General features: G+C 35.4%; 6 protein-coding genes across 9 annotated transcripts; 2 read left to right on the top strand and 4 right to left on the bottom strand.

Annotated features, from left to right (window-relative positions):
- Positions 1-4,690: 4,690 nt before the first annotated feature.
- Positions 4,691-6,720, bottom strand: LOC113752624 (cytochrome P450 CYP749A22-like). Its single transcript, XM_027296720.1, has 5 exons — positions 6,435-6,720; positions 6,096-6,319; positions 5,770-6,002; positions 5,214-5,583; positions 4,691-5,119 (listed from the first exon to the last, which is right to left on the bottom strand). The coding sequence occupies exons 1-5, from the start codon at positions 6,718-6,720 to the stop codon at positions 4,691-4,693; spliced, it is 1,542 nt and encodes a 513-aa protein (XP_027152521.1).
- A 4,033-nt stretch (positions 6,721-10,753) lies between these two features.
- Positions 10,754-12,937, bottom strand: LOC113752623 (cytochrome P450 CYP749A22-like). The gene is made up of 5 exons (XM_027296719.1): positions 12,655-12,937; positions 12,257-12,480; positions 11,875-12,107; positions 11,309-11,684; positions 10,754-11,185 (listed from the first exon to the last, which is right to left on the bottom strand). Exons 1-5 carry the CDS (start codon positions 12,935-12,937, stop codon positions 10,754-10,756), a joined length of 1,548 nt encoding a protein of 515 aa, XP_027152520.1.
- An 8,750-nt stretch (positions 12,938-21,687) lies between these two features.
- LOC113753483 (cytochrome P450 CYP749A22-like) lies at positions 21,688-24,385 on the top strand. Of its 2 annotated transcripts, none has more exons than XM_027297645.1 (5): positions 21,688-22,216; positions 22,343-22,566; positions 22,665-22,897; positions 23,046-23,403; positions 23,668-24,385. In XM_027297645.1, exons 1-5 carry the CDS (start codon positions 21,925-21,927, stop codon positions 24,094-24,096), a joined length of 1,536 nt encoding a protein of 511 aa, XP_027153446.1. In that variant the 5' UTR covers positions 21,688-21,924; the 3' UTR covers positions 24,097-24,385. The 2 variants fall into 2 exon arrangements, with proteins under 2 accessions (XP_027153446.1, XP_027153445.1); XM_027297644.1 differs by having other exon boundaries at positions 21,689-22,216; positions 23,043-23,403; positions 23,668-24,384.
- A 3,053-nt stretch (positions 24,386-27,438) lies between these two features.
- Positions 27,439-30,603, top strand: LOC113752622 (cytochrome P450 CYP749A22-like). The gene is made up of 7 exons (XM_027296718.1): positions 27,439-27,802; positions 27,953-28,019; positions 28,583-28,794; positions 29,094-29,260; positions 29,352-29,584; positions 29,670-30,048; positions 30,175-30,603. Exons 1-7 carry the CDS (start codon positions 27,439-27,441, stop codon positions 30,601-30,603), a joined length of 1,851 nt encoding a protein of 616 aa, XP_027152519.1.
- Positions 30,604-31,173: 570 nt separating this feature from the next.
- LOC113754452 lies at positions 31,174-35,942 on the bottom strand. The gene is made up of 5 exons (XM_027298868.1): positions 35,774-35,942; positions 33,406-34,836; positions 33,065-33,187; positions 32,693-32,845; positions 31,174-31,746 (listed from the first exon to the last, which is right to left on the bottom strand). Exons 2-5 carry the CDS (start codon positions 34,828-34,830, stop codon positions 31,609-31,611), a joined length of 1,839 nt encoding a protein of 612 aa, XP_027154669.1. The 5' UTR covers positions 34,831-34,836; positions 35,774-35,942; the 3' UTR covers positions 31,174-31,608.
- A 5,352-nt stretch (positions 35,943-41,294) lies between these two features.
- LOC113754197 (ACT domain-containing protein ACR4-like) lies at positions 41,295-45,371 on the bottom strand. Of its 3 annotated transcripts, none has more exons than XM_027298554.1 (8): positions 45,198-45,371; positions 44,078-44,147; positions 43,931-43,976; positions 43,728-43,842; positions 43,567-43,634; positions 42,887-43,480; positions 42,657-42,761; positions 41,295-41,980 (listed from the first exon to the last, which is right to left on the bottom strand). In XM_027298554.1, the coding sequence occupies exons 2-8, from the start codon at positions 44,122-44,124 to the stop codon at positions 41,639-41,641; spliced, it is 1,317 nt and encodes a 438-aa protein (XP_027154355.1). In that variant the 5' UTR covers positions 44,125-44,147; positions 45,198-45,371; the 3' UTR covers positions 41,295-41,638. The 3 variants fall into 3 exon arrangements, with proteins under 3 accessions (XP_027154355.1, XP_027154354.1, XP_027154353.1); XM_027298553.1 differs by lacking the exon at positions 45,198-45,371 and adding an exon at positions 44,882-45,150; XM_027298552.1 differs by lacking the exon at positions 45,198-45,371 and adding an exon at positions 44,241-44,354.
- Between the last annotated feature and the right edge of the window lie 17,443 nt (positions 45,372-62,814).

The following is a 62,814-nucleotide window of genomic DNA, read 5'->3' as shown; positions in this document are numbered from 1 at the left end:
TGTATATAGTTGCTTACATTTATACGTATGCCATCATCCTTTCTTTATGATGGAAATTTCTTTTGATTATATTTAGGGGTGGCAATTTGCGATACGACCTGAAAAAATGATATGAACCTAGCACGATATATATTGATTCGGATTGAGGTTTTGCGGGGTCGGGTCAGAATCGAGTCGAATGCGACGAACCCGAAAAGAAAATGGGTCTTATTCGGGTCAAACCGTGGGTGATCCGATACGACCCCCCGATCACCTGTTTATGAATTAAAAATTATTTTACCTAACAAAACTACGTTATTCTTTTTGTTTCAAAGGCATTAATCACTTAATCCTAAATGAATTTATTTAACTTATTTGAAGTTGAAATTATTATATTTAGAAAAATAATTTATTATATTATTTTTTACTTTTATACTGCTTTTATTTATTTTATATTTGGTTTGGAACAAAACACTTTTACGATGTTTTTAATTTATTTTTGATTTGGTTTGGGATTATTTATTTAAATTTTTATTACTTGATTATGTAATTAGTCTTGTGTGAATTACAAATTACAGTGGTAAATTAATAAATTAAAATTAAGTTTTGGGTCATTCGGGTCGTCCCGCCAACCCGACAACCTGGAATTTTCAGATTCGGGTCAGATATCCTGACCCGTTTCGGGTTGGGGGGTCAAGTTCGGGTCAACCAGTTTTCTATTATACCTGGATCTCAACCCGACCTGTCACTCCGATTTGGACCCGATTGCCACCCCTAATTATATTGTCAAAAAAATAACATATTTTACAAATTATTCCAATTTATTTAGAAAATGTTACTAATTTCATTAGAAATTATGAAATGTAATCATGGTTTATTAATTTTTTACTAAATATAAATACAACATACAAAATGAAAATATATTTGACTTTGTTTTACTTTGATCAGAAAAACTTGTGGTACAAATAACGAAATAGTGACAAGGGTGCAAATTTCAAATCAACAACCAACGTACACTTAATTACGCTAATTTTTTAGTCGACCAAACTAATATATGCCATAAAGTAACTAGATTTTAGCATTTATAAATTGGCAATTTTAGCAGTTTATATACCATTCACCTATAAAAATTATGATTATTATAAAATGACATTTTATAATAATTTACATGCTATTTGCCAATTAAAAGTAAGTTTGATAAAAAAAATATATGCATATAAATCCATTTTGTAAATGATACAAAATATATTTGAATCTCACGAAACTTAATCTATGGGTAAATTTACTATAGTTTTCAAAGATTATGCCACATTAGTACAAATTTAACTTTTATGCTTGTGACCTAGAAAATAAATTTATTAGAACACATAACCTTTGTAAATGATACATACATTTATTAAAATGCTTAAAACACATAACATTGATGAGTGATACATACAATCATATATTATACATTTACGTTACCAACAATTACTAACTATAATATTAAGTTTCAATCATTAATAAAAAAATCTTAGCATTATTTTAAATAAACTTTCTAATACTTGTTTCATATAAGTTTCGTTAAGTAAAATAGTAAATTTATGCCACAAACTAGTAAGTCTTGATGATTAACCAAATTTACTATTCTATCAACAGGATTTACTATTAATCCGTGAAAACTTACTATTACTTGAACTAAACTTACTCTCCAAGAAGAAAGTTTCGAATATAGAGTAGTAATTTATTTATTTTTTTAAAAAGTAACTTTCATTTTTATTTCAATTTACTTTTTAAGACATAAATAGGATAACAGATTTCGTTCCCAAACTTACTTTTTAGAGAGTAAGTTTAATTCAAGTAATAGTAAGCTTTTATACATAAATAGTAACTCTTACTAATAACATGGTAAATTGATTAATAATCCAAACTTACTGATTTATGGGACACATGTGCTATTTTATTTTAAAACATATTTCAAACTAGTATTAGGAAGTTTATTTGAAATAATGATAAGATGTTTTATTAATAATTAATTCTTAGTACCTTAGTTAGTAAGTACTCATAATATACCTGTATAATACCTGATTATAGGTATAATTTAAAAAAATTATTTATATATTTTAAAATACTATGAAAAATAGTTTGACTTTTCACATAATCTTGTAAAATATGAAATAAAATTTTGTCGTATTATAAGCTTTTAATCATTTTCAATTTTTGAAAGGTTTGAAAGTTCGAATAACAATAACAACAAATCTTACTAGTTATATATAGAATATTACTTGTTTATATATCAAAATTTTTATAATTTAACACCTATGAATATAATAAGATGATAAAGTTTTAATAAATTTACATCTGAGACACAAGAAATAATAAGAGTAAAAGCCTAAACAAAATGAGAAATAATATAATAATAAAAATGACAAAATTAGTATAACAATTAATATAAGAAAATCAGTATGATCTTGATTTTTTTCCTTGGGAGATTGTTCATAAGAATGGGATCCAATCATTATAAATGAAAATCACATGCATGTATAATCTATTGTATAATTTAAATTAAATTTAGTTCACCTATAAAATGGTCCTAAAATAATTAGTACACTATGATAAATGTTATTTTAACACAAAAAATTTTTTTAACTAAAAGTCTGAAATATCCATGACATATGTATGTGTAAGGCCTGGTGCAACCCAATGAGTACAAACAATTTCACAATGATGCACAAAGATATATCAAATTTAAGCACAATAAAGAAAACTTAATTAAAGAGAAAAGATAAGAAATGCAAACCAAATATCAATCCAATAGCCTCTTCAATAGATGGCGATGCTAACCAAGATGTACAAGTGAAGGCTCACTCCTTCCTCACCCCAAACACACTTTGGTTGAGCCAAGGAGTTTTACAACAATTCTAGTTAACCCTCAACAACCTACACTTGAAAGATCACTCACCCAATTAAGAACTATTTTATACAAATGAGGCAACCTTCACCAAGGTTTTACCACTTCAAGTGATAGGTTCACCTTCACCAAGGTTTTACTCCTCCTAGAGAATAACCTTCACTTGAGCAACCTCACAACCCAACTTCCCAACCCCTTATACAACCAACAAAGAATCTTTCTATTCAAAAATCTCACTTGTAAGCTTGTATTTTGTGTTGGCAAAAGTCCCTTGTCTTCTTGTGCTTTGGGGTATTTATAGAAGGTGAGAAATGGCTTCAAAAGGCTCTCTAACGGTCAAATATTAAATGCTGTCAAAACTAGCCGTTGGCCTGTCGGACGTCCGAACCACCTGTCGAACGTCCGAACCCTGCGTCCAAACCACCTGTCGGACGTCCGAACCCTGCGTCCGAACGTTGACAGAGAGTCATCAAATCTTTGCGAAATTTCTCGGACATCCGATGCGATCGATGTGCGTCCGAGGCGTGCGTCCGATCCTTCCGGACGTCCGATGCTTCCTCACGAGCGTCCGACAGAGTTTCCTTCTTGATGTTCTTCATCCTTTCGGACGTCCGATAGCGTCCGACATGAGTGCCCTGTTTTTGCTTCTTCTTTTATGCCACAAGAATCTGTTCTAACAAATTACTCACATAAAAACATTAACCCAAATCTACATATTGGTTTGTTAATCATCAAAACCAAGGAGTGATCGACCAAGGTCAACAGTATGAGAGATATTTTACCATATTTGTATCTCACATCTAATCATGAAAGTTAATTTGAGAAAAACTATTTTTGACAATAGAATTATTTTGAATTTAACCAACAAGTTGAGATTTTTTAAACAATAAAAGTGAAATATTTTGGGAACTTAGTTGTTTATTTTCCCGTAATAAAAAATTTAAAATATGACAAATTATTCTTACATATTTTATAAGGTCATATGCAAAAAAAAAAAGTTTTCATAGTATATTTAAAATGCTTCGAACATATAACATTTATAAATGATACGTACAATTGTAAGTTTCTTTAAGTAAAATAGTAAATTTATGCCACAAACTATTAAGTTTTGATGATTAACCAAATTTACTAATCTATCAACAATATTTACTATTAATCTATAAAAACTTACTATTACTTGAACTAAACTTACCCTCCAAAAACTAAGTTTCAGATATAGAGTAATATTTTACTTCATAAAAAACAAAGTTAGTTCCATATTTATTCAAGTTTACTTTTTGAGACATAAAAGTTACTAATATATCGAGTTAACTTACTATTTTTTATGCAAAACTTACTAACCAGCATTTTAGGTACTATTTCATTTAGATGACCAGTACAACAGGTCATCAAATGGTCGCTAAAAGTATTTTTACCTGTTATATCAGGTAAAAATAGTTTCGTTACCATAACTATCGTTACTTCAGACTTTTCCTGACAAATAGCACGTATTTAGTTGTTCCTATAGAAGCTTTGAATCTATTGGCTAAGGTTGAGATCCCAAAATTTATAGATTCTAGATTCAAATCCCCCTTCCCCCCCTCAACTTCTTGAATTCAACAAAAAAAAAAAAAAAAAAAGAAAGAAAGACTTGTTCCATTGCAAACGATCAGCATGCTTCATGCACTCTTCTCTATTAATTTATTGTCATAATAACAAACACAAACACACAAACATTTGCATTAACCAAAATTTACAAATTTATTCATTAAATTGTAGTACAAGCTATTTTCATGCGTTCCTCGATGGATCTGCTGCAGCGTGCAATCTCCTAATATCAGTTCAAACTCTACTGAGAATGATCTTAACTCCATGGTGTGGTCGAACCATGAAAACTTGAACTGGAGAGTGAACGTAATTTGGCGAAAGACTGAACTTGTAATGCTGCAGAATCATTGAAAGGGCAATCTTTGCTTCGGCCATTGCAAAATTCAAGCCTACACAAGTTCGTGGCCCAAAGCCAAACGGCAGAAATGCTACTGGATTATTGTTAGTAGCCTTAATTACACCTCCTGCAAATCTTTCAGGCTTAAAATGGTGAACATCTTCTCCCCATATCTTAGGTTCATGGTGAAGTGCAAGAGGTGAAATCAACAGTTCAGTATGTGCCGGGAGCGTTAGCCTCCCCAGCTTAACTTTTTTGTGAACTTTTCTCATGATTGCAGGCACTGGCGGATAAAGTCTCAAGCACTCTTCAAGGATCATGTTAATCTACACGAAAATCAAAATATATCTATAAGTTTTCATGAAAACTGGATATGCTTTTAGAAGAGATACATGAAGTCTAACCACAGAATTTGCTCACAGTTTTCAGTCTAGGGATAGCATCTGCATTGGGCTTCATTTGGCCAAAAATTTCAATCACTTCTTCCCTTGCTGTCTCTTGCCACTCTTTATGAACAGCTAGAAGAAGAATGCTCCAAGTAAGCAAAGAAGTTGTTGTTTCATGTCCAGCAAAATACACAGTCTTGCATTCATCAACCATATCATCTATCGAAATCCATTTGCTACTTCCTTCATTAGCCTCTAGGAGTTTCTCAAGAAAATCACCTTTGGAGCTTTCGTTTTCATTACAATTCTCCTGCTCCCTCTTCTGTATAATACGTTCTATGCAGTTTTTAATTCCTTGCTCAAGTTTTTCTGACTCTATTTCATCACTGCTTTTGAAAAGGTGGCTGCGAAACACATGATCGTGTTTAGTAACTAAGAACTGAGAAAAGTTGTACTGTGCTGATTGAACTACTCCTCAAAAGTTGAAAGCTTTAATGCTAGCATGATACAATTAGAAACATATTTTGCTTTTTACTAATTAATTGGACAAACAATGAAACATGTGGCCCTTCAGTGATGAGCAATTTTACCTGATGCCAGGAAATCTATTGTTACGGGCATTTCTGGAGACTATCAGGGTCAGTTTCATCAACATCTCAAATATGTTCTTTCCTTCCAAGTAACTGCTCCCAAAGGCTGTCTTGGAAATAACTTCTGATGTTAATAACCTGAACTCTTCAAACACCTCAACCTCTTTTCCTTCATTCTCCTTCCACCTTTCCAACATAATTTCAGTACTTGTGATCATTGCAGGCAACGTATTCTGCATTTGCAGGATCCATTTCTTTGACTAAGGGGAAGTTCAGTGAAGGTGAATAAAGCCTTAATGTCCTGCCAAATCAAATAATCAACTTACTTTCAGGCTCTCTGCGTGGAAAACTTGATTGGCTAGTTTCCTCATCCTTGCCCACTTTTCACCTTTTGATGCCGAAAGACCATCTCCTAAAAGCTTTTTGGCATAGCCTTCAAGGTCGATTTTTGGATAATCACCATTTTTATTGTTTAATATCTCTTTGACTAGCTCTGGTTCAGTGACAACCAGCTGAGGCTGAGGACCATACCAATTGAGGTAAGTTGCCCCTAATTAAAGAAAGACAAGATACCATAAATATCCAAATAAGAATGATTTAAAACTCAGAAATTACCATAAACACAAGCCAAAAGGAAAAAAAATTTATTCTCACAAATGCACTACCATATATGTTCACCCATGAATATACATCAGGCAGGATTCTAGGAAATATGTCGTGTGACATATCCTCCATGGCCCTGCTTGTAGCATATCTTCTCATGTTGATGATTTCTTTGGTATTGCCATGAAGGAGCTCGTAAGAAGGACCTTTGATTCCTTGAGACCTCATAAAGGACTGTATGCATATTGGATTCAACCATACTTTTTTGAGGAACCTAACCAGGATGAGCAGGAAATATGCAAGTAGAAAGCTAGCAAAGCCCAAAAGCATTTTCCAAACCAATACCATGATTTCCAACCAACTTAGCTCATGAAATGATCCAAACTATCTCTGTATTTTTATTAAAGCGTTTCAATAAGTTTGGGGAATCTTTAGTCGGTGGAAAAAGACCAATATTGCTAAAGATACTAGAACTGAATGCATTAATGATATCATGTGGTGGAATAGTATCAATTCAGGTGCCCATCGTAACCTTATAAATTAAGTCAATATGTATTGGAGGACAAATTACTGCATAAATTCGTAATTCTAATTTATGCATACATGCATTTATGTATACACAAACACTCGTAAAAACAGACACCCCAACTAGATATTAAACTCTAGAACATATATGAATGTGGATATTGATTGGCCCCTTTAAATAATTAACTTTTAGTTTGGTAACTTTTGATGCGTCTGAATATAAAAAAACTTTTGATGCCATTTATAACACTAGTAATAGAAAAGCACGTGATTGTAATATCTTAAAATATATTATTTTTCAGATACTAAAAATTTTTTATGAAATTTTGATTGTCAACATCATAATATAATATTTTTATGTTATTTATTTTTTAAGCTAGTTATTTTTAAAAATTTTATTAAATGAAAAGAGACACAAAACATTCTAATGTAGTTGACATATCCCTTAGAATTGAATTTGAAATCATGAATGAAACACTTTTTGATTTATAGCTTGAACTCTAATATATCAAATATTGATAATATCATGTGTTATCAAAATTATTGTATATTCATGACTCTATTGCATATAAACCACAATCATCACAATTTTTTATAAACGAAGAATATAATTAAGATAGAAAAATAAACATATATGTAATTTGAATTCTTTGTATTATGTTAATTCTATTTTTGTCAATAATGGAGTATAAATGATCCATCACGTAAAGTTTTTCTGGCTTATACATTCTAATAATTGAAATTTTATAGATAGAGATAGTTGGAGTTTTTCTATTTTCCTTTTCTTTTATTCATGTTTTCTGCACAATCCAATGCGAAGCAAGAGCAACAAGTCTACTTTTTTCATACGAGGACAATATTTTTGGTTTTAATATTGGTTTTTTTTATGATCATGAAATTGGAATGAGAATTGTGGCTAATTAATAATTTTAATATTAATTTTTTGTATATTGCAGTGTTTTAGTTTTTAATTGCCAACTTTTAATCCATAACCGCTATCATTATTATCAATTATTGGAATGCATTAAATCTGTGTAATTACAATTGTCACCATAAATGAAATTTACTTAATTTTAAAGCTTTTCATTTGATAATCGCTTCCATTATTCACTAATATTGCAATGCAATAAATATATGTAATCATTAGAAAAATAAGGGTATTTTGGATATCACCAAAAACAATTTGGATATCATTTTCATTTTATCATTCTTCATTTTATATCTACTCTTATTATAATCCTTATTTTATCATTGGAGATGGTTTCTGACTGGATGGATGGATTTGGTTTGCTCAAACCAAAACAGATGAAGCATTACTATATTATTGTTAATAACAATGTTTGTCTTCCCCTGGATATCAGTGATTTGGATGTTGTCTTTGGTATTATTTGAATTGTATTCTAGCTTTTTAATTCATTTGCTATTTACTTTATGTCATTTTATAAATAGTTTTCAATTTTATTTCAGTTTTTCTTGTTTTGATCAGTTGCTATTAATGATAATAGTAATTTGTATGGTGCTATTTTAGATTTCTTTTTTCTAGTTTAATACTGCTATTTCAATTATAAAGATGTCATCATTTTTTGTATATTGAAATTTCATTGGGTGGAACATGAAAAATTCTTCATATTGGTAAAAGTGCATAATTGTAAAATTTACTTGTGATATTTGTGTGAAGATATACAGATGAATAAGGGTTTTCTTGTCATTGTATGTTTCTCCATTTCTAGAGAGTATCTATTTTTTGAAATTGATTTTTTTAATTTTTCTCAACTAATGACTAGTAAGAAATTTTTCATGCTTCAATTAAGAAATTTTGATACGTATAATAATAGGAAATGGAGTCCAAGGGTAGGTAAATAGTTTTAATGAGGAATTTTTAATTATAATTACCAATACCATTTAAATGTAATCAATTGGAGTGTTTTATTTCTTTTAATTAGTGTCACATTGAAATGCAATAATTCTAATTAAAAGACATGAGGGTAATTTAGGAATAACAAAAACTAAGATAAAAAAGTGTTTACACTTGCACTACCCAATACCAACATTCATACTTTTTATATAGTAATGATAATGATTATAGTTTTATTAAATGCCCTTGAATATCTTCTTATTCAAGTTGCAGGCTTATATGCATCGAGTTTTCCTGTTAGTTGTTCCTCTCCTACCCAAAGCCAAAATTAGATGCATCTTTCAGAGATCAATATTAACATTTGAGCCAATTTCTGAGGTTGGACCACCATATTACTTATGTAGGCATCAAAGTGATTGATGATGTAATTTTGGCTTTATTTGATATTTAACTAAACAAGAAATTGGCAAAGGCATCTCTCACTCATGTACTCACGTTGCCAATTTGAATGTAGTGAATAATTTCTGTAACAATTTCGTGTTATAAATTTCTATAGCCAAAAAAAAAAAAAAAGCAAATAAACAATTGAAAAGATAACCATAAACTAGCGTGATCATTGGGGAATCCTGAAATTCGTAGGTTAAAGCCACCCAATCGATGGATTAGCAGGCAGCGTATTTGTCCATTACGTTCTTATTATTTCAATCATGAACCACGACCTGATGTTGTTTATCCTTTCAGTATTTTCTTTCGTCTAGATGGAAGTGGAAAGCAAGCAAAGACGAGAATTATTGTCGACACCGCTACCATGTTTTAAAACCAACTTAATCAGCTCATCAAATAAACTGAACTATCTCTTTACTTCTAATAAACCCCTGCTATAAGCCTGGGGAAGATTTAGTCGGTAGCAAAAGACAAATATGTCAATATGCTAGACCTGGATTCATCCATCAATGATCTCATCCACATTATCAAGATCAGATAAATTAATAGACATATTCTCCGTGACGAGATTATGGCACTTAATTATCACCATTTCTCTCGTTTTCTCCAGTGGTGGTCCATAAATCCCGAAAGGACTTGATGCTGGATCAGAAAGTGATGATTTCACAGAAGATGACTTGAGTTGATGATTTCACTAGTATATTACTTCAGTAGAGTTGATGATAGATTTTCCTTGATGGACAGAACCATGTATGAACATTCAGAAAGCCCTGTTGCTTTCCAACATCTGTTTCATATTCGCAAAATACTGCAATAGTCCAATCACAAATCAGTTTTGTGTACAAAATAGTAATATTTTTCTTGTATTTTTTTTTTCCTGGACCACGGAGGAGGATATGTCATTCGTAATAGTTTGATTTTACACCTACCAAAAAAATAGTTTGATTTTACATCAATATCAGTTTATGATAAACAAAATAATTGAATGTGTAAAGCCACCATTGATTAAAGAGTTCTAGAAAAAGATTGGCTTGAAAGCAGCCGACCTATAAACTTGAAAGACACACCTCACTCCAACTTGTTCAAGTCTATTGTTTATGACGGTACTAGTTCTGCATCTTCACTGTGTTTTAACTTTTATTCCGAGCTATTTTCCAAATCCCTTTGCCTCATCTTCGCAAATCAATCTGCTTTTCATAAACGAATAGGGTCCTCTAATCTCTTTGCAAGTAGCAGTTTGCGTGCAATTGCATATAGATAGATACCTCTGAGGGCATATGATCAGTTGCAGCTTGTTAAGCCATTAGCTTAGCTGGGTTCTTATGGGCATGACCAAGCTGATAAAATAAATAATGAGGACTTTGTAAGTTGCAGCTTGTTAAGCCATTAGCTTAGCTGGGTTCTTATGGGCATGACCAAGCTGATAAAATAAATAATGAGGACTTTGTACTAATCTTGTGGTTCTTCTACGTACAATCATAATAAGGAGTAAAAATTACAATAAGATCACACATCACACATCAACACCCCACATCTATTTCTTGAAGCTGCAAACCACTAACTAATTGCCTGGAGGATCACTTGAACCCCGTATTTTGGGGTAAGAATAAAGATGTCGGCAGGGAAGTGGACATAATTTGGTGACAACGTGAGCTTGTAACGTTGCAGAATCATTGACAATGCAATTTTTGCTTCATTGGTGGTGAAGTTCAATCCCACACAAGTTCGAGGGCCCAAACCAAATGGGAAAAATGCTGCAGCGGTGTTGTTGGTTGCTTTAGCCACCCCTTCTGCAAATCTTTCTGGCTTGAAGAGGTGAACATCTTTGCCCCAGATTTCAGGGTTGTGGTGTAGTGCTAGAATTGGGAGGTATATGTTTATATTTGTAGGAAGTCCGAGGTTTCCTAGTCTAACTTCCCTTCCAACTTTTCTAGTCATTGTAAGTACTGGAGGATATAGTCTGAGGCATTCGTTAATGATCATGTTCATCTGTACACAAAAGGAAGGAACTCAGTTAGAATCGAATCAATAGTCATTATTAAGGATTGTTTGAGGACTAGAAAATAATCTGATGAATACAGTATGTTTGTATTCAGGTGATGATGTGCTTACTGTTTTTAGCCTTGCAATCCCATCAGAACTTGGGTTTTGATTTCCAAATATTTCAAAGACTTCTTTTCGTGCTTTCTCTTGCCAATCACCATGCACTGAAAGGACGAAAGCACACCACCCAAGCAGGTTGGTGGTTGTAAGATGTCCGGCACCAAACAATGCCTTAATCTCATCGATCATCTGTTCCAGTGTGATCCTCTTGTTTATGTTAGTGTCACAAGTCAATTTCATTAATTCTCCAAGGTAGTCGATCCCATAATCTTCAGTTTCACCTTTTCTTCCTTTTTCCCTTTTCTTGACTAGTTCTAGAATGGAGGTTTTGATTCCTCGTTCAAGTTTCTCTGCTTCAATCTCATCACTGGATTTCATTAACATGCTGCAAAAATGTTTGAATGGCGAGATAGATGAGCAGAACTACTAATCTTCTTACATTCTTGTGGATTTACCCCACAACTATGAGTGGAGTACTAGTTAAGTTACATCTTAATTATCCTGTTTGATAGAGTTCAGGATGCAAAATACTTCAATAAATGAGTATTTTAGTTTTAGAAAAAAACATGTTTTACCTGATACCAGGAAATTTAACTTTGTAAACATTCCTGACATCTATTGCTGTCAACTTTGCCACCATCTCAAATATGTGCTTCCCTTCCCTGTAACTACTCCCAAAAGCTGTCCTGGCAATTACTTCAGTGGTCAGTAACCCAAATTCTTTGAATGCATCAATCTCTTTCCCTTCATGGTGTTTCCAATTTTCCAGCATCACCTCAACACTCGCACTCATCTCTGGAACCATTCTCTGTACCAAAAGCTTATCTTATAAGTAGCAAATCTTGTTAAGGGTATTATGCAAGCAATATCATGTCCCAAATTCAAATCCCATTTTCACAGGATGACGACAAACTTTCATACTCTTGACTCGTGTGATGTGATTAATACAAGACTTACTTTTAAGCTCTCTGCATGGAATGTGTGGTTAGCCAATTTGCGTACTTTTGCCCATTTTTCTCCCTCATTTGTTATGAGTGCCTCACCTAACAATTTCTTAGCAATGCCTTCCATATCCATTTTTGGGTAAGCATCTTCTCTGTTGGTCAATACTTCTTTGATCATCTCTGTGTCTGTTACAAATAGTTGGGCTTGTGAGCCATGCCAACTGATATAGTTCTTACCTGTAACCAGAAAGGAATAAACATCATAACTGGAAAGAAGAATGGAGCTACTTTTAGAAGAAAAATCAGTATTGAACTTAAACAAGCTCGCTAACCGAATCTTATTGTAGCACAGGAACAAGAAATCAGCAAATATACATTTTATGTGTTGAAATTTTGGAAAATTATACTGACCATAGATTTTTGTCCATAAGTAAACATGAGGCTGAATTCTTTGAAAGATATCATGAGAGATCTCCATAGGTTTGCTCATAGATTGATTTCTCATGTTTGTGATCTCTTTAGTATTTCCATATGGAAACTTATAAGCAGGGCCACTGATTCCCTGTGAACTCATGATCCTCTTAAGTCGACAAGGAATCCACCATACTTTATGAAGGAATCTAAAGAAAGTCCAGAGGATGTAGATTAGAAAAGTACTAAAGAGACAGAAAATGATAACCTCATTGATACCCATGATTCAGTCATGAACAGATAATCAGCTCTAACTAAATTTTCTTGAGCTTTTTATACTGTGATGGAGCTGGAAATCAGTGTTCTGTGATTACAAGAAGACACGACTATAAGAAGTCCATGCCAGCTTTGTCTTTCACTTGGGCAATATTAATGCTTACTGGACTGGGGTCCTCGAGACATTTCCTAGCTTTGGAGATGAAATCATACACTAGTTATATAATGCGGATATCTAATGCTAAATTGACCTTTGTCATGAATGGATAAGATATATTAGTCTACTAAAATACTGGAAGGCTTGAGCTGATAGGGATTTGTTTCAAACAAGATAAATCAACTTGGGGAATCTTTTGTTGGTAGAAAAGGACTTGCAGGTGTTCGAGATGCTAGACCTTGATGCATCATCAGCCCTCACATATGTTTTAGAATTTATATACTTTTGGTCGCCCTCATGATCACACATATTATTGAATTGCTTAGTTCATTAGTTGTATCCTATATGTATTAGAGGACAAATTACTAGACATAAATGCATCAATGATCTCGAGTGTTTTAGTGTTAGGAGTAGTGATAATCTTATTAGGTAGACTCCAAGACCAGATTGATATGGTAAATGAATATTTGTATTCCTTTTTTTTTTTTCCAAACGATAAGAGTTGACTATTTGTATTCCATGTCGCTCAAATTATTACATAAGTCTGTATGAATAATTACTAAAAAGTGGCCTTTTATTATGCTTTTTTATCACGGATTCCCAAATTGAGGTAAAAAAAAAGAGAGAGATAGAGAGAGAACGTTTTCCCATTGTTCTAGTGCTTGTGACACTAAACATGCATGTTTTACATGTATGGGTAATGTTATTTGCACTCACACTATCCTATTTCATCTTGATGAGACCATATTATTTCTACCCTAATTTATTTTCCTATCCTATCGTGTGTTCACATGCAAGGAAATTGGGCACAATTGTCGTACATATTCAAAAGGTAAAAAAATTTAATTTTTGCTTCTCTTTTTCTAAACCCACATAATTGTTTTTAATTTATTTTTCATATTCTTATTTCAAATTTCAATTTTGTAGATTTTTTATGAGCACAATTGAGGTTGCATTGCATCATCTAGATACTAGATGCTGTTATGCTTTTGTTGAAATATACTAGAAAGTTTCACTCCCTCCATGATGGTTGTATGAACTATTCTTTGTAGATTTTTTGAAGTATTACTGTCCTATTTATGAGACATTGCAGTTATACTCAGTTTTTAGTCATCTCTGAAGCTTGTGATTTATTTATTTATTTTAGACTAGAAGTTTGGAATCTATTCATATTACATTGCTAGATTGATCTTTGGCATCATATAATTTCGTGAAGTTTTGTAGAAAAATACATAATACATATTAGTGACAATTTTAAATTAGCCATTTTAATGTGTAATGGAATAATTAATTGATTTTACAATGTAAGAGAAAATCTAGTAAAGTTAAATCATAAGCAAGGGGATGAAATTAGGGAGGGGGTAATATGGTTTCATCAAAATAAAAATGAAATAGTGAAAGTGCAAATAATATTACCCTACATGTTTATAGTAAGTGTCCTAAATAAAAACTCCTACTCCCTCCATTCCATAATTTTTGTCGCACTTTGAAACTTGCTTTTGTTTCATATATGCCCTTTAGTCACGTGTCAAGTTTGTGGGTTAAAATGATTGCGGGACTACTCAAACACTTTATGGATCAAATTGCATATCCTTGATGACATTATAAAAACTTAAAGTAGATAAAAAGTTAAGTGTGACAAAAATTTAGCACAGACCAAAATAAAAATATAACACTTTGAATGAGACAAAATAAATTGGAGATTTTAACCATAGTTATTATTATGATGACCCCAAAACCTCAGGGCCAATTCCAAATCCAATCAGAGGCCCAAAACTGTACCAAATGCTGTTTGTTGTCCATTGCTTTTACCCCCATTCGAGTTTTGCAGTATTACAATACAAGCATTTTGTTTTGGGGTATTCTCACAATTAGGCATTAATGCCTAGAATGTAAGTGAAAATTATATGAACCCTGCAGTCAAAAGAAAAATTTAGCTGCTACTTTCTTGCTCTGTGCCATCAAAGAATTCATATGAAGTACTACAGCTCATTGCTTTTCTTGTCCAATCCAATGGTTTAATCGACTTGAAGGAAATGCACTTCCTAAACCTCCAAATTCTTTTTATTACACAGAAATCTTCTTTCATTTTTTTCCCTTTTTTTCCCTGAATAATCAAAACATGGTGATACCTAGAGTTCTCTATTCTGCCCCGATGATAGTGCGTAACACATATGTGAATCTTCTTTCTGTTTATAGTAAATTTGTTGGTAAAGCATTACAGGATTATCACCGGTGGTCAATATGCTAAATATGGAAATTGTACTTCATTCTATACTAACCGCTATATCTTTCTTTCTTTTCTTAGCTTTCGTCAAATTTCTTGAGAAACTATGGTGGAATCCAATTCGCAAACAGAGTATCTCATGCAGTCACAGGGCACTGGATGCCCGTCTTACAAATTCATCCATGGAAATGCCAAAGAAATATCTCAGGTAAGGGAGAGGTCCATAAGCCAAAAAAATGGAATTGTCCCACCAGATGTTTCCAGGATTTCAGAGCCTCACATCTATTCCTGGATCAACGTATATGGCAAGAGCAATCAGCCTCTGGCATTTATTGTGCTGCATTTGTTAAGAAATTCCTTTGTTCAGTTTTCTTCTTGCAGTTCCGTTGACAGGAAGGAACTTTCTTCGTTGGCGAGGTCATAAAGCAGGATTAGTTATAACAGATCAAACAAATGTTGAACAAAAAGGATGTTTCATTTTCGAGGTTTGAATCTGAAAAGTATCTCCAAAAAAAAAAAAAAAAAAGGGTAACAGGCGATGGAAGGGTTGTTAGACCCGGACCGGACAGGCCGGTTCGACCGTGAACCGACCTTCTTTCCGAACTGGTTTGTACTATAAAACAGTTTTGGTCAAAAATCAGTCAAAACCATCAAAAACCGACTAAATTAGTTATCCGATTCGACTGATTGACCCAGTTCTCAAATTTTTCTTTCTTCTTTTTTCCAAACATAATTTGAATTACTTAAATTGTAACACTTTCATTTATTAATAGGAAAACATCACCCATTTAGGGTATGTTTGTTTGGACTGAAAATATTTTCCCGAAAAGGTTTTCCAGAATTTCTGGTGTTTGGAAGCAAAAGAGGTTGGAAAATTATTTCAGCTGGAAAATGTTTTCACGCCACCGGGTGGAAAATGACTTCCACAACAATTTTCCTGAAGTTAATTTCCGACGGCTTCAGGACTCATGAAAAAGGAGCTGGTGAGAGTTGTAGATGTTTTTTAACTTCTCTGTCTTTGAATGCTTTGTCAAGTGTCCTCCGTAAGACTATCAAATCTCGCTTCCACTTCCAGATTCGTACTTTGCCACAGCCAAGTTATCTCTTCTATTTGAATAAATCAACTTACAAGATTCCGCTGAACAATACAGCACCAGTGGACTTTTTTCATTTTCTCCATGTAAAACAAGAAGGCCAGCCATGAAGATGATGAAGGCCGTGAAGAAGCTCAAGTTCTGGTCAAGAAAGCAGAAGAAGAAGAAGAAGAAGGCATTGTTCATTGATAACCCACCACCACCACCATGCCATTGTCAGTACCAATATTACTGTCCGCCATATGAGCCCTCTGCCCCACCATTACCAACATCATCATCTTCATCATCATGGGTTGAGTACGATCACGAGGCTCAAGACACCGTCTATGCAAACTCTAAGTTTATCTCATTTACCTCATCAAACCCAGCTCAAGTTCAAGATCCCACATTTGGTCCACAAGACTTCGGTTCGGTTCCACAACCCAGACCGCAAGATCCTACAATGCCAGCTGCTGCCAGCATTACTTCCTATCAGCAGTACATGGTGCCAAATCCTGCTTACGGTGTTCCACTTCTACCTCAAGTTCGAAGAGAAAGGAGGGGTGGAGCTTTTGAATGCATGTTTGCCTTCGGGGCTCATTTGTTTCGTTGCTTCTTTCCATGCTTCCACATTCGGGAAGCCAAAAGGTGATCAGTTTGCTCCTCTGCATCAATGCCATTATCAGCAAGAAGCATCATGTAACGACAAAGGATTTTCCTTTGGCACAAGTCTACTGATATTTCTGGAGTATGAATCGTATAATGCCTTGCATGAATGGTGAACCGCCAGGAATTTAAGTAATAATGGTTGGCAACCTTCCCCTCTTTTTTATCTTTTGCTATCTTATTTCTTTTCTCTACACTCTCACACAAAAACATCTATGAAGATACAGAAAAATCTAGATATACAGTGAGTCTTGCCTTTTAGAAGTTTTTTTGGAGAAAAATTGATTCTTTTGCTATTTTTGGGACCGTTTTCCATTTGGAGATGGATTTTCGTTTTTGTTGAGTAATATTTTATATTTTGGCATATATTTGCTTCTGTATGCATTGAATTGTTCTAGCTTATTACCAATTCGAGTTGGAAAATTTAAGAATTCATGGTGTAATATGAATAAATATTTTATAAAAATGATAATATGATTATAATGGATAGAAACTAAAATTAACTTGTAATGAAATGAATGTTTTGAGAGTAGAAAAATATTTGCAATATATCAACAAACATATCAGAAAATATTTTCATTGACAAACCAAACACCGGAAAATTATGAAAAAAGGAATTCGGAAAATATTTTCACTTAATAACCAAACACTGGAAAATTATGGGGAAGGAAGTGATTTTCCAGGAAAATAACTTCGATGGAAAATATTTTCCCTAGAAAAATATTTTCAGTCCAACCAAACGGACCCTTAGTGTAAATATCAAAATCACTCAATTTCTTAAATGATCTCTAAATCAAAATGTTTTCATCCATATGATCTCATTAATTTAGCATCACTGACTCCAACTTGCATTAATTTGTTTTAATTTAGTTTTTTAAGTAGTTTTGGAGAATGGATATATTTTAACCACGAATTTACATTTTTATATATAATTATTAGGTGTATATTTGATTGCAAGTCTAATATTTTTGGAACATTTTTCACGATTGATCAAATATAACCATTTTAATATTTCTGAAACTTACAAAAATATTATAACATCATGTTGATGTCAACGGGTTCTTGAAAACGGTCCGGCCAATTGATCCCTAACCCAATAATTTAGTCGAGGCGCTATCCGATCCGAGTTTAACAACATTGGAACTTTCTCCGTGCCCAAAGTTCGAAAGTAAGCTCTGCCACAACCAGATGTAGATCAAGTAACTATCACTACTATTTCGGATTTTAAGGAGATTTCTACAAATTTTCATTTTGAATAGTTGCTTCAATATAAAATAATTTGTGCCATCCACAGTTCCTGATTCCTCTGCAATGGTTGAAAGAACTGAGATGATGCTTAGAAAGTACCAAAGCAATGATGGCAAGGAAATAGAAGTTTGTGAGGAGTTCAGGATGTTAAGTTCAGAAGTCATCTCAGGGACTGCATTTGGGAGTAGCTATGAGGAAGGGCAGCAACTCTTCCAAATGTCGAGGCAGTTGACATTTATATGTGGCAGAAATATGGAAAAAATTAGGTTCCCTGACATCAGGTATGTGTTCTCTTGATTCTGTTTTTCCTTTGATCATGGATCAATCAGTGTAGTACTAATAATCGATGGTTGATACGGTTATTTACTGGGATCAATAAATCTTGTTTACAAAAGCCTTGAACGTCAAAAATTGTTGCTTGGGCTCGATGCTGAATAGTATTTAGTTGCTATCTGATCATTCACCATTTGGAAAAGTAGGGATGATAAAGAATCAGATGAGCTTGAGAAAGGAATTCGAGACTACATTATTCAAATTGTGGAGAAAAGAGAAAAGGTAAAAGCAAGAAAAAGCACAGCTCCAAGTCTCCGACTTTCTTGGGCTATTGTTAGAGGCTCATCATGATGCTGAAGTTCACGAGTATAAGAGAATCTTAGCAGAAGAAATAATTGATGAATGCAAAACATTTTACAGTGCTGGACAAGGGACAACAACAATTTTGCTTTCATGGAGCATTTTCCTTCTAGCAATGCATAAGAACTGGCAAGACAAAGTGTGAGAGGAGGTGAACGAGTTAATCGGAGATGAACTCCAAATTCAGGGGGAATTTAAAGACTAAAGTGGTAGGCAAATCATAAACTCATCAGTTGTCTGCAGGTTCATAGCTAACCATATAGGTGCTGCACTAAATAGCTGAAATACTCTCTTTGTCTCTGTTTTGCACTTCTGCTACAGATGAGCATGATCATTGACGAGTCTTTAAGATAGGAAGGAAGGCCAAGAAGCGAGCCAGATTAGGGAATCTCATCTTTCCCTTTAATATGGAGATGAACGTCGCCTTCTTAGCAGTTCATCATGATCCCACCATATGAGGGGAAGATGCACTTGTTTCAAACCGGAAAGATTCTCACAAGGGGTTGCTACTTGCTAGAGCTACAAACAACAATCTTGCCCCTTTCAGCTTGGGACATAGAACATCTGTTGGCCTAAATTTTGCAGTCACTGAAGCAAAGATCGCACTTCCCGTGATTTGGCAACGTTTTGCCTTCACACTTTCTCCTAACTATGTTCACTCACCAACTCAAATTATGAGCCTTCCCCAAAATGGTGGTCAAGTAATGCTTCCTTCATGCACTGAAATCTTTACAAAACGGGGACTGTCAATTTGGTCTGAACATTAAAGTTTCTTTCTTGTCGGGGTTCAAGATTGAGACAAGCAGCATTGCCTTTTTTTTTTTCTGTACAATATCTGTAATTTCCTATTAATGATCAATGAAATAATTGCATCAGAATTTTCATAGGCAGTCCTTTATATCCGGAGTGAGCTAGAAAGCAAAAATTGCATGGCTAACTAGAAAAATTCGTTTTCTTGGCTGGTACTAAAGATTTAACTAAACAGCATATTGTTGCACTAAGAGCCATCATATCTTGGTCCTTATTTTTGTGGCAAAAAGAACTTGACATATATACTGGAATATTTAGCAAATCTTTGTCGTCCTTAGTTGGAAAAATTATTCTAGAAGCATTGTGCCATGTCGTAGTCAGTTTTAATTATCCCTCTAGAATCAATTATTGGTTGAATTTTCACTCTCATTTGTTGTCTTTGTCACATGAAGCTGATTCATTTATGCGTCTGCTGATTCATTACTGTGAATGTCTTCGTCAAACTTTTTAACGTTTCTGCAGTTCTAGATAGATAGGTAATCTCAAAGAGATGTACAATAATGGCTCCATTATCTATCACTCTTGGCGAATTTGTTGATCGGTGGAAAAGCCAATGCTTCCAAGTGGTGTTTGACACCGACGGCAAGATCGCAATGGACAACAACCAGTCCTAAAATTATGGACATTTAAACTGTTAAACTAAAGGGATAGACAAAAATTGTTTGCTCTTTAATCTTACAATTACAATATCCGCAATCTTTATTTTACCAGCATTAGATGAAAATATATGAATTAATGGCTCTAATTTCTAATTAAAAGTCTGAACATCGATTTTATTTTATGAAAATGAGGCTTTAAAGCCAATTTGATAGGCGGTTAAATATAAGGAACCAAATTGGAGGAACAGCTTGAGGATTAAAGTGGTCATTTTTTAAAGTCCACACGCCCTCTGTAAGTAACCAATTCTATTAAAATTATTTAATGTTTCAATAGAGGTCTTAAATTAGTTTTATTTTATAAAGATGAGGGACTAAATGGATAATTTAATTAGTGATAGATAAAAGATTAAATTGACCAACACATCAAAGACAAGGGACCAAAATGGTTCTCTTCCTTTTATTCTGTTGGTTCTTGTATACTCTCGCTAAGGGCAGGTGAGCATTGTATATTCTTGTCGGAGAATAGTTAAGAAATGGTAATACGGAAGTGAACACAATTGAGGGGTGGATTATAACTTATAAGATCAAAGTATTATGGCGGTTCCTAACTTCTTATTTTTGTGTATTTTTTTCCTATGCCCAACGGGAATAGAACCAAAAAAAAGGTTTTTTTCCCCCTTTTTTATGCTTTGGAACTAGGGGTACAATCAAGTCAAGCCGATCTTGAGTAACTTGTGAGCGGTTTGGTCAAAAGCTTGGCTTGACCGAGCTCGAGCTCGAGTTATATTCAACGAGTCGAGTTCGAACTCCAAAAATAAATACTCGAGTGCTCGACAAGTTTAATCGAATTTTCATATTATATTTATATTATATATTTTGAGAAAATATTTATAGTTTTAGTTCAAAACTCGAGCTCGAACTCGAGTAGATCGGGCTTGATATTTACTCGAGCGCAAACGAGTCGAGCTCGAGTTTAATTTTATTTTATCGAGTCAAGCTCGAGTCCAAATTTATATACTCGTTCGAGTTCGAGTAACACTGATTGTGATCGAGTTCGAGCTCGAGTATGGTGTTATTCGAGTTCGACTCGGCTCGATAGCACCTCTATTTAGAACTGGTTGGTGAAATCAAATGACCAGCCCACCTAAAAACAACAAAGGAGCAGCTTATGGTTTAAACGTCAACTGCCATGTCATTGTGGGTAATTACTAATGTGGATAATCTAACTCCACTTTCTTTGAATCATCAGCCCACCACAAAGGACTAATGGCCATATGTTATTACTTCCTGTTGACTAGACCGCTAACCCATTCAACCAAGATTATACATCACCAGCATTTGCCAATCAAGAAAGTAGAGGTCAAGAGCTGGTGTGCTTCATTATCATGATTGTTTAACTGCTTATTTATTGACCAATAGACTTTGGCCCAACAATGGATAAATTCAACGGCAGCTGGACGCTTAGTATAAAAGCCTGGGGCAAGGAGAATGACATCAGTTTTGAGTGCATTGATTAGTTGAATAAGCAATTGGAGGGATTTATTGACTTTGGCATGAATAAAAAGCTGGTAGAACTAAAACATGAAGAACTGGTTCTCCATGGGGGAAACCTTGAGAATTTTTGTTGCAAGTATTCTGTTTTGCTTGCTGGTAGCTTTGATTAATTTTCTTCACAAAGTATGGTGGATGCCAAGGCGGATTCAGCATGTATTTTTTTCACAAGGCATCAAAGGCCCTCCTCCCAGATTCCTTCATGGCAATACCATAGAAATCTCTGAGATGAGGCAGAATTTCATGAACAGAAAGGTGCAGTTATCACATGACATCTTCCGAACTCTCCAGCCACACATCTACTTGTGGACTAAAATATATGGTACTACATGTCGTCTTCTCTTACTTCCATCTTTCAAGAATAGAAATATATGTTTTTCTGGATGGAATTTTCTTCAAAACCCTCGAATTTTTTTTACATGCGCGGTGTTGTTTTTTTTTGGGTTAGGAAAGAATTTTCTGCACTGGCCTGGTGCTAGAGCTGAATTGGTTGTATCAGAGCCAGAGCTTATAAAGGAACTGCTGTATGACAACGAACAGTCTTTCTGCAGATCAGATGTCGATAGACATTTGAAAAAGATACTAGGAAAAGGGATTTTGACATCTGATGGCGAAAAATGGTTGAAATTGCGGAAGCTGTCGAGTCAAGCCTTTCATGCTGAAAGCTTAAGAGTAAGAGCATGTAATCTTCAGTATATAGGACTTGACATTTAGCTTTTCTGTATCAACCTTCTTGATGGTCCGAGAGTTACAATTATTTGTTGTTACAGCATATGATTCCAGCAATGATTGAAAGCGTTGAGCTGATGCTTGGAAGATGGAAGAATTATGAGGGGATGGAGATAGATGCCAGTGAAGAATTCAGGGTGTTGACTGCTGAAGTTATCTCTAGGACAGCATGTGGGAGCAGCTATTTAGAAGGCCAAGATATCTTTCAGATGTTGAGGAAGTTGGTGGTCTTATCTAGCAAAAATTCCTACAAAACTAAGCTTCCAATCATCAGGTGACTTTCAAACTTTAATGTACGAACAATGTCCTGTTTTGGTATCAGTAACTTAATAGACTTGATTGTATGATGGGGCGATAGGTTATTGACTAAGGCCCACAGTCTAACTGAATTTTTCGACCTTCGATTCTTCTTCTGGCAGTAGCGTCTTCAAAGATAGATATGATCTGGAAGCAGATAAACTCGAGAAAAGGGCTCGAGATTCTGTTTTAGAGATGGTGAAGAAAAGACAGAAAGAGATCAGCTCTGGAGAAGATTTTCTGGGATTACACTTAAAAGCTCATTATGCTTCCGATAGGAACAGTAAAATTACAGTGCAAGAAATAATTGATCAATGCAAGACCTTTTACAGCGCTGGACAAACCACAGCATCTATATTGCTTTCATGGACCATTCTTCTTCTAGCAATTCACACCGAATGGCAAGAAAAAGCCCGGGAGGAGGTATTCGAATTGTTTGGTCAGCAACCTCCAAATCCAGAAGGGATTTCAAGATTGAAAACGGTAAGCAAATTACTACTACTACAAGAACAAGGTGTACTGATCAAATAGTACTTTTTCTTTTTTTCGTCAGAATTACAAATTGCTAAACAGGTTATTGGACTAACTGCAGTTTGCACCCTAAAGCTAAACAGTTTCCGCCATTTCTACTTGTTTAAGGCTTGAATTTCTGCATTGGATGCAATTCCAAATGGAATATCCTCCATAGTTTTAGCTAAAACTGATGAGGGATCCTTCTCTAATTTCTGCTTCCCACTTGTGGTACAGATGAGCATGATCATTAATGAGTCTTTAAGACTATATCCTCCCTCAGTTTACATACAAAGAAAAGCTAAGAAGGGAGCAAAATTAGGGAAGCTCATTCTGCCTACAAATACAAATGTACATGTTCCAATCCTAGCAATTCATCATGACCCCAAACTATGGGGCGAAGATGCACATATTTTCAATCCAGAAAGATTCTCGAGTGGGGTTGCTGCAGCAACCAAGAACAATCCAGCAGCATTTCTGCCGTTTAGTCTGGGACCTCGAACTTGTGTTGGAGCAAATTTTGCAACTCTTGAAGCCAAGATCTCACTGTCAATGATTTTGCAACGCTACACCTTTACACTCTCCCCAAACTATGTTCACTCACCAGTACAAATCTTATCCCTTCGACCCCAGCATGGAGTTCAAGTAGTGATTCGTCCTCGGTAATATGTATACAAGGTTCCAAATTCCAATCATAAAGTTTAGACATTGTTGATAAAATATCGAGGTCGGGTAGGTCACTAACTCTGTAAAATATGCTAAGGTATTATGTGTCTCATTGATTTTCACATGATCTGATTTATAGTTTAGTAGCACAATAAGAGTTGTGAGGGGGGAAAAAATCTTTCTAGATGTTATACCCAATTATTGCTTTATTGGACATATTTTTGGAGCAACGCTAGATCTATTCGTGTATGCTGACAAGAAGTCGAACCTAATTGAGTTTTGACTTGGAACCCGATTTGTTTTTTTTTGGCAGCTCTAGCCTAAGATTACTGAACAAATACACCAAAGATGACAACAAATGACGAAGTTTTTTGCCAAATTCGTGTATTTGCACCCTGAACAAGAAAGAAGATTTATTATTACAACTCTCTTGGACTTGGCCTTTAAGAAAGATGCTGTTTAATGATGCATAAGATGTTCTAAAGAAAAAATTAAAGCAATAATCCAGAGTCAACTTGAAACTACCACAAATGTTTATTCATTTTCCGCTGTGCAAAGATGACCAATTACTACTGAACAATAACATGAAACAGAGCATCAATGAATCAGCTTAAGTACCACTGATACTGTTAATAATAAAGGTCTTTCTAGCTACTCCACAAGATAAGTAGGTTTCACTAATCAAATTCTTTGAAAAATGTCATAAATAATCCGCTGAAAAGGCACTGATTATACCTGGTAGTCTCCGAATAAAAAGTAAAATAGTAAACAAAAACACTAAAGACAAGAATTAGTAGTTAGTGGTAGTTCTGTAGTATCACTCCTGTTTAGTACGACGTGCAATCATTAGATAGAAGGAACATTGGGATGGAGGGGACAACTGAGGAATGAACCACAAGTTTACAAACAATAATCATATGCCTTCCACGTAATGCTTGAACCTTCCTCGTCTGTTTGGTTTAGTTTGGATTCCCATCTTAAACAAATTTTTCTAACTAAAAAGCCAATGAAATGTTGGCATTCGTAATTAAGTCTTGAAAATGCAGAATATTTTACATTTGTTCTTTTTTGTTTCTGCAAATGTTCCAACTCTTAAGTAGCAGACTCATGCGGCACTGCATTTTTCTTTTATTTTGAAAATGTCTTAAATGGAAGCGAAGGTTTATCTCCTCCACAACACATGTATAAATAGTGCCCTAAAAGCCAAAATATTAGTACCTCCCAGCTGGACATCGCTGGCTACAAGCTAGTATGGTCCATGATGTCCACTGAAAGAACCTTAGAAGTCATTTTCTTAAGCTGTTTGTTTTCGTACCTGTTTTCGCTTGTTATCAAGTATTTTCACAAGCCATGGTGGACTCCAAGGAGAGTGTGTTATGCTCTCACAGGGCATAAAGGGACCTCCTTACAGATTCATTCACGGCAACACCAAAGAGATTTCCAAGATGAGGGAGCATTTTCAACGAAGGACCCTTGGCATATCACACCACATACTTCCCATATATATTCATGGACTCAGATATATGGTAAATATTAGTTGCACTCTTGTAGTCTTACCATTAGCACAGTAGTATCTTTTAATTTATCCTTTGCCGGAGTATTTTTGCAGAGTTTCTATTGAAAAATATATCATACCGATTTGATGTATGTAAAGTATAAAGATGATTGAAAGATGTGTTTACTGGAAGAACGTAAGAATTTTCTAATAGAAAACTGTAATCAAAGCACCACTAATAAGCTCTGTTTTCAAACTCGGACTGGACCGGCCGGTCGAACCGGGAACCGGCCAGGCAGCCGGTCCGAGTCACATTAAAAAACCGGAAATTTAAAATCCGGTCAAAGCCGGTCAAAAACCGGGTTTGACCGGGAAAAAATCGGTTTTTCCGGTTCAACAGTAATTTTTTTAAAAAAATTCAAACTTTTTAATATTATGTTTTGACCCCCTAAATTGTTAAAATTTATTGATATACCTCAAATATTTGATACTTTATAAATATTGTCCTAAAATTTGATGTTATTTTTCAATTAAATTCGTAATTTTAATTCTAAACTTATTAATATTTATTAAATAATATAAATTGCTACTTGATTGTTCTAATTTCTTTGTATTTTCTTGTTAAATATATTTGAAACATCAAATATATATGGATATACCTTTATTAATATCAATATATTATTAGATATTATATATATAATATTTTAATTTTTAAATAATTTTTATTTATGACGTCATCCGGTTCGACCCCTATCGACCCCCCGTCGAACCCATTGACCCCTGACCCCTGACCTCGGCCGAGTCGCTATCCGGTCCGGTTCTGAAAACATAGCTAATAAGCACATAACATAAATCGTGGATCCCATGTAAAATTTAAACATTATCATCCTCCTCCTACTAAATTGACGTAAATGGTTGAAAAAGTTTTAGTTCTTGCAGGAAGATTGGTATTTGCAGATAAAAGGGTACAAAGACGACAACCAACTTAAAAAACAATTCACTTCAAATTGTCATTAGTTATCTAGAAAGCTCAGCACACTGAATAGGCTAATCTTTACTCAAACCGATAATTGAGGTTTAAACAGTCATCTATTTTGTTACTGCGACAACTTTTGTTTACTATAAATTATACCATTAACAAGTATTTCTGTTCAAGCATAATTTAAGCAAAAAACGAGTTAGGAGTGGAGGGATAGATTGGATGATACGACGAGAGGGAGTGTACATGAGACATCCCGGAATTGAGAAATGTGTTCAAAGAAATTGAGTTTGAGCTGACCACAATTAGGTTTGGAGCCCAAGAAGCTTGGTAGCCGAGCTACGTTCTAGGCCATCTTTAGCGGTAGCAGCGCTCGGGCTTAGGTGCGTTTGGCTCACAAATGCCCAATTGCCATTCCCAATTTTGGTGGGTTTTTTTTTTTTTTTGGTCAGTCCATTTTGGTGGTTGATTAGTAATAGTCTAATAGAGTTGATAGAACATTTACATGTGTTTCATTAAAATCTAGGAGTGAGGACCTATAGTCTCTTCTGAGTATCATAGTCTTGGATTAAATCTATAGTTGCATGGTGAAATATTTTCAAATACTCAAAATACAAACCAATATCATCATTAAAGGAAACATGTAACTGAGAGAATCTCTTTCCCTTGTATTTTGCTGGGTAATAATTTTGTTTATTGGCATGGTCCTAAAAGCAAAGATAGTTGTTGGCGAGCCAGAGCTCATTAGAGAATTTACACCGATTGGCAAGGATTGGCAAGGCAAGGGAGGAAGTTCTTGAAGCATTTGGTGAAAAAACTCCAAATGCAGAAGGCATTGCAAGACTAAAACAGATGGCCATGATTATAAATGAGTCCTACTGTGATTTTCACTGAAAGAAGAGCTAACAAAGAGACTGAAGTTGGGTTGTGGCTCATTCTTCCAGCCAATACAGACATCCTAATTCCAATTTTGGCAATTCATCATGACCCCCAAATATGGGGTGCAGATTCACATCTTTTCAAACCAGAAAGATTTCAAGGAGGGATTGCTGGATCCACCAATACCAACATAGCAGCATTTTTGCCATTTGATCGGGGAGCTCGAGCTTGTCTTGGCTTGAACTTTACCTATATATACTCATTCCCCGGTTCATATCCTTTCCCTCACTCCACAAACCGGGATTCAAGTAATCCTGCGTTCCCTCTGATGTTCTACAATTCAATTCCAGATTGTTGGTCGGCAAAATTTTACAATAGTATAAGTAACTTTATGTGCGTGTCTCGGGAGTCGTAGTGCAATTTACCTGAATGATATTGCTCAAATAGAACACAATTAAAAGGAACTTACTGAATTATTCATATGTACATGCAATATTCTCCAGGCAAAGAACCATTTGCATGTATAACTATGCCAAAAGTGCCAGACAAAAGAGTTGATACAACAAACGGGTAAATCCAGTATTTTCTTATGGGAAAGTTGTCTTTGTCGAAGAAATTAATGATGGCTAGGTCGGATTTCTAACACGAGAAATCTATGTTCATATGTCCAGCTAATAACGCCCAATTCCTGGCTTATATTTCCAAGAATTTGACAATGTTGGAGCCCTATGGATGGTTGGATATACAATCTGTATAGACGACAATGGAAGAAGTTAACAGAGTTGCACAGTATTGATGCACACACAAACTAAAATATATTCTATGCACTAACGTTCATGCTGTCGGCATTGAAAAAATCGTAGAGAGCTGTTATCACCATTTCCAACTAAGCAGGCAGTGCCTGCAAGTTTAACCCCATATAGCAGGCAATTAGTGCCTATAATTATGCCCCCTAATATAGTTGTGTCCCAAGATTCCAATGCGGCTGAGGCACTACAATAAATATCACCCGAGAAGCATAGTTTAGTTTGCAAATTACTACATCATAGTGTGCAAAAGTCTCTGACTTTGTTGGGAACCATGGGAATCATATTCTCCTGTTTTCTGTGCTTTTTCTTACTAGTTCTTTTTAGAATTTTCTACAAGATTTGCTGGGCTCCAATTCATATGCAATATGTCATGAGGGCGCAGGGAATCAAAGGTCCTCCTTACAAGTTTTTATATGGGAACACAAAAGAAATCCTTAGCATGAAAAGCAAATCCATGAGCTGCCCCATGGTCGATATTTCACATGACATATTTCCCAGAATCCAGCCTCATGTGTATGCGTGGAGGAATTTATATGGTATCTAGTTGTTATTTTTACTAACTTTAACAATTTTCAACTTTTTAAACATAGTCAAAATGGTAGCCTCGTATATCAGTGTTTCCTATTTTAGGTTGTCTGCAAGATGCCAGTCCAAGACAAATGAAAGAAACAGGAAGCAGCATTTACTTTTTCTTTTTGGGCTATTTTTGCTATGATAGACTTAATTACTTACACATTAGTAAATGATTCACTTATATTAGCTCAAACTAATTGAACAGGTAAAAATTTCCTCATCTGGATTGGTAATAAACCTCAACTGGTTGTCACTGAACCAGAGTTAATTCGAGAAATTCTAAGCAATAAAGAGGGTGCCTACCCAAAAATCAAAGCTAACAGCCTTGTCAAAAAGCTGATAGGAGATGGGCTCGTCATGACAGAAGGAGAGAAGTGGTTGAAGCTTCGGAAGCTGGCAAATCATGCTTTCCATGCAGAAAGCTTAAAGGTAAATCCCGGATTGTTGAGCGTATAAAATTTAATCATAGTTACAAGTAATTCTAAAAGTTCAATGCCTAAAGAGTATAGCTTGTATGCAGGATATGGTTCCAGCAATGATCGAAAGTGTGGAAACTGTGCTTGAAAAGTGGAGATGTCATGATGGCAAGGAAATTGAAGTATATGAAGAATTCAGGCATTTGACCTCAGAGGTTATCTCCAGGACAGCTTTTGGAAGCAGCTACTTAGAAGGCAAGAACATATTTGAAATGTTGATGCAGCTTGGTTTCTTCATTTTCAAAAATGATGCCAAAATTCGGTTCCTCGAGGATTGGTATGCTTAACTTGCTTTCAGTACTCTCTACTTTTCTCAACTTTCATTAGATGATGTAGCTTATCTGTTGCGTCAAACAACTCAGGAAAATTTTCCGCTCAGCTGATGATATTGCATCAGAAAAAATCGAAGAATCGCTTCGGAACTCAATCATGTCGATTGTAAATAAGAGAGAAGAAGGGGTAAAGACAGGAAAAGCAGACAGTTACGGGAACGATTTTCTTGGTTCACTTCTTAAAGCTCACCATGCTGCAGATATAAAATACAGGATTACAATAGACGATATTGTGGACGAATGCAAGACATTTTACCTTGCAGGACATGAAACAATAAGCTCTGCCCTAACCTGGACTATTTTCCTCTTGGCAATCCACACAGATTGGCAAGAAAAAGCAAGAAACGAAGTGTTTGAATTCTTTGGCCACGAAAAACCAAAACCAGACTTCATTGCTAGACTAAGAAATGTAAGCAAAACTATACTACAGTCAGAGGTCACAACTTACACTTCAGTTTGGATTTTAATGTTCTTTTAGTCTTTAAACCTTTCAATCTAACTTATAATCTTTGTATTTCTAATTATGCTCTTGCAGATGACCATGATCATCAATGAAACTATGAGGCTGTACTCTCCTGCAACGAATATTGTGAGAAGAGTCGGAAGTGAAGTGAAACTCGGAAAGCTGACACTTCCAGCTGATATGGATATCAATATTCTACCTTGTGCAATCCACTGTGATTCAGAGATATGGGGAGCAGACGCTTTTCTTTTCAAGCCAGAGAGATTTGCAGAAGGGGTAGCTAAAGCAACGAATTACAATACCATGGCATATCTTCCATTTGGCTTTGGACCGAGGACTTGCGTGGGGTTGAACTTTGCTACTAATGAAGTCAAGATCGCACTCTCAATGATGTTGCAGCGTTTCAAGTTCACCCTTTCTCCAAATTACGTCCATTCGCCTTTTACAGTTCTTACACTTCGCCCCGAGCGAGGAGTTCCGATTGTGTTGAATCCACTCTGACGCAAATCAACTCAAAACGGCACTAAGCTTTCCGAGTATATAGTGCAAATAATTGTACTCTTATGTTATATTTCTCCCACATTTCTGGGCACATAAGAAGGCGTCAATGTTGGTCATGTAGACAAAAAGCTTCATTATGTTAAAAAATAGTGGCGGTTGTGAAGCCATCCGTTGACATACATACATGTGTACGCAACAAGAAGAAGAGTTGTAAGTATAATGATGGGTTCTTCTTCCTCATATTACCTCTCTATTCTTGTCATCATCTGCAACTTAATCTTGGGTGACTTGTTTACGGATCCTACTTGATGAGAAAAAAAGTAGCATGATACGAGGTCGACATAAACATTCCCACCATTAACTCCCACCAAACATGCAGCAATCTCTTCATTGTTGGACATCTCTCAAACAGAAATAGGTGTTTAGGGGGCAACCTGGTTCGCAAGTTGCAGGCTACTTCATGGTAATGAAATCTGTTTTTGCAGGATGATTCACGAGAAAGAAGAACCTTCTGACTTTGTCATGATTCACAAACAGTTTATTTAACTTCAAGAATCCGTATATACGGTATCCGACAATTCAAGATTTCTTTTTGTTAATCATTCTTAAAATATTACAAGCAGCAAATCCAAAAAAGTCAAACGAGTTCCCCAATAAACTGATGAATTAAAACAGGATCCATTCCCCTCGCATCATTCTCTCTCTCTCTCTCTCTATCTCTGTTTGGGGTTGGGGGGCGGAGGAGTTGCCTATGCAACACAGGGGGAGGTAATGTCAAGGAAAAGCCTATTGATTACAAAATCCTATAGCCTAGACCATTTAAGTTACAAGAACTGTGCTTTACAAAAAAAAAATTTTGGCCGACCATTGTACGAGCGGACTAATCAAAGGCTCAAAGCTCTCTGTCTTAAGAAACCCCAAAGCACTGGTGTTGAATAAGCATTTCCCAATAGCAAGAGAGAGTTCCAACAGGAATATCAAACTTAGCCATTACTAAAAGGTCTGTCAAGTCAGCAAAAATTTATCCTTCATGCGGGATATGAGCTTAAACTTTTCTTCAGCCTCCACCTGTTTACGGATGTCAGATCCTGAAGCTCGATCAGGATGGAAGGTCAGCAAAGCTCTTTTATAAGCTAAGCGCACCTGAAATGATCACCAACTTTGAGCACCAAAATCAAGATAATCCTAAACCAACTACACAAATTTAGCTGGCAAATTAGCAGGCAAAGATAAATATCCTCCCTCCTTCAGTTTAATTAAAATAAGAAAACTGAATTAGAATACCTTACTACATTTTTAGAGGAAAATCTTAGTAACCTTTCAAAAGAAAATCTTAGTTTAGCAGTACTAAATATGTTTTTCTCCATCATATTTCCTACTCAAGCAACACGGAATTGAGCATCACATACAGAAAACTGAAAATATATCACCCAAACAAGTTACCGAAAATGAAGTAAATGCACCATACAGAACAACGAATGGGTCACGCTATACGACATCTAAAGCATAGTTCCTTTACTAAGCATAGCAAAGCATGTGCTTCAAGCGTAATTTTTGCTTAGAAAAGATGACATACTGGGTTAGTACTGTACAAAATTAATTTACAATTGTTGTCTTAAGCCATCATTTTCTTGATTTTAGATAATAAAATCAGAAAAAAGCATGCAAAACATAATTATCTCAGGGAGGCACTAGAGCTGACAGCTTCTTTGCCATGTCTGATTGCTTCCATTTTTAATGCATTATGTTATTTGCAAGATGATTGTTCCTTTGGACTTTAACAAACTAATTTAGGAACATTCTATTTAAATTTATATTTATGGTACAGTTTGAATTATCTAACTCATATTGTCCATAATTCTACGAATAATAACAAAAATCCATTTACAAATTTTGTTCCTATAATCCAACTAGCCTTTTGTAATCATTTTTGTCTCCACATATCCGTGAAGTGATGAAAAATTTACATTAGTTCACTTTATATTTTTGTCCCAAAGCTCAACCAAAAGTAGTGGGAAAGATAATTATCTTGATCTGTGATTCAGGTCATCCTAGGTAAAAAGTAGAGGCATTTGAAAAGGCAACCAACCTCATTAGATGATGGAGATTGCCCAACAACACCAACAAGAACTCCAAGGCCCCGCAGCAGCGAAGCCATATCATGGCACGTTAGTTCTAGTTGATTAAGCTCCTTTCTGACTGCAGCACGAATGACTTCCTTCAAATTCATGTTCTCTTCATCCTAAAAAGATACAAAGGAGAATTATCATCAATTTAAGACTGACATCTTCCTTAAAACAGGGATATAAAAGTAGCAAAGGTAGAAAGGGTGGGAGGAGGAAGAAAGCAAAGAAGATAGCCAGAGAAGAGATGGAGATAGAAGATAATTAATTGGTTATAAAATAAGACCACAGGTATCTATATCAATATATTGAGAGAGAATGAAATATATCTCCAGAACCTTCTTTTGAGTCTCTCTTATTTCCTCCACACGTTGTTTTTGTCTTCTCTCCATGTCCAGTAAACGCAAGCTTTCAGCTTTCCTTCTCTTGTGCAGCCGCCTTAAGTTTTGTGCTTCTTCAGCCTGGAAAGTAAGAAAAAGAACATTACATTGGAATATCCAATTAATGTTCATAATTGAAACCTAGTTTGAAGTAATCAGCCAGAAAAACAGAGTGGTAACAGTTAATGCGTTAGCAAAAACCAAAACTAGCCAAATGCCATCTGAATCAAATTGGAAATATCAGCAAAATTCAGTTTCACTCAAACCCTCGATCGCCACACAAGAAATATATGAGAAACCTGAATTTGCAGCGCTCGTTGTCGAGAAGCCCATTCTTCCTCCACTGCTTTTTTGTATTCATCTGTCTCCTTAAGTTTTTCTCTTTCACTAAGGATGCAACCCTCCAGATTAAGTGTGACATCACAATCCATACTGTGCACTAAATCAACTCCTTTGTCCTCCATTTGACTGTTCGAAACCAACCTCATAGGTTCTTCATTTGCACTCACTGAACAAGAATGGGATCGTACAGGTTGCACTTTGTTAATGAGATCATTAGTGGTTTTGCTTGTATTCTCAGTTATAGTCTCCTGAGAAATATTTCCTTTGTCTCCAGAAATAGATTTTCCATAATCCTGGTTCACTGGATTCTGACACTGTATTTCATGTGGCTCTTTCTTATTTTGCAAAACCTTCTCCACATGATTAACTTTCCTGCTGCCCCAGTCAGAATAAGGAACAGAATCCGCTCCACGAGGGACCTGCTCTTCCTCATTATGAAAACTTGAACCACCTTTCTCAAAAAATTGGCCACTATGGTGTTCAGCATTGTCAAATGGACGTTCTCCATTTACAGGTTCTCTCCTACAAGGAGGATCAGCTTTGCTGCCAGGAAATGGAGTTTTTAAAACTGACTCTAAAAGATCATCATCATCAACCACTGCCTGCTTGGAATTGGAATAACTGCAGCCCGAATCACCATCCTCTTTCGGAATTGAATGAGCTGGAGGTTCTTTTTCTTTACTTTCCGCAGTTTTTTTAGGTTCACCATGTCCATTAGCTAAATTACCATTTCGATGAGCTCCACTAAAGACCACTTCAGGATCTTTAGTATCAGACCGACCATTGCGAGTATCACATTTCCTTTTTGAAGAGGCTTTTTCCCACTGCTCTCGTAGCCTTCCAGAAGGACCTTCCATCAACTCACAATCAACATAATCACTGTCAGATGAACTACTTTCTGAGTCAGCACTGAGGCCATATTGGTTGGCAGGCCCTTTTCTAGAATAGGTTCTTTTGCCCTTTGACAATTTCACTGGAGATAAATTTTCTCGAACAAATTGACAATCATCAGCAACTGAATTTGAGGAGCTTGCATAGTTACGAGGTGCAGAGAAATCCCTCTTGCTAGAAGAGGCACCATTCTTTACATTCTCATCCACTTCTACCCCAGGATGAGCGTTATTGCCATCAGTTCCTTCATCATCATCTAAGCAGATAACTGTTGCCCAAGGACCCTTTCTATCATTTCTTAGCACACTGGACCCTCGAAGCTTATTTTGTAAAGATTCAGGAACATCAATGATAATAACATTAGGAAAACTATCACTATCAACATCAATCAAGACAACATTATCTGTTTCTCTTCTATTTCTACACCTTCTCACAGTCTTCACCCCAGAACATGGTCTAGGCTGAGAACAACCCACAGATGCCCCGCTCATATGTCACTGCAATGGCAAAAACAAAGGACACAAATTAACTTCCTTTAAAACATCATTCACAACTGAACAGAAAGCAAATGCATCACTTCACAACCATATTACAACGTTAGCGTACACAGAGGAAATACACCAACCGACAACCGTACTAGCACACACATACTCACACTCACAGAGAGGAAAACACAAGCAAATGTGTGTTTGTACAGCAATCACATAAGAATTGCCGCACCACTTAAAAGCCACACTGCACAACACACACACACACACACACAGAGATGAAACAACCACGCTAAAACACGCAGACACGCATGCATATACCCCCACCAATGAATATGCCTACTCAATTTCGACCAACTGAATTGATGCTAAAAAAGAAAAAGCCAACTAAATAATATCCAAGAATGATCCCTGCACCACTTAAAAGCCACATTGAAGAACACACACTCACAGAGAGAGATGAAATAGCCACACTAAAACACGCAGACGCACATAAACAAACCCCTACCAATCAATAGGCCTATTCGATATCGAGAACTAAATTAAAAGTCAACTAACTAATATCCAAGAATGATCCCTGCCCATAAAATTCTTGACACTCATTAACGCACAACTGATCAAAACCAACCCATACACACGTCTAGGTATGTACATATCCATTTTATCAGTGAATTATCAGTTACCCCAATCAAATATTGCAAATAGCAGCCAAAAAAAAAAAATCCCTATCCAGCAGCTAGAAAAGCAAGAAAAAAAATCAACTAATTCCACAATCACTGATAAAGTAGTGATCTTTCCGAAGTCAACCATCCATAATCGGAGCTCGCATGCAGATAAATGGAACCCAAGTCAGAATCATCGAAATCAACATAACACGAAAGCAGCTATACTACTAGATATGAACCCTAATTTCAGAAAAATCAGTGCTTTTGTTGGAAAAAATTACCTGCGGAAAAAAATTGAGGAAAACCCTCGTCAATAATTTTGGGGAGGGGGAAGGGGAAAGCGGGTTCGTAAACGAAATTTGATGTTTTGTTTGGTTTAGGAAAAAAGGGGGATTTTTATGTTTGAAAATCTTTTGGTGTGCTAAAATTGGAATGTCGAAAATTGGGGGAAGAAAGAAAAATGAAAATGGGTGCGGGGGCGTTGACGTGCGCAAATCAACCGGTGGTTGGACACGGTCATGACGTAAATGGGGAGTTGTCCTGTAGGTCACGGAGTTTTTTTTTTTTTTTTTTTTTTGCCTTTTCTTTTTCTTTGCATAAATTGGTCCAATGAGATTTTATCAAATCAATTGTTAATGAAATCTAAATTTTCTTGGGGTTTAGCATGATCAGTTAATGAATGAAATTAAATTTGAAAACTTGATATTCAATCTCTGATTAGTTTGTATTTCGACTTTTTTGTTGGAAATAAATGTTTAATTAGTCCCTAATCACTTCACCAAACTAATCAGTCAATTACAATTACAAGTTTCACTTTGAGTTTTTATATAACATCTTTAATACATTTTGACTTGCTATAATTTTCATCTTTTCTTCAAATTTAATTTTCGCATTTAACACATTTAGTGTCTTGATTATCCAAATGTGAATTGTTTACATTGGTATCAAGTTCAATCATTCTATAAACTTAAGGGATATATATACCAAAAAAAGGAGTAGCGCGTTGAAACTTTTAAGGGTGGGGAAACAATTCGGTTGATGGTCAAACATAAAGGACTAAATTGTGAAATTGATACTAAGCATAAAGGACTACTAGCCGAAAAAAATATATACAATTTGCTCTTGTAAATTCCAAGGAACTTGGCAATGTACGTTGGTTGACTTGGGGCCGCCCGCGCAAATGGTTCGTAGATTCCCAGAAAAGGTTTGTAAGCTTCTCGCCATTGTTTCCGCTAAATTCAAGGATAAATTTGTGCTTTCGTCATTCTTTGTAGATCTACTGAATCAACCCCTCACCTCACTCATAAGTCATAAGTCACAACACCATCCTAAGAATCGTTTGCCTATGTTAAAAGATTATTTTTCACGATTTTATTTTTAAAAGTTACTTTTTACATATACTTTTATTTATTTAAGAAAACTTGAGAGCCGAAATCGGAATCTAAAGGCTGATGTGTTTGAGATATGAAATTTGAATCTATTAAATTATCAAATTATTAATTACTAAATTTGATATATTTGAGTGTGTATCACATCAAATGATTAAATGATAAATAATTTATCACTTAATTTTTAGAAAGCAAGTTTTGTGTAATAAAGCGTCACTTAATTAATTCAATTTTTTTTTTATCAAACATTTTTTAACATATTAAGATCTGAACACATTATCAAATGCATCTAAACGTATTAGTATTTGAATCTAATAAATTTAAGCACTGAATTGAGTTGCTAAGGTTAATATGTCTCTCCTATTTAAATTGGGTCATTGAGGCAAGTGCTTCATAGCCCGTTGTCAAATACTAAACCATTTGGTTGGGCTTAACATTCATTGATAGAGAAGTTCAGCTACTAAAGAAACCTCATATCCTAATGTGGTCGTCAACAGGTTAAGTCGCCCGCGAGTCAAGAAGTTTTAGGCCTTTTGGGCCCAATAAGCAAACTAGTTGCCGCTTCGACTATGTTTTTATTTTTTCCCAAACATCAACTTTCAGTTTTCCTGACATCTTACACGCCCCCACGTGAATGGGCTGGTGGTTGGTGCCTCTTCCTCGGGACCGTCAGGTCCTGGGGTCGAACCTCCGCAGCAACATCAGTACCTCCGTGCATCTATCGTGCTTGGTTCTGGTTGGGGCGCTGGGCCGGGCCGGAGTGGGATTAGTCGGGCCGCCTTTACGGTCTTGATCCGGACACCCACTCCGTCAGCAAAAAAAAAAAGACATCTTACACAGCACCCAAAATTCCAATTGCTTGCTCGTTTTAAGGCTTCAGTCTCATTTATATGAAGAACCATTTTTTCAGGTATCAGGAATTACAAAAAGTTTTTGCTGAAACTCTTGTGGTTGTGGGAACACACTACAAGCTAATGCTGAGAATTTCATCATGAAATCAATTTCTTCATCTTTCACTTCATCAAATATTTGCAGCATGGCCTATTAATCTAGTTCTGTTGAAATAAGGGTGGATAACTAAAAGCTAGCTAATTATTCCAAACCATCATATGCTTCTCAAAATGCTACAAGCGATTTTCCCTGAACCTCAAAAGCATCTAACTAAAACAGAAGGAGAGAAACAGAAAAGTTTTCCTGCTAATAAACTAAGCTTATGAACAATCAGAAGTGTTAATCACACCTCAATTTAATACGGTGTGTTAACCACACCTCAATGTTGATTACATGTTTCTCCTCCGAGAAGTCAAGAAAATGAACTAGATGTAGCAGTATTTTCCCCTTGAACATGATGTCCATGTTCTTTACTAGGGGAGAAAGAAGGCAACACTAGGGGAGAAAGAAGAGGGATGGGATCTTTACTGTGATAACAAGAAGCAAATGAAGATGAAGGAAATGCTGAAGAATTTGCAGTATATGCAGTGGATTTTGCTGCACCACTGCATTGCATGGAGCTAGCAACAGTAGCAGCAGGTTTTAGCTGAAGAGGACGCGGTGCTCGCCTTTGCAGTCGACTCAAAGACCTTTTGATCTTCAAATACTCGTCTTTTTCTTTAGGAACCAAGATTTGGAATCCAGGAAACTCATTATCATCAGAGCCCTCCATTTCTGCTTTTGCTTCTCTAGTTGAATAATGCCTCAACAAGCACTACTTTATATGCCATTTCTAACTGACTTTGCCACCGTTTTGGTGCTTAATTTTTTTGGCTGTTTAACTTAGAATTTAGAACCATCTATAGATTTCCTTTTAGTATTGTATAACTCTCAATTATCTGCTCATGCACTCTGTTATCCAGTGATACAAATTAATCAGATAAGAACATGGTCCAGCCTGTATGGCCCCATGAGTTTGTGTTGAAGCATATAGCAACTTGAAATCCCTGCGAATGCGAATGATCCCTTGTGTTTGGTATCTTTTATCTAAATTTGCACCATCATTTCTTTATTTGCTAACCAAAAAAAAAGGAACAGCTCTTGATCTTCAATTCATGTGAGGGGAGACTGGACACTGCTCTGTTGCCATTTAAAAGGCTAGCATATCTTGCATGTCATGTGAGCAAGGAATCAGTATATACTGCATTCTGCATAATTATGTATTTATCTTAGTATATTAAAGTGACAGAAAACCAGAACTTGCACATGACCATGCTCAATTACGATTTCTGTGCAATGCTTTGCCAAATTTTAGTAACCTTTTGCATTAAAAAAGAAAAAACAGTAGTACTATTTGCATTAGCATCAGAGGTGACGGTCAGCATAGAGAAAGAGAACGTAAATCCTATCTGCCCTGGATAAACCCTTAAGACAAAAATTCGAGTGTCTAGCTATGTTCATAAGACACAACGTAAAAATCCCACCAAATTAATGTATGATAAGAAAACTGAAGCTATCTACCTATGAAAATGCTTATTAGCAAACACAAAATGCAAGCATTCTATCTCTATCACGGTTAACAATTCATGGCATCTGCTAAAAATGATTTTTTAATGAATGACTGTGATCTACTAGCTTGTTCCATCTATGAGTTTGAGCCTCTGCAGAAACTGCACTGGCAAGGAGAATCTCCATTTTAATATGCAAAAAATTTGACCATTGATTAGTCTAAGCAGATAATTGTGGTCTGTCTGTGATGTATCTGCTGCTTGTTAGCCTATATTACTAATCTATCTATCTGTATTATCCTCGTTATTTTACCCAATGCGTTTCCATCAAATTAAAAATCTCAAAACTCAAACATGGCATACCATAACTTCTTCAACTTCTCAAAGGCATCATACCATTCTTTAACAGATACGATATTTGCTTTCATCCCTCTCAAGTCTCACCTACCTTTTTCATCACTATGCTTATTTTTCAACTGCGTGCTTGGTGCTAATATTGCTTTGGAAATGTACCCAGAAGTCCCGAACTAGGAAAATACTCAGAGTTAGGAACAATGGGTGTTTTCCCATTGTCATTTATCTATCTGCCACTAAGTCTGAGGTGGCACCACATGTACAACTAGGCAAGCGGCAGCACCCCACTTCATCATCACCATTTAGCACCAACCAATAATGATAATATACCAATCACATAGGCGTTGAATCGGATACAAATTTTAGCCCAGACACATTGAAAGAAACAACAGGAAATTAAATTAGATGCGGATAGCGAGTGGAGGTGGAGGAGGGCCCTATGTGACTCAAAATATACTGAAAAGAGGACCCTTTCAGGCAAAGCAACAACCCCTTTCTTATATTTTGTTTGTTTGAACTTTGAATTGCATGCAAATCTCCTCTCTTTTCCTCCTCTTCCTGTGTTCTCTTCTCCAAAGTTGCACTTCACTTTACTGTTCGGTCAAAGGAAATGGATTAGCTTGCTTTTCCTATTCTAGTGCGGCCCCTTTCCGTACCACAGATACGGACCATCCTGTTAAGGAACAAACGTAGGCAAAAAATGTGTAAAAGTAATGAAAATGGACAGATTTCAAGAGAAGAAGTGGCCAGAGGGATTTAGGCTCTTTAACATATAGTTGTCAGATGTGTTGAGCTTGAAAAATGCCTTGGTTATCACTTCCCACTTGGATTGCTAATTTTTAGAATATTTGTAGAAAAATGTACGTATGTTCTTGGAAAACGTAAAAATTTTTGTTTAGAAAACTTTACAATCCAAAAATTTTCCAGAGTCAGCCGTCAAAGTTACTGCACAAACTGTGTCAACAAAAGGTTAACTCCTATTGGTCAAGTTCCTTGTGCCATCATGTATAGCATGTACTATTAGTTGGATCGTACACGACATTTTGATATTAACTGATCTCGTCTTTGCATCCATTACGTCAAGAAACCCGGTAAAAGATTTCTCAAGATATGGAAGTATACAACAGGCCAGGAGATAGTCAATTAAGGGAACCTCTAAGAAACATCACAGACTTTTGTATTCCAACAAATGAAGAAGCTACTCATCTCCTTCACGGCACCGCATTGTGTGAGAAAATCAACTCACAAAATATAGTAGAATGACGTTCAGACCGGCAAAACTATTTCTAATCATCTGTCTCTATCTGACAAATCTTCAAATGAATGAAGGTCTTAGGAAGTCAACTATAACCTTCTCGTCATACAAAATTATGTAGGTCGCCGACCCACGGCTGACAGTAACAGGGTGTCGGCTAGTCAAAGTTCATCTCTCCATCCAACACAAGCTGAAAAGAATGTGCTAGTTTATAGCAGCTTTCAAACGTATGCGAGTTCTGTAATGCCCACTTCCATTGGTGTACCATTCAATTTCAAATTCTTCAATAACAGTTGAAGAATCATGTCAAACATAAGTTTCTACTCTTGCTTTCTCAAGCTAGTAAGTATTACCAAACAGGGAGATGAGAACAGAAAATTGATACAATTGACTAATACTGCCATAAACTTTAGAATAGCTAAAGATATGCCCTGCACCAATGCTCATTCTTGACTCAATCTTTGTTGCCAATTGCATGATTAAAATTCCATCACAACATTCATCAATCCAACGTTATATTGGATGCATGAATAATACATAGGTAAGGGAAGTAACTGGACAATATTTACAGGCACTAAAGACTAACCTCAATCTCTAACTTTCTTTTTCAACCTCAAGAACAAGCTGTATGTGGTGCTGACTTTGGATAAAAACCTAACGTAGATATCTAAGTTGAGGAATATACATCAGAAGCGCTAAGAACTAACGCGTTCAAGAGTAGGATCTAACCAAGCCGAAGTTGACAAAGGATCTGGACTTGAAGAGACCACCAAAGAGGAACCTTGTCGGAGATTCTTGTGGAGTTTGATTTAACTCTTCTGGGCAACCTTTTACTCTGAGTATTGTCTGTCCTATTGTTTGCCGAATAGAGTCTATAATCTTTCCATCAATGGGATATCCAGAAGCATCACTAACGTAGAATGTATTAGAAGCTTTGCCTGCTCTAGTTGACACTTCTGCTCTGGTGACAGTAAGGCTATTTTCACGGAAGATACGAGTGACATCAGACAAAAGCCCAACTCTGTCTGTAGTGCATAATTCCAGTTTCAATCCCTGGATGAAGAACCAACAAATCAGCAGTCAAAGTCATGTATGAGCCTTAAGAACAGATAGAAAACAGGACAAAAACAATGAAATAGGATTCTATCCACATTGGTCATGAATTATATATGCAAGCAACAGCTATTTAAAATAACATGTCCAAAGCCAGAGGGCAACTAGATCAAATGAAGCAAGCATTTGGCATGAAACAAAATCGGGTGCATATAGGAATATCACATAAAATAAACATTGAAACAAAATTAAACTCCAGCCTGAAATTATATGAAAATTGTACTCATTTCGGCATTGTTAATTTTGAGACTACCACATAGCAGCATCAATTTATAAGTGTCATCGCGGCAGAGTCTAAAAATGGCCAAGTACAACTTGGGAGAATACGCGAAAAATAAAAAAGTCAGAATTGAATCATTCCATTAAACACTTCCAAGTTATCTTTATCATGGCTCTTATTTCTTGTGTTTTTTCGCCAATTACCTCACACAAATACTTCTGGTTTAACAGTACAATGTTCACCAATCCATTTCACACACATGCACTGCTACTAACTAGTTTCCGCCAAGTGGAAAATGCATAAAATCAAGATTGAGTTCAAGCGCAACAACTAGCTGATGTCAAATTAAGACAAACTTCATTAATGGTTATTAACACGGTTGTTAAAATTTTTTACCTCAGATACTCTTCTTTCAATAGCTGCTTCAAGACATTGGATTACTCTTTGCCTCTCCGCATCTGATTTCACAGAGGATCCATCTACATGTCTTACACAATACTCCTTCATATGCAAAAGTGGACTTTAAATTAGTACAAACAACCAAAAAAGAAAAAGAAAAAGAAAGGCCATTTAACTGCCCAAATTCCAACAGCGTCTGCTGCGTAATCATGAAATTCATATACTACCTGATGAGCTTCTGGTCCTTCAGCATCAACATTTCCATGGAAAACCACATACTGCATGTCAGTCAACGTACAGATTATGTCAAAGAGGAGTTTGGGCCTATCCTTGCACCGGATTGTAACTACTGAGTAGTCTTTATCGCACCAATTAACAACATTGACATTAGGCCTTTCTCTTTCATTTAAGGTCTCATGGCCGGTACGTTCGTAGTCTCGGTCAGCGAACATCATCTGGTGAAGCCTTCTCTCAGTGTGAGTAACGCCATGTGAAACAACAGTCTTAGCCTCCCTGGACTTGTTGCTGCCTTTGAGTACATTACAGAGGAGCTGCTTGATCATAGCCAGCCTCTCAGGGTCGGTAATTGCAGCCCCAGTTTCTTTATCAGTTACTTGCATTACAGCTGCAGCTCTGGTGTTGTGGGTCCAAACCTCAGCATTCACCACATTGCATTTTAGGTGGGTTAGGACAGCACTGACTTCAGAAAGTAGACCTGGTCTGTCACTTCCAATTAATTCAATTGAGGTGTGGTCCATTCCTGGTACAACCCCAACAGATCTTCTCATCGACGACGCAAAACAAGAATCTGGACCAAGCGACTGAAGATGAACCAACGGAATGAGTTGGATTTGCCCATAAATGCAACGATAAAATACTCGAAGTCGCCACACTCAATACAACTCACCTTCTGAATGTAATCTAGCACCCCTTCATCAGTTATCTTGTTCCCATCTTGATCAGTGACCTTGAAGACTGCAAAAAGAATCAAATATATCTATCTTTTACTCCATCTACTACTGGTAAATTATGTTCACACTCGGAAAAATGAAAGAAAAATGCTTTTACCATCCATAAACCATCCTCCATCAGAGCATATATAAGCCTTGGTAATTATCAGATTAAGGTCAGTTAGCACTTGTACAACTTCCAGCAGTATGCCATGTTTGTTAGCACTGTCCACCTGCATCGAGGGAACCAAGTTAAGCAAACAAAAGAAATACAGACTAATTCCATCTACTCATACCTCAGAGCAGCTCAGAAAGGAATACCTGTATAACAGTTGCATTTTTGCAAGATTCGTTATCAATAACAACTCTGTCATGAATATGGAAAAATTGGAGTAAAAATCAAGAATTCTGAGCCTTAAGGGTTAAGTAAAATGGCACAAATTGAATTTGGAAAAGGCAAATAGATACCTGGGTGGATTCATTCTTCTAATAAATTTTTCGTACTCATCATCCATGGTTTGTGAATAGCTCACCGAGGCTTTTGGGGGGGACAAAAAACAGCAAACAACAAACTTTAGGTTAGGCCAAAGTAAAAGCTGAAGCTATATAAGATAAATAGAATCACAATTACCAATCACAAAGAAGATACCAGAACCATGAGTGTGAAGCAAGTATAGGAGGCAAAAAATAAAAATAAAAAGCTGACCAATCATGAAGATCTGAATGGGGACTAGAATAAACCAGATATCAACAAGGCCAACTAAGAAGCCTTGAGCCACCCTCAAAAAAAAAAAGGTGCTTGTGCTGCTTGTCTGTGTGGGGTGGGGGATGGTGGGGCTCTGTGTTTCATTGGAAATTCATCAGACCATTGAAACACACACAATTGAGTGTATTCAGCACACACAACACAACAAACAGAGGTACATTTACACCCACAAACACACCTGCTCTGTGTGTGAAAGCAAGCGAAGGAGGTATCATTAGAAATCAGAAGTTGGACATACCAAACATTCAATAAAGATTACACAACTAACAGCACTCAACCAATTCTCATGACCAAGAAACTACCAAAAAAGACAACAATATACCAGCAAACCATTAGCCCAATAACCAAGACTAATAACAAGAACCAAAAAAAACTCGAAACACAACCCATAAACCCAATTAACATGGACTAAACTGAAATCACTACCTACCCACGAAGATTCTTGAACCAAAAAAACCACAAATTTGAAGGACTAATAAGCCGCAAGGCGCAAAAATGGCACATACCCATTACAATTCTTGATCTTCTTCTTCAGATGTTACCTTGAATTTTCTCAACTGGGTTGCCAAAAATACTCTAATTTGCTAACAAAAGAGTCCCCACAACTTTAAGACAACAAAATCTTGACAACCCCCTAACCTCCTTATATAGGACTAAAAAATATATATTTCCAAAAAATTATACTACTTATTCTATACTTGTATTGCCAAATAAGCAAATATCCACCTAGTTAAAGCCTGGGTGAATCTGAAATATCATGGGACCAACTTTCAAAAGAAAAAAAGGAAAAAAAAATCACAGTTCACACACTAAAAAACACACCTTTTTACCCGTGCCTTTTGACAATATCTGCAGTTATACTTTCTTCGTTTGTGTGTAAAGACAAATACAAATATAGTATATGGGTAAAATATGCCTAGATTAGTGCGTGTAGCGTGTGGGAATGGAGGGAAAGTAGCACTGCTGTGCTGGTGTTTTATTTTCTGCACTGGGGTTTCTAATTTCAGTTGCTTTTAAAGATTCAGAGGGACAAGTACCTCCCCAAAGAAAGAGAAGTGGGGCGCACTTTAGCAACGACGCTGGCGGTTAAGGTGTCTGAGCGCGTGGGGGTCTTCTAAAATGCGCTGACTGTCAAATTTAATCGAGTCAAAAAAAAAAAGAAAGATTCCTCTATGGGATAATTTACTGTGGCACGTGTTCCAGGAGGGAGAAGTAAAAGTCTCCAAGGTGTGTGGAGGGGGAAAGAAAACTTAACGGTTTACCGTTTATGATTCTTTTTATTACTATTGGGTATTTGGGTTAGGGAATGTTTATGGCACCACCAGTTATATATACTTGTGCTGAATGCACATTCAATATCTGTGAAATATTAAAAATGTATAATATTTATAAAAAATGTTCAAAACATTTCTCATATTTTATCAAATAAATTTTTTCATTCTTCGCTTTTAAAATATTAACTTAACATCCCTTATAAATTAACGTTAGTAAAATCAAATCATAGTTTTTAGGAGAAAAATGAATATAGTCTATGTCAAATCCTATTTTTTTAGGAACAAAAATAAATATGGATCAGATCATTTATTTAATTACAAATGAGATTTAATCTTTTTGCTCATGAAGAAATGTTCACGTATAGGTCACGTGATGGATCAGGATAAAAGTAATCGAAAAAATAGTTTGAAACCAAATTTTACCGTCTTGATTTTGTAAGGAATATAAAGTTACCATTTTAAAATTGAAGGATTCAAAAATTCATTTAGCGAAATGTAAAGAACGTTTTGAACTATTTTTCCTAATATTTATATCCTATTTATATTTACCCTAAATGAATTTTTTATTGCTAAACCAAACTTTAGTTTATAAATGTTTTTGATAAAATGGTTGTACTAGTGGTACTTACAATGCTTAGAAGTAGTTATGTTGAAAACAACAAGATTAATGAATATGAAATATGGTAAAAGTTGATTCATTGGATTAATTAAATATGAACAAGATATTTGTTTTGGGCAATATATATGAACACAATATTAAGTTAATTCACAAGGTTAATCGAACACAAAAACAACAAAGAGATGGAAGCTAACATAATTGGTAATAGATTCTTCAAAAAAAAAAAAAAGGTGATGTAATTGTTTAATCGAACATGAGCATAATTAAAAGGGAAATCCGTATTCAGATTGGGAAATACCGTAAGAAATTAGTAAAGATTTATCATAGGAAAATGATGAAGCTATGGCTTTAACTTGTTAATTTATACAGTATAATATGGTTCAAATAGATCAACTAGAAGGTCAACTTGTTTGAATTCACTGTAATCGTCTTTTTGTTAGACCTCCATCCATAATTTTTGTGAAGTTCGAGGAACTGATCCTTTTCATACATGAAGAAACTAGAAAGAACAAGGAAAATTCAATGCTCTGTTGACGGGGTCTAATATTTTTATAATCTTTACAGTATTGAGAGTAATCACTCATCTCTTTCATAGTATCAATTTTAAATTATGTCCTTCATTTTTAAGCTTTTAATATCTAAGAAAAATAAAGCGAGCCCAAAAAATATTGGTTTGCTATTTAAGTCGGTTACATATATTTTTTTCCCCTCAAGTCAATTATGAAGACATAAGCGCATAGGTCATTCCACGAACTATACACAATATGATGGAATTTACGTAATAATTAAGGTTGAATTGATTTTTCAATTAAGCACAAGTCAAAACATGAAATTAACGCCACAAAACAATAACGGTTGAGAGGTTAGTACCTAAAAGAAAAATAAGGGAAAAAATTAGCATCTATTCATTAGGAGAAATTGAACTTTGGACATTTTAATCAATTATTGCACACAAACATTTATAAAAATCATTGGAGTCAAAGTGACAGTTGTGTGTTTGTGCAAATCATTTGGGCAAACTTGTGGTAAATGTCATCTTATTCATTGGTCTAACTATAACTCACTTTTCAACGAGTAGGTGATTTTCTTTTGTGGAATTGGAGAAAAATATATACGAGTCTGGTAATACGGTCAAAGTATCCTCAGATCATGCTCAGTAACTTTCAACAGCACGCGACCCACAGTAATTTTACAGCCCTGTCATCAATCATCTATGTTGAAGTTGAAGTTGAAGTTGGAATATTCATAAACAATCAAACTACCACAGCCTTTTTGGATGATTAAAGTTCAAAAAGTATGAGCAGTTCTTTCATGTTCTCCTCCGGTTCAAATGCAGAAAATCCATCAAAATTTAGGACCAAGAAGAAAAGTGGAAAACCAATCTTTTTGTTCAAAGAAAAACAGATAATTAGTATTATGCTTCTGGGGGTGGGAATGTTCAAGGTAGTGGTTTCCAGACGGGGTATATGTATTATTACTACATCATTTGACAGAAAAATCATGATTTGTACAGTATATATTTTTATGGTTTAGTAATCAAATCAAATCTCAAAGGGACAAAGTCGCTAAATTTTGGTTGTGGGGTGGTTTCAACTTTCAAGAAGTCACCATAAATTTCATTCAACTTGACATACCCTCGACACAACTCCAACCCCAACTCATCTAATTAATGCCCAGCCGCCACAAACCAACCCTAGAGTGAAATTTATTGATTCCTCTAGATTTATGCTAGTCCTAGATAATGGCAATGTACGTACTAGTAGTATTTTCTTGATAGATTTTAGTGCCCCCCTCACATTCACATGACATATTTAACGCGGGGTTAGCCAGGAATGCTTGCTCCTCTTTCCCCCCTTGGCTCCTTTTGGTCAAGAATCAAGATTGGGTGTGCTCGCACATACGCACGTCTTGCGGTGCATGTTGCTCTCAAATGTGTCTCTCTTGCACATGCACCTTCTGCTGCCACCATATTTTCAGCTACTTACTTGTTTTAGGTAAATTAAATAATTATTACCATCATCCTGCAAGACAAAAATTAAATACTACTACTAGTAGTATTTGGTACGGAGTAAATCTTATATACACTAACAGTGTATACACTTTCATCGTTAGATTCATGACATGTGTGTAAAAATTGAATTTTAAATTCAAATTTTACATAGTTATCATTCATCCAATACCGGGTGTAGGAAAAATTAATCCTTTGGTGTGTGTGTGTTGATGTGGGATTGATTAGGTCGAATTGAAAAGTTTGGTGGTCAAGAAATGAAGAGGGTTATTATCATTTATGGCCGGTTGTCTATTAAGAATAAAGTTTTGTACTCGAGGGGTAGGTCCATTTTTGCTCTTGGACATATTTGCTGGTGTGGAAGTGGTTCTTTGCTTCATTTGCTGTTTGCTTCTTGATTGAGAAATTGATGTGAAACTTAATTAACTAAGAGCTTCCGACAATGGATTTGGAAACTGTCAAACTTAACCAGCTAAAATACAAAGAAAACTATCCTATGTATCTTGTCAGTTGACTCGTTAATTGCTAATTTGGTATTCATCTCTAGCTAGAAAGGTAACAGCTTCATGTGCAAGGTTGTAATTTATCCAAGATAGTTACAAAGTCCTAGATGTTAGCAATCAATAGGTGTGAATTCATTCATTGTTTTTTATTTCAGTCATTTGCTGTGTTAGGAGTTGAAGAAACCCTAACGTTAAAACTTCTTTCCTATTTTGGAAACTCGTAGTTAAGTTCCTTTTGCGTAGAGCCCCCAAGTCGTTGGCACACACTTATTGTAGAAATGTAGATTTATTATGGGTATAGTACTAGAGGTGTGTGGTCAATATTGGGAAGAGGGTCCGAAGAAGTTAGGGACTTGAGTCGTTAACATTTTCTTTTAATGGTACCTATTGACCTAGCTAATTGGACAGATATGTATTGAAGGGTAGATGCTGTTAGGTATCAACTTAATAAATAAACTGTGAGGACGTTGTTTTGGTTTCTTTCGTCCCATAGCTAATTAAGTAATGTGATTAACTGCACACGGAATCCTCAGTGCAACTTTTCCAGTGGCAATTCAGTGTTATTTTTATATTTATGTCAAGTGTCCTATTTATTTAATTTGTCATTTGCTGTTTATTTAAATTTCTTCTACCATCACGTGATAAGTGGGATTGGCACTGAATTTGACACTGAATAATGGCATAGAGGATCCCAACTGAAGGTTTCATTACATTGGAAAGTTTCGTTTCCTTCTTGGCTAAAGTCTTGAAAAGGAATCAATTGTCGCACTTTATTTGATTCTACTAATTCTCACTTTTAACGTTAGAAAGTTAATTTCAAAGATATCTATCTCTATATATAAATTGGTTCCTAAAGAATCAAATAAAGTTGCGCATAGCATACCTACGTACCTACCTTGGTAGCTGATGCTAACTTTCTAGGAATTCGGTTGACAATCTACAGAATTCACCTCCTAATTTCGTCAAACAAATAGTCTTAGACGATTGATTGATTGATTTCTAGTGAGTCTCTTAAAAAAAAAATTAACACTTTTCTTATACTTGTATAAAAAGCTAGAGTTGATGTTTAACTTGTCAAAAAAAAAAAAAAATTTTGTGACTGACAAAATGCTTCGTTATTGATCAGCTCATTGCCTAAACCTCAATCCCTTGGGGATAACCATCGCCTCATCTCGTGCGCTTAATCAATTTACTACTACTCGACATATTTGACCAACTCAAGCCAAGGCATATTGAGATAGACACAGCAAATTAATTATTAGTTAAAAAGTAAAACCCCATTTGGAAGGAAGTGGATAAAATTGATGTTCTCCACTAGAGCTGTGAAATGCAGACCATGATTTCCAAGAAAAAAGGGTGGTCAGAGTTTGCAACTAGCATAACGTTACAAAAAGAGGTGGTTTATCTATACTGAGGGCACTTGGAGAAATTGCCTTCTCAAGCCAAGGCATTAATTCTCTTCCCAGCGGGCAAGCAGCCAAGTCATTAGGGCAGCAGCACCTGTGTTTTCCTAGACGCAACAAACACATTCCATAAATCTGATTCTGATGTAGGTCATGAACAAAGTTGGACACGGAGCTAAAGTTCTGGAACTTGTCTGAACCATGGATTTGGGCATTGGGTTCCCACTTCCGATTTTGAGGTGCAACCATCCATCCATCCATTCAAGTGATGTCCTAATCAGCTTCATCTTCATAGAATGAATGACAGACATGCATTACCTAAGCAGTAAAGGCGGAAAACAAAAAATCTTTGTATCATGGCTTACGTCTAAAAGTGCCCCATTTTCGTTGTCTTTCATATTGATCTGGATACCCAAAGAAAGCTGACGGAATCTTATAGATGCACCCCCTTTTTTTTTGTTATTAAACATATTATTATGTTCTTTTCTAGAAAATGAAAATCCTATATTTTAGAAGTAATTATGCATTCAGACAACAATCATTGGGATCGACCTAGCGATCAGAAAATACCTCTTTAAGGTTTTTTTTTTCCTGCAGTTAGATTCACAAGAAATTTTACTTTTTTTTTTTTCGGAGTTTCGACGTAGATAAAAGAAAATAAGAAGGTGTTTGCTCCCATTAACCCTTCCCCGAGCCAATTAATAAACTGGAGGAAAACCTAGTCAATAATTTACTGTACATCATAATAAATGAACACCAAACTATAATAAATACATATATGTATAGGTCTTTGCCCATAAAACAGGAAAGTGAAAAAAGTGAACCTCAATCAATGTCTAGTCTCCAGATCATCTTCGGGTTTTTCAAACTGAAGATTCAACCAACCAATCGAGAAGATCAATAAAGAAGACAGAGAAGGAAAAAAAAAAAGAATCTGTTCTGCCCAGATGCAACGTGAACATTACAAGTCAAATAATTGGTGAAGTGAAGGGATACCATCTTCAACTGCCCAGCTCGGCTCGTTTGTGCAACCAAACAATTACTAGTACTGTACCATAAAAAAAATTATTTAATCAACGGAGCAGCTTTTGGTCAGGCTTCGCCAAACTTGTATGGTACAATTGTTTACTAATTATCTTCTTTTGGCATTTTTTTTTTTCCCTTCATGCAATTACTCTACCACCTTCAAAGATCTGCTCTGCCAGTCAAACCAACCTTGTCATACTTTTATGAATTTTGTACTTAGGCTGATCCTATGAACCCTCCTTGTTCCTTAGCTGCCATATAGACTGGTGGGAGGTGGGATTTGGGATGACAAGATATCATATCTTACCTAGAAAGACTGATACATAATAGTATTTTAGTTCTTGTCAAGTTGCTTTTGTTTTATTAACCATAGTTAAAGCATCCTATGATATTAGACTTGCATATTCATTCTTGCTTAGGATCGAATCTAAAGTGTTTTATCATCACATGAACAAGAAAAGATTCCTCTCCTGCAAGTCCCATACTAGCTAGGGTGGTTAGTTGATGGAAGTTGTGTTATTGAAAATTGAAGCACCAATGTGAAGCCAAAAAGTTAGGTGATGTCGCAAATGGAATCTTTCTTTCAATTTTTTTTTCCTAAGAACGTAAAAGGATTCTTGTTGAAAGGGATCTCAACCAAAGTTTCGATGCCTGTACAAGGTTCTAATTCACTGTCTCCTTTCGATTTTTTAAATCTCACTACTTCCCTGTTTGAAAAAAAAATTAAAGAAAAATCTAAAGTTTTAATATTGAATTAATCTTTTAAAATTTTTTTGATAGTAAAACGGAAGGATTAGATTAAAAAGGGAAATGTTGTTACATCATAGTATATAACAGTTAAAAACGTCTTAACTGCAACAACCCCAAAATAGACTAACACACTAGACTAGACAGCACTCGGACAAAAGATAAGGTGGTGTAATAGTGAGAAATGTTTACACTGTGTATACTATATGGGTCTTGGATACATGACAATTAGTTTAAAATAATTTAATAGAACTAATTCTATAAGACAAGTATCACTATGGTATAGATTGTATTTAGTAATGAGCATTTACACCTTCCTATCTAAACTTGAATATCGTACTTTAGTTGCCTTTTTCCCTCTTCTTAAATTGTTGTTCACTTTCTCTCAACCGTTAAAAAAAAAATTTGTCTGGACGGTTGAATATATATTTCTTCTTTTTACGTAGTATTTTATACACTAGGCAAAAATCAACAACTTGTTTTCACACGTTCGTATTAGATTTCAAAGTAATATAAAGTCCATCAAATTTTTACACAATATAACCATTCAAGAAATCAACTTAAAACAAACTAAAGTATGCATATGAATTGAAAAATATTAATAACTTAAAAATATACTACTTTTTAATATTACCAAGAGTTTGTGTAACAAATGTCTGGCCTGGATATCTGTTTTTTAAAGTCAGTGAAGTAAAATAAAGAAAATACAAATGATATTTTCAGTCCAAAACAACTTCTAGTACTCGACCTTTCATTATGTAGTCAAATGTTAGAATGGAATGCAAAGGGCTATTCTCATGTGCATATCTCACTTGTCAAAAAAAATCGAGAATAAATGGTATGCAGATATATATATATATACACTTACAGAGTAAAGTAAATATAAATTAACCATATAGACACATATATTACTTTTTTTTTCCACAAACGAATTAATGCCCCGTTTCGTTCTTAATATTAATACTAATTATATAGACACATATATTACACTAGAACAAATTAATGCCCCGTTTCGTTCTCAATATTAATACTAATTGGATAGTTTATTTATTGTTTTTCATAAATGCTTCCCAAAGAAATTGGATAGTTTTCATAAATGGTCACATGGTCATGGAAAAAAAAGGAAATAAATTTGTGATTTTTGGAAATCCCACCGACGCACGTGACTTGCAGCAGTCAGGCGTTAGCAGACTTTTGGATTCGATTCGATTCATGTCGTAATGGGCAGAGCATGGGGCTTCCTCGCACAAGTTGCGACCCGCTTTTCCCCTTTGCCTCTGAATCTTAATTAGCTTTTTCTTTTCTTCTTCTTTTTTCTTTTTTGCCCTTTTTCTTTTTCCGTTTGATGTCTATTCGCAGTTGTCAAGGGTCATTCTCGTACGGATGCCCACGTCATAAAAGGTATAAAAGCTGCACTGGCAGTACTATATGGAGAAAGACTCTCGATCTTTCTCACATCATGGATATTTTTTGGTTTTTTACTTTTCTATTTTCGACCTTTTTAAGGTTGTTTTTCCTTTTTGCTTCAAAAAAAAAGGTTGCATTTCCATTTTACTATATATATTTTTTGGAAAGAATAAAAGGAAATTACGTAAACAGGAGATTGTTTGGGATAATTTTTTGAAAAAAAAATATTGTAACAAATTTTTTTGTGATATATATAAAATAAAAAGGTGGTTAAAAAATATATTGATAATGCAATCAAATAAATTTTAAAGAATAATCCACTATCCAAACAAACCTTTAACACGCTCCACGTATAATCGACCTCCAAAAAAAAATGATGTTTAGTTCAACTATTTTTTTTCTTTAGTAGTTTATTTTTTAGCGGTGGTTGTTTCCTTTTGTTGGTCTATTTCGATGATTCTTTTGAACTTTGCGAAATCTTTTTTGCTTGATCAATAAAAAAAAATGCTGCCTTAATTAAAAAGTGCATTTTCAAAAATTATTTCGCTATGTTGTATTTTGTTTGCAATAGACATGTTCAATTGATGTCACCGCATATAATTTTGCATTCTCAAAGACATGATAAGTTCTTGGAAATAATACAAGTATGTTAAGTTTTGTTATTTGTCCTATTGTACTATTTTGTTTAGCTTTACTTTTACGTGAAAACATTTTGAACGATTTAATTGATTTTGGCATTAAGATTGACTTTAACGATGTGAGACCGCAAATTTAACTTTTTTTTTTTATTTTGTCAAAAGATCATGATTGAATAATTGAAGGTTCCTCTAAACTTCTGCAGTGGACTACAAAGCAAATTTCCAGTTTTTTTTTTTTTTTTTTGCAATAAATCATATACAGAAATAAATAAATCTAAATACTATGCATTTAAAAAGTTAGAACATTCCACCTTCTCCAAAACAAATACGGATATGGCTTGGGTGGGGGACCATTATTCTCCATTTAATTCTACTTTCAGACAATATGAATGACTCCATGATTATATTACATCTAAAATGGAGACAAAATTGCAATCAAATGTAAGAAACAAGAAGGACCCTTTCTCCCACTTCTTCTCTTTTATCTTGATCATTCTTGCTGGTTGAGTATACAATCATGATATATATATATGCAAAGAAAGACCAATGTACAGGTTGGTACAAAATTATGCACAATTCGAAATGATGAATATCAAGTAACTACGACACCATCAATTTTTCCTTTCTGGAAAATGCAAAAGAGTGGAGAAAGTATTGTTGTCTTTTTCCTTTGTATGGATTTTCGTTTCAAAACAAAATACTAGTAGTGAAATTTGTCACTATCAGCTCTTTGGGACAGATCAAAAAATTGAAAAGCTTATGAGTATGTTGTTTCATGCTTGCTCCAATATAGTAAATCAACGTCCACACTCTTATGAAAATAAACAGAAAACAGTCGACATTTACGGCATCAAGCATTTCGTGATGGTTATGTTCAATATCCATGTTTGAACAAAAGGTACAAGTAGTTTTCCAGGAGGTACACGTCTCAATAAGTCATTAAAAAGTGTGGTATTGCCATTTTAGGCATTAGTAATAGACAAGGCACACGTTTGGAAACTATTAAGAAGTTGATTATCCCAAGTAAACAAATGATAGTTTTTCCCCTTTTTTTCATTTTTTAAGTTAGCACCACAACTTTTTTTTTATTTATTTATAATAACCAATGATTTAATTTAACACGTTGATACTCAATTATTTTTTACATTATCTTGGGCGAGATTAGACCTACACTCCTAATATTATCCATACAAGTTATTAATGCATTGGAGGTATAATTCCCTTGTTTATGATAAATTGCACTTACTCTCAACAAAATAAACTGCGTACCCGTTCGGGGTGGAGAGGGATGAGTTGGGTGGTATGGGGAGAGGGAATGTAAGCAAAATGTTTCGGGTTCGAATCCTTCTACTTACACTAAAAAAAAAAAAAAAAAACTGCGTACCCGTTCGTTTGTCCCTCATCACCCAAAACTATCCCGAGATGAAAACTTCCCTAGAATAGTCTGGCTTTCTCAAATTGTTACGCCCTATACGATTTTATCTTTTCTCATCAGTTTCATCTGCCTATCCATATCATGAATTTTCGCCGTCACAAGATCTTGTCCTTGGATTCTAACAGAGTACCTCTTGTACTTCTTTCTTTTTTTTTTTTTTTGGTGCCTTCAACAGAGCAGAGGGAAAATTGTACAGGGCTCTTGACATCCTAGCAAATAATTTTATACCACGTTGTTTATTTCAACTTTTAACAAATTGGGGGTATATGCAACAAGTACAAAGACAACAGCAAAAATTCGTTCTTGACAAGTAAGGTAGCCCATCAACTTCTTCTCCAGCTCCATGACTGCCTGACACTGCATATATATATATATATATATATGATGGCAAAATTTAACTTGAGAAATACAGGTGAAGAAAGAATTCGAATGGTTGGGGTTTGGGGGAGTGAAGAAGGAGACAGCGACACTGAAAAGAGGTCAGAACCGAGGCGAGGCCTCTCGTGAACAACAAACCCATAAAGTGAGGGACGGACGGGCATGTGGTCCGTCCTCCGGTTAAGGGGACTGCGACGGAGACTGTTAGTCTACTAGTAGTTAATTAGTTGGTAGTGTTAGATACTTAGCCAATCAAAAAGTATCCAAGCGCCAAAGATAGAGCACCCAATCAATTAATGCCTGAAAAGCATGAGTAGACCATGTTACCAACCCTCTTAGCCCCCACCCGGGCCACCCTGCCTGATGAACTGTGGTCATGCACATACATTACTTAAAAGATATTCTTTCTAGTCTTGTATGTTGATACATGACGCATTAAAATTACATAATTGCACTGTCTGTGATTAATGATTGGTATTAGTACATCACATCAAATTTGTATTAAACATGCAATATCTTATCTTTGAGTAATGGATCTCCTAAATCATATTCTAGTCGAAGATTTGAAAGTAAATTAGTAAGAGTTTTTCTAACTGGTGCCCATTGACATTCATTAACATGACGAAATTCTACGTAACCTACTATGTATATAAAATTATAACCTTCCTTTACATTTATACGCTTTTCCTGAGTATTTCTACCTTTTCAGAAATTTAACGTCTAAAGTATATATTTTAACGAGTGTCTATTTGGCATCCGTTAGACAGACCCAATTAATAATATTTGGATCCATATTCTACATGCAAAAAGTGTGTTTAATTATATTTCAGTTTTATTGCATTTCTTTAGATTTTAACCATGTTCTGACGAATGATAAAGCTTACATTTCTAATATCTGCACTGTCTTCTTAAGCATTGAGCTTTATGTATTAATCTTCTGTTGTTTAACTTTAAGGACTCAAAGATTAAAAAATGAAGATTCGTGAGTAAAGTTGAAATCTTAAAACAATTAAGAGTTTGCAATTTTTTAAAGTTTTTTTTTAAATAAGGTGGCAATAATGGTGCCCGATCGGTTAATTTTCATTGCTAACACTCCATTTTATAATTTTAGCAGCAAGCATAGATTTAGAAACAAAAAGTGGATTCTCAATATCTCTCCCTCTTGATTGGGTCTAGAGAATTTTCTTCTACTTTAAAGGTAGTGTAACGAATTGACAAGTATGAAAACAACGACGTTCTAAAGAGGTGAGCAAAAAATTGAACCCATCTAATTAAAATATTTCTTTGTCTACATCAGCTCTAGTCAGTGAATCATTCTTGCTAAGACGTTAATTTCATTTGTAACTGGAGATCAGTCGTGAATTCAAGTCATCAAGGAGTGAGTAAAAATCATTAACAATTTAATTGTTAAAAGCACCAATACATAAGCGAGAGACAACCGGTTTGAAGCTCAAGATTAATATTACACTCACAACATATGTATCATAACTCCATCAAGCATTAAATTTGCACACATGTATGCATGGTCCATAGCATCTACAGAGCTCCATAGCCCACAACCAGAGGAACAGGACCACGAGCCCCCCAACATGCACGAATCCCCTTTTAGATCCGGAACCCATTTAGATTTGGTGGAGCTAGCTAGAAAGCTAGCTGCCCAGTACATACAGTAGCTGAGTAATTCTAGAAAGTAGAAAGCGAGAAGAAACAAAGCAAGTTGGAGTCATGGCAATGGGGGGTCGGGTCAATTACAGACAGCTGTCTAATCACTGAGCCTGCACCAACTTAGGACTTTGGTAGTATTTCCTGTGTGTGTCTCTCTCTCTCTCTCTCTCTTTTTGGGGTGTCTGTGGAAAGACATTTTATTTATTCGACTGACCTTTCTGCGTCTTTACTCTTTACCCGAAGGTCGCAGCAGGTCGACCCATATTCCATCGGGTTTTATTATTGATTGACTGATTGATTCCCAGGAATTCTGATTCCTGGTTCTTTATCGACCGTACATCACTTTCCTCAATTTCTGCTCCTGCTCCTGCTCAAGATCAACATGTTTTCCGTTCCCGGGACTGCTTCTCTTCTTCTTCTTCCCTCCTCTTCCCTCAGGGCTACATCGAATCCGAGGTCATCTTTTTTGCTTTCTTTTACTCCTAAACCCTGCAAAAATTTTCGATCAACTGTCTATCACACAGCTTTTCCCTACCCCTTTTTTTTTTTTTTTGGCAAAAATCACGTTTCAAAATCTGAATCAAAATATCATCATTCTTGTCTTCGTCACACGAATCCCATCTCTTTTTTCTTTCTAGAATTTTTTTAAAAATAATATTACCGTGATGTAATTTATGTAAAATAAAATATGAATTTTAAAAAAAACTTTGTTTATAATACAACAAGATAATATCAAAACCCTTTTCTTACACTTTTTTTATTTTTCTTCCGTTATCAAATTTCATATAAAGTTCACAAAAATATTCACTACAAAAAATGGCCGTCAATCATTAATAATCCATATATAGATTTATACTGCTACCAGAAACAAAACAGAAAAGAAAAGGGAAATTTCCATGCAGCTGAGGTAAAAAGGATTGTTGATTAGAATATATAAGTTGATTTTTGTTGTGGGGTGACCAATTGAGCTCCGATGTGACAAGCGAACTGTTTATTCTAATTGATCGATTAAGAAATGCAAACAAAAAATCAATATTCATTTTGGCATGGTGCCTCAAATTAAAGAAATCATTACATTTTTTTTATATATGCTTAATTAAAATTTAAAATAATGTGGCTACATTGTTGAGATATAAGTGTAGTTCAAGGAATCCTTTTAAGCAAATCTAATTTTGCAATAATAGTAGGAGATGTATGGTACTACTATTGGAGCAAATCAGATCCTCAATGTCACTTAATTAGTCGCAATTTGGTGCCACTCCTATAGTCACGTAATGTACAGTGAATTTGAATCATGAAAAAAATATATAATCGCATGATAACTTCTAGATAGTTGGCATAATTTTAAGAATGGTACGCAGAAAGTGACACCGAGCACCCCAATTGCTATTGGAGTACCAATTACCAACTAATCACACTCTCAATTAATATAAGATTGAGTCCTACAAAAGCAAATGGAGCATTTCTCTCGTGCTAATAAATTTCCGTTTGGTGGGAAATACCTTGTCATTCATTTCAACAGGTCCCCCTCCCCCTCTCCCCACCCAAAAAACCCCTTCCCTTTTTTTTTCTATTTATTCTTTCCCTCCTTTCAACAGCAGAACTTATTTAAACCCAAGGTCCCCTAAACTATGAAAAACTAAATTTGCGTTTAGATTGCTATTGTCTAGAGTTTTTACCAAAAAAAAAAAAAATTTATTGTAACGATTTGATATATGTGAAATTAATATGATCATAGAAAATGTAAAAATTTTCTTGGAAAAAACTTTAATCGAAACAAGGCAAACTACACATGAACATAATTGTGGTATTGGAATGGCTTACACATAATATTAGCTTAAAGAAAAGCATTATGACGAGGAGATAAGCTAAGCGAACAAATTAGCTAGTGTTTTCTAGATTTAACTTTTACCCTTTTTTGGGATGAGTAAAATTTCTCTGCTTTCAGGTTTCAAATAGTTATATAGCCTTTCTTTTGTTTTGATATGTGAGATCATTTGAAATGGGGCTGAGTTTTCCGCTTCATTTTTCCACTCCTGCCAAAAGTATACGTGCCAATTATCTTTTTTATTCTACAAAACTTCGACTGGAGGAAACCCTAATACGCAACAAATAGACTTCTAGACTTGGATGAATCGTACTGAAGACTTTTGACCACTTCTACTAAGTCCAAGGTCAATGAGAAACGTATTCTTCTTTACTGTCCAAACGTAGACCGACTTCTTTTCAGGCTTATGATTAATTCCATCCTCGATCCTTGGTGATTGGTCACTTTACAATTTTCTACATCTTATTCAAACCTATCTATCCTTTTCATGCATCATCTTCCATCTTCTCATTTTCTCTTCCTCCAAAAAAGATCAAAAGAAAATAGAAAAAGAATCCATGATCAAACGATAGAGATCTTACGATTTAAGCTAATGGTGCCTGCCATCAGCACCAAAAAGGAAAAGCAATGGTTATAGTAACGTATACGCCACTGCAGATTGTTAAGTTTGACAGTCGAAAATGACTGCAGTTTGAGATTTTTAATTTTTCTTTCCAAATAATTCCCTCCCATTTATGCATGTAGTTGCCGTTAAAGAAAACACTTTCAATTCTTGAATACTCGATTTCAAGTTCGACTTCCTGCTAAAAACGTTGTTAGTAAGTTACGTATAAAAATCATCGTAGGTTGCCCGATGTGTCGGTGGCATACTCTGACTCTAAATTTGTAGTTAATAATATACCCAAAGGAAACAAAAATCTATATGATCAAGACCTAAAATTAATACTCCACTTTAAGTAGCTAGCTATTCAAACTATAACGTCATGCTAAACACATAGCGGTAATGTAACAAGCACGTCATTCCATGGTACCACATGAAGAAATTGACAGACACAATACAAAGATGAGAAAGTAGGTAGCAAGCAATTGAAGCCCTCAACCACAGAGCTCTAGCTCAGTGGACACCACCTCTCTTGGTAGGGTGGGAGGTCAGGGGTTCAACTCTTGCTTCCCACCAAATTGCCTGCCCCTCATGGGCAGGTCGGTTGGTCTCAGCAAGCCTTCTTAGGAGCTGGTGTCCAGTGCCCGCAAGGGTCCGAGTCCCGTGGTTATCGTGTTCGGGGGATAGGGCCTCTCCTCCCGGGCCGGAGTAAAATTAGTCGGGCCCCGTAAGGATTGACCAGGACACCCACTCGGTCAGCAGAAAAAAAAAAAAAAAGGCAATTGAAGCCCTCAAAACAGTTGTATTGATGAACTATATAACCTACGCCCAAACTTCAATATCCAATTTCATTGTCCAGCTAACTAACTAACTATCTAGTACCGTCAAATTTGTCCCAAAACCCCTTTCATTACTATTACTCCATAGGAAAAGGGCTCTTTATAATAATGGCATTGCTTGGTGCATAAGCCATATTTGTGCACGATAGCTAAAAAGTGTGGTGCTAGGGTTTGGACACAATCTTTTCCATGTTGGGCTACTAATTGAGATTTGTTAGTTGGGACTGGGAGGTCGGTATGATTACATGATCTACCTTCCATTAAAGGCAAATTTAGTACATAACTAAAAGCTTTGTGATACAGATCTCTATAACATGGTTTGTCAATGTTTGAAAGTCAGCTTCATGAATTACATCATGTGATATACGCATTTCTTCTTCTTGTTTTTTTTTTTGTGATTATTCTAGAAAAAGTGAAAAGGATAAGGTAACACAATTACCAGCTCACATTAGTTGGACAGCTTCCAGTTAAAGCAATGATAGTTATGATTAAGGATGTGGTTTGATATTTTTTGTTTAGTCCCTAGTGTGTGTTGTTGATGCATAACTAAGTCGGAAAGCGTGGCATAATCTTTCTTCATTATTTGTTAAGAGAGCTAATTATCGCACGAACTTTTCAAAGATTTCCAACCACATTTAAGAGATTATTTGGACCACCGTACTAGCTAGGTAATTGGGATGTAATCTAGCTCCCGTAGGAAGTTTCAGCTTGTAGGATACTTTCCCAATTCTTTCTTCAACTTGGAAAGGACCAAAATACTTGGCAGAGAGCTTCAAGCATTTTCTAACTGATACTGTTTGCTGCCTAAATGGCTGTAATTTCAAAAATACCCAGTCCCCTACTTCGAATTCCCGTCCAGTTCTGTGCTTGTTAGCAAAATACTTCATTCTATTCTGAGCTTTGGACAAGTGTTCCTTGATGCTGCTAACAATTCTGGTTCTTTCTTGTAACATTTGAGCTGCAGCAGGTATCATAGAATCCAAATAAGGTCCCAATGGTAGAGGAGTTTGTTTGTACCCAAACAAGGCTTCGAATGGTGACATCTCTAAACTGGTGTGATAGGTAGGATTATACCACCACTCTGCAGTAGGAATCCATTTGCTCCATTGAGATGGAAATTCACAGGTCATGCATCGCAGATAAGATTCAAGGCATTGGTTAAGCCTCTCACTCTGACCATCTAACTATGGATGGTATGAAGAAGTGTAATTAAGTTCAGTCCCTACCAATTTGAACAACTCCTTCTCTTTCCAAAAACAACAAGCGAACACCTTATCTCTATCAGTGATGATAGATTTTGGTAGACCATGCAACTTGATGACATTATCTAAGAAAACTTATGCAACCTGTCTTGCTGTGAAGGGATATGTAAGTAGCAAAAAATGCCCAAACTTAGTAAACCTGTCAATAACTACTAGGATCATATCATATCCTTGTGATTTTGGATGTTTTCCAATGAAATCCATAGAAATGTAGGACCAAGCTTGCTGAGGAATTGGAATTGGTTGTAAAAAACCAGGATATGAGAGATGTTTAGGTTTACTTCTTTGGCATACATCACACTCCTGCACAAAAAGCAATAACATCCTTTTTGAGTTCTGGCTAGTAAAACAAGGATTTAATCCTATGCCAATAACTCTTTTGTCCAGAATGGCCCCCCTATTGCAAAGGTATGCAAAGCTATTATAAGTTTGTTTTTGATGCCATTGCTTGTGCCTACATACATCTTTCCTTGGTATCTCAGTATTCCATTTGTCAAGGTATAGGAGGGTTAAGATGTGGAATCAGTAGTAACTAGGACATGATCTCTTGGCAATGTTTGTCATTTTCATAGCTTTTCAACAATTCCTCAATCCACCCTGGTCTTTTAGTAGAAATAGCCAAGCAAGAATTGGTGTTGTTATCTATTAGGCTATTCCCTTCATATCTCCTTGAAAGAGCATCTGCAACGAGATTTTTAGCACCCTTTTTGTATTGAATTTCATAGTCTAACCCCAGTAGCTTGGTTAACCACTTATGATGTAGGGCAGTGTTCAGTTTCTGATCAAGCAGGTATTTTAATGACTGG

This window comes from Coffea eugenioides, chromosome 11 (genome assembly GCF_003713205.1).
Source record: "Coffea eugenioides isolate CCC68of chromosome 11, Ceug_1.0, whole genome shotgun sequence".
Classification (NCBI taxonomy): domain Eukaryota; kingdom Viridiplantae; phylum Streptophyta; class Magnoliopsida; order Gentianales; family Rubiaceae; genus Coffea; species Coffea eugenioides.
The sequence above is the reverse complement of the archived record's forward strand: the minus strand, read 5'-3'. Positions and strand labels throughout refer to the sequence as shown.

Excerpts from the sequence above, each read along its gene's own strand:
- LOC113752624 (XM_027296720.1), bottom strand. The coding sequence starts at position 6,720 with ATGGTATTGGTTTGGAAAATGCTTTTGGGCTTTGCTAGCTTTCTACTT. Across the intron at positions 6,320-6,434 it reads TTCATGGGTGAACATATATG|GGGCAACTTACCTCAATTGG; the intron begins GTAGTGCATTTG and ends TTCTTTAATTAG. Across the intron at positions 5,120-5,213 it reads CTATCCCTAGACTGAAAACT|ATTAACATGATCCTTGAAGA; the intron begins GTGAGCAAATTC and ends ATTTTCGTGTAG.
- LOC113752623 (XM_027296719.1), bottom strand. The coding sequence starts at position 12,937 with ATGGGTATCAATGAGGTTATCATTTTCTGTCTCTTTAGTACTTTTCTA. Across the intron at positions 12,481-12,654 it reads CTTATGGACAAAAATCTATG|GTAAGAACTATATCAGTTGG; the intron begins GTCAGTATAATT and ends TTCTGGTTACAG. Across the intron at positions 11,186-11,308 it reads GGATTGCAAGGCTAAAAACA|ATGAACATGATCATTAACGA; the intron begins GTAAGCACATCA and ends TTTTGTGTACAG.
- LOC113753483 (XM_027297644.1), top strand. The coding sequence starts at position 21,925 with ATGAAGAACTGGTTCTCCATGGGGGAAACCTTGAGAATTTTTGTTGCA. Across the intron at positions 22,567-22,664 it reads TTCATGCTGAAAGCTTAAGA|CATATGATTCCAGCAATGAT; the intron begins GTAAGAGCATGT and ends TTGTTGTTACAG. Across the intron at positions 23,404-23,667 it reads GGATTTCAAGATTGAAAACG|ATGAGCATGATCATTAATGA; the intron begins GTAAGCAAATTA and ends CTTGTGGTACAG.
- LOC113752622 (XM_027296718.1), top strand. The coding sequence starts at position 27,439 with ATGAGTCCTACTGTGATTTTCACTGAAAGAAGAGCTAACAAAGAGACT. Across the intron at positions 28,795-29,093 it reads TGCGTGGAGGAATTTATATG|AGTTAATTCGAGAAATTCTA; the intron begins GTATCTAGTTGT and ends TCACTGAACCAG. Across the intron at positions 29,261-29,351 it reads TCCATGCAGAAAGCTTAAAG|GATATGGTTCCAGCAATGAT; the intron begins GTAAATCCCGGA and ends GCTTGTATGCAG.
- LOC113754452 (XM_027298868.1), bottom strand. The coding sequence starts at position 34,830 with ATGAGCGGGGCATCTGTGGGTTGTTCTCAGCCTAGACCATGTTCTGGG. Across the intron at positions 33,188-33,405 it reads AACGAGCGCTGCAAATTCAG|GCTGAAGAAGCACAAAACTT; the intron begins GTTTCTCATATA and ends CTTACTTTCCAG. Across the intron at positions 32,846-33,064 it reads TAAGAGAGACTCAAAAGAAG|GATGAAGAGAACATGAATTT; the intron begins GTTCTGGAGATA and ends GTATCTTTTTAG.
- LOC113754197 (XM_027298552.1), bottom strand. The coding sequence starts at position 44,322 with ATGATTGGTCAGCTTTTTATTTTTATTTTTTGCCTCCTATACTTGCTT. Across the intron at positions 43,481-43,566 it reads TGCTAGATTACATTCAGAAG|TCGCTTGGTCCAGATTCTTG; the intron begins GTGAGTTGTATT and ends GTTCATCTTCAG. Across the intron at positions 42,762-42,886 it reads AAGGACCAGAAGCTCATCAG|GAGTATTGTGTAAGACATGT; the intron begins GTAGTATATGAA and ends TTGCATATGAAG.